We start from the raw sequence: 72,089 nt of genomic DNA on the forward strand, positions 1-72,089 counted from the left end.
CTACTTCATTATTTGGTTGATTGAACTTTAACAACAGTTGAAGAAAGGAAGACAGGATAGGAGATAATCAGTCGTTCTGACAACAAACCTTAACTGCCTAGGATAAAGTTCGCCCCAGGCGGGCTTCAACTCACGAACTAGCGCTTACAAGAGCTTTTTTTATGCCTTCCTTTTAACTTGCAGGGTTTTTATGGAGGAGCTCTTCCAACCAACCACTGATTTGAATGTTCCTAGACTTTGTCTCTTATATCCAGAGTCCTTCAAATATGACGTTTATTTTTCTTAAAATATGACTCTAAAAATATGACTTTATGACGTTTATTTTTCGTGAAATATGACTCTTATTTTCGTCAAATATGACGTTTATTTTTCAAAAATACTCACAAAGTTTCATAGCAATCGGATGAGCGGTTTGGCCAGGCATAAAGTTCGAACAAACACACACACACACAAACAAATATTCATTTTTCTATATTATAGATTATCAGCCTAGTTTGAAGGATCGCGCATCTGCCTTGTAAGCGCTAGGACGTGGGTTTGATTCCTGCTCGGGCGAACTTTATTCTAAAGAGTCAAGGTCCGTTCGAAGCGGCTGCCTTTCTTTAATCCTGTCCCTCTGTTCTCTTGGATTTCGGGACGATAAGACCTCTGTAACCTCTGTTGTTAATTTTCCCCTATCAAACCTCTTCCAATAAAAAGATGCTTTTTGTGGGGTGGGTTGTTGTGATTTGTTGTTTATTCATTTTTCTATATTATAGATTATCAGCCTAGTTTGAAGGATCGCGCATCTGCCTTGTAAGCGCTAGGACGTGGGTTTGATTCCTGCTCGGGCGAACTTTATTCTAAAGAGTCAAGGTCCGTTCGAAGCGGCTGCCTTTCTTTAATCCTGTCCCTCTGTTCTCTTGGATTTCGGGACGATAAGACCTCTGTAACCTCTGTTGTTAATTTTCCCCTATCAAACCTCTTCCAATAAAAAGATGCTTTTTGTGGGGTGGATTGTTGTGATTTGTTGTTTCAAAATTTGTCACCCATTCATTTTCCAGACACGCTCACCGTGTGCTTAACCCTGGACTCGATCTCCGGTCAGTGGCTTAGGACGCGGTTGTTCACCTGTGTTAACCTGACGGTGGCTTCACGCTCACCGTTTGCTTAACCCTGGACTCGATCTCCGGTCAGTGGCTTAGGACGCGGTTGTTCACCTGTGTTAACCTGACGGTGGCTTCGGTTGGTGGTCACCAGTAATTCAGCAAGGTGAAACTCATCAAAAATGACTCCTGTTTGACCTTTGATTTGATTAAACTGTAGCCGAACAGCCAAACTAAATGGAATGTCCACGAATTAGTCCTTATTTGGGGTCTGTCAGACCCTACAAAATTCGTAGAGATGGGACTTTAAAATTGATTCGGAAATTCATGATATTGATGCTTAAAGTGAAAAAATGGACCTGATAAAGGTATGTCATAACTTCATTGATTACTTATTTATTAGTATTTTTTAAAGGATTTTTAAGAGCAGGGTTCACCATATCAGAATAGAGATCAACCTAGGATTGAGCTATATTGAATAGTGAATACCCAGTTCAATCCAGAATTGAAGCTAACTCCGACTTCCTAAAACGCGGTCTAATTGCGTTGAGCATAAAAGCTTGTCACAAAATCAATGTCGTTCCCCGGTTGGTGGTCGGATACTGAAACGCAATCGATACAATGAAGTGACGTATGAGAATTGCGTCCTGCAGTCTGGGAATCCGGACAGTGGACCTGATAAAGGTATGTCATAACTTCATTAATTACTTACATAACTTCATTAATTACTTAAGGATTTTTGAGAGCAGGGTTCACCATATCAGAATAGAGATCAACCTAGGATTGAGCTATATTGAATACCCAGAATTGAAGCTAACTCCGACTTCCTAAAACGCGGTCTAATTGCGTTGAGCATAAAAGCTTGTCACAAAATCAATGTCGTTCCCCGCTTAATACCTACACTACGCTAAATTTTATGACTTGACTCGAACTACCAACCTCCAGATCCAGAGACTTCCATGCTAACCACTACATCACTGAGGTTGGTTTGAGAGCAGAGAGGTTCTTTATAAAATGTACAGCAAAAGTCTCCAACGGATGATGTAGATTCGTTTAGAAAGTGCATAATATGATACACTTGTGTGTATTCACAAATAAAATAAATACACCTTTTCTTACAGCGTCCAATGCTCAGTCCGGCAGTTCACCCTCTCAACCCAACAAAGTTGCTCAAACCCCAGACATTCCAAGTCACCCCACGCTTACCCTACAGTCCTTATTTGGTGAGGTGGGGTCTGTCAGACCCTACAAAATTCGTAGAGATGGGACTTTAAAATTGATTCGGAAATTCATGATATTGATGCTTAAAGTGAAAAAAAAAAGATAATTTTATAGGTTAAAAAAAAAGGTACTTATACCTGTCCTTGGGCCTAGCACCTAAATGGGAAGTAATGTTTTTCTTCTCGTCCATCTGATGATAGACATATTACGGGATGGGCATTCTACGACACAGACCACATACGTTGTGGCGTATAATTTTCAAGTTATGTAGTAACAATATTTTTTCCTTATTTTTTGCGGTTCTACAGAAGAATGAAGAGTCTGGCAGACCTGACAGGTACGGCTGAAAAGGTCCATCTGGCAGGTCTATCTGATAGTGAATGGCTGGCTTTAATACTTGGCAACTCATATCGTTCGTTCGGTTCTCATTTCAGACTCAACTTCGAGGACCCATGGAGCCTGGGTGACTACCAGGGGGTGATTATGAAGGTCAACGAGATAGAATCAAGGTCATCTAATGGCAAATCCGCCGCTGAAGATACAAGTGGCGGGTTTCTAACCATAACTCTGACCAGAGCTAACAGTGATAACCTACATTCCAAGATAGGAACTCGCGATAGAGTGCACAAGTTCAACAAGGTAACTACCATGATTTCTTCGTCTTCCTAACCTTTTCCTATTTAAATAGGGTCGGTGTTTCTTGTCAATCTCTTTCAGGCAGTCCTGTTATGTACCTCGTATTCTGATAAATGTCCTGAATCCTTCTCGTGTACTTTAGCAAAAATAGCTCAAGTTTGTGTCGATTGAGAAGGAAACAGCTGAGGTCTGTGGTAATTCATTCTTGGATCTTCTTTCCTCTCATGAAATTTTCCTTTTCCTATTTTTTCCTTTTTTTTGTAATCTTGTACAGTTTTCCAACCATTTTTGATTTTCCTGTATTCACCTCGATCTTTTTCTTCAATCCATCTCCATTTTCTCTTCCAGTACATGTGTATCCCTAGTGTTCATCTCAACACCATCAGTTCCAAAAATCCCTCGGTGGAAAAATACCCGTGTTCGAAAATCCCGCCCATTTGCGTGTTCAAGTTGCGGGATCTGTCGTTTTTGGCGGACGTTTATTTGTATCAGATGGTCAACTACTGGTCGCCACCTGTGGTCTCGATAGCCGAGGGTCCCGGGTTCGATGGAGATCACTTCTTGGACATCCTCTCTCCACTAATAAGATCCAATAGAGGCGCATCCACACGTCAACTAGTGAGCTCCAAATCGGTTACCTATCTGTGTGCCAAAGAGGATTTGGATCGACAGGAATTTAGCTTGAACCGAGAGGAATTCAACTTGAAGGAAGAAGAATTGTACTAATATTTATTCGAAAAAGAAGAATAAGGCTACAAAAAGTAAAGTTGACCAGCCTGGTCAGCTTGGAAGGTTCCCACCCGGGGTGAACTTTATCTTAAGCAGATAAGGTTCGTTCTCGGAACGGCTGATTTCTTCCTATCCTGTCTCCTTCTCTCTTCGATTTCGGGACAATAATACCTCTGTAGTTACAGTTCCCTATAAGGAAAAGAGCTATATTTTGATTTCGACTTTATTTAATTTTGGATACCTACTCCCCAAAATAAGTATGTCAAAATACACAAGACCTTGGTTAGACTGCGGGGCAAAGGGACTTTTCAGTCCTTCCCCAACAGAATAAACAAGGTATATTCTATTCTAATAATTTTATTTATTTTCAGACTCGGCTTATCTCGGCAAATCTCGGGAGGGGGCGGCTCCCAAACGAACTCCTCCTTGTTTCACACGCCCCCCGCCTCTCTTAACCACGCCTCCTACGTTGCCCCACCCCTGTTCCCTAAAAATCCTACAATGCTGCAGTGAGCACCAAAGTTGTGACATAATAACACAAAGAAATTGCATTTACATTTTACATTTTTACAGTTACAGTTCCCTATAAGGAAAAGAGCTATATTTTGATTTCGACTTCATTTAATTTTGGATACCTACCCCCCAAAATAAGTATGTCAAAATACACAAGACCTTGGTTAGACTGCGGGGCAAAGGGACTTTTCAGTCCTTCCCCAACAGAATAAACAAGGTATATTCCATTCTAATAATTTTATTTATTTTCAGACTCGGCTTATCTCGGCAAATCTCGGGAGGCGGCGGCTCCCAAACGAACTCCTCCTTGTTTCACACGCCCCCCGCCTCTCTTAACCACGCCTCCTACGTTGCCCCACCCCTCCAGCAGGACTCTGTGTACAGTAGCGAACCTAGCGGCCGTGGTTCGAGTTACAAAGCGACCTCTGCCGGCACGGGAGCTAAGCTTGGAGCGACACCTCGGGAGATGACGGTAAGACTTGATCGGGTGAAGTGAGATCTTGGTTTTAACTCGACGGTTTTTCATTTATATTTTTTCAATATAAATGAATTAATTTTAAATATAATAAATATGAAAAGAACATGAATACATATGAACATTTTAAAGATATTTTTTTCATTTTTTATTTTTATTTTTTTTTTTAGAGATTTGATAGAGGGAACCGTAACGACGGATGTCTTGAAAACCAGCTGTTCCGAGAACAAACATCATCTGTTAAGTATAAAGTTTTCCTCGAATGGGAATCGAACTAGATACCTAGCGCTTACAAGGCAGACAGCCCATTTTAAGTAACACCCCTAATCTCTTCTTTTTCAGGGCTCTAAATTGATCAAACACTACCACATATGGAAGTGCCTCATCATGTCAATTCAAATGGACAACATTCGCGTTTATTTCCCTGTCAAACCGGTGCGCAACACGCTGGCACCGTTTGATACGCTGAATACGAACGTGATTGTGGTGAAAGTGCCGAGCGTTGTGGTGCACAGTTTGAATCGGAACATTGTGGTGGACAAGTTGCCGACGATTATTGCACATTGACGGTCATGTTTACTCTGGGGCCCCGTCAGTGATATATCGTTGACGGGTAGTGTTTTCTTTCAGGCCCTGTCAATAGTATTCTGTTGACGCCCTATGGTTTTTAGCATTGCTACTGAATAGTGGGGCCTGTGAGGAATCATTTGGTATATTTTACGTGAATCTAAGAGTAAAGTCTGACGTCACACATATTTGAACTCTGTCATTAGAACGGAAAATAAAAATTGAATTTTCCACCTTTTACAGTTACTTTTTCGGAGTTTTGACCTCGGATTTGGTTTTTTCCCAACTTTTTACATAGGAATCGACCATTTATTTATAATTTTTACCCATTTGCAACTGCTCCATTCTCCTGTTTCTTCCAGGTATTACAGTGAACGCCTGTTTCACCAAGGACTCCCAAATGAAAACAGAACAACTGCTCACATTGGGTAAACTAGTGGTGACGGGGACAAGCAATCAGTTCTGTGAGAACGAGGTTGCAGAATTGCAGGAATTCTTCCGGAGTACTCTTCAAGTTAGTAGATAGAAATGCTGATCCTTGACCCATTATTATGTTAAGACGGCCTCTTCTTGATCCTTAACCCAAAAGAAAAAAGTCTGCCTTGTAAGCACTAGGTCTCAGGTTCAATTCCCGGATTTCCCGGGGCGAATTTTATCTTAAAGAGAGATAATAATAATAGTGCTTATTTATACTGCTCGCATAGGACTGAAAAGTCCCTTTACTCTAGCAGTAGGCTACTACTATTATTGTATAGCGCCAAACTTCCGCGGAATACAGCACATTGCACCCGCAATTTCGGAGATACCAGTCCCGTTACTCGCAATTTCGGAGATTCAAATAGTGCACTTGAAGGAAGACAAAGTGCTGGAATGGGACTAACTCAAAGCAATGTTGAAGTGGGACAAAGTCATCTTGGTGCGGGGCAAAGTAATATTGGGGCGGGACAAAGTCATGTTGGTGTGGGTCAAAGCAAGGCTGGTGCGGGGCATAATCAAGTTGGTGTGGGGCAAAATACGGCTAGCCAGCGCCAAACTTCCGCGGAATATAGCACATTGCACCCGCAATTTCGGAGATACCAGTCCCGTTACTCGCAATTTTGGGGATAACAGTCCCCTTACTCGCAATTTCGGAGATTCAAATAGTGCACTTGAAGGAAGACAAAGTGCTGGAATGGGACGAACTCAAAGCATTGTTGAAGTGGGACAAAGTCATCTTGGTGCGGGGCAAAGTAATGTTGGTGTGGGTCAAAGCAAGGCTGGTGCGGGGCATAATCAAGTTGGTGCGGGGCAAAATACGGCTAGTGCGGGTCAAAGTAGTAATGTTCCATTTGAGATGCTGGTAACTGGAAGATCAATTTTGGTGGACTTGTTCGACAAAGAGGTAAGTTAAAAAAGATTGGATTTTTTTTTTTTTTACCGAAACCTCTAGTCTAGTCTCTAGTATAGTGGTTCGTACGGTGGACTCTGGATCTGGAGGTTGGTGGTTCGAGTCCAAGTCATGTCGTAAAATTTAGCGTAGTGTATTAAACGGGGAACAACATTTGTGACCAGCATTTATGCTTGACACAATTTTTTTCTTTTTCTTCTTCTTTCTCTTCTCCCGTTTATACAGGGTTGGTTGTTTTTTATCCGCCTCTTCCAGTCAGTTCTATTTTTTCATTCGGTCCTTCTTAGCCCCCTTTTCCCATTTTTACTTTCTATTACTACAGTATAGCGGAGCTATACTAGTAATGAAAGTATTGCAATCGGTCCAAATTTTCAAAATCGGGATCCAAAAGCGCTCAAAATACCGCCAAGTGCAACAACCATCTCAACCAAACGTTTCGTGTTGCATCCTTGTCAATTGGTATATTTATAAAAAAAAGTGTGGAAAAGCTAGTGTAGGTGAATACATTCAAGATGTGATTTTTGAGGTGAAAATCAATGTTGCATCGCCTTGATTTTTAAAACGACTTCTTCCTAACTTTCATCTTCTTACCTTACAGACAAGCTCAATTTTCCATGGAGTGTCAAAATCTCCAATGTCATCTCGTACACAACCATCCTAACATCCACTAATTCCACTAACTCCAACAAAAAACACAGAATGGAACTATATCTACTGAAACCACTAGATGTAACGTGCAGCATAGCGGTCAATATTAAACAGGAACCCATGCAAGAGGCAGATGGAGATAAACTTGGTAAGTAGTGGAGTTTAGGGTGCACTCAGTTCTTCCTAACTTTCATCTTCTTACCTTACAGACAAGCTCAATTTTCCATGGAGTGTCAAAATCTCCAATGTCATCTCGTACACAACCATCCTAACATCCACTAATTCCAATAACTCCAACAAAAAACACAGAATGGAACTATATCTACTAAAACCACTAGATGTAACGTGTAGCATAGCGGTCAATATTAAACAGGAACCCATGCAAGAGGCAGATGGAGATAAACTTGGTAAGTAGTGGAGTTTAGGGTGCACTCAGTTCCATGCAAGAGGCAGATGGAGATAAACTTGGTAAGTATTGGAGTTTGGGGTGCAATCTGCGGGTAGCTACTTCTATTGAGTAGCGACCAGGGGCGGCATTACCAGTGTAAAAATATGAGTGAAAATTTGCAATTGCAAAGGAGGCGGTGTTTTTTTTTTGTTTTTTCAAAGAGGTTTGATAGAGGGAACTGTAATAACGAAGGTCTTATACTCTCCGAAATCGAAGAAAAGGAGGACAGGATAAAGTCAGGCGTTCCAAGAACGAACGTGGTCTGTTTGAGACCTTCTAAGCTAACTAGGCTGGTAAATCTGATGTTTAAGGCAGGTATTCACTCTCCGACAGTCTTATAGACCTCTAGGTCTGTCAGCCCGCCGGAAAGTGTGTAGCGGAATCTTTCGACCTCAGTCTTCAGACAGTCTGAGAGACCTATAAGTCCGAAGCTTTCCGCCACACACTTTCCGGCGGTCTGACAGACCTAGGTATAGTCGGAGCTTGGGTGACCAGAGTACCTACTGTATAGTCTATTTCCCCTCCCTCCTATTTTCAAACATGTTGTTCTTGTTTCAGCAACCTCTGTGCCTAGTTGTATTCAAAGCATAGCGTTCACCATACACATAAATACGTCTAGAGTTGATGTGAACATCTGTGAACCTCAAGTAGACCTTATACATCAACTGCTCAATCTGTATCTGCTTGAGTTTGTTTCGAACCTGCGGTCTTCGGAGCCCTGGCCGAGTGGTGACCACGCGAGGAATGGAACAGCAGGTGAGATTCTTTAAAAAAATATTTGTAAATAAAATTGTAGATTTGTCTTACATTGCTTAGAATCGTGAAGTTTTCAGTTATAATCACATTAGAAAAAATCTGTCTGTCACGCTGATAGACCTGTTTTTGATCTCTTTTATCGAGAAAACGGCTCGACAGATTTGGATGAAACTTTATGTGGTTGTTAAGAAGAGTACTGAGGGTGACTTAGGCTACTTAAAATTGTCACATTCCATCCTGATTCAAAATGGCGGCGCGCTGAATAGAATATAGTAGAGTATAATAAAATAGAATAGGGTAGAGTAGAATAGAATAGAATAGAACAGAGTATAATAGAGTAGAATAGATTATGTTAGGGGAGTCTCTTCCTGATCCCTTATGTGGCGCGTCCATTTTAGTTTAGGACTATTGCACAGCAGTAGAATAGAATATTCCTTGTTTATCCTGCCCGAATAGGACTGAAAAAAGTCTTTTACCTCAGCAGTCGAAACAAGGTATCGTCTCTCGTATATTTAATTGGAAAGTAATACACAGGATTACTAACTATTAAACAAGCAATAACTCATTTTTTAAAGAGGTCCCCTAGGAACTGTAACAACTGAGGTCTTATCGTTCCGAAATCGAAGAGAGAAGGAGGTTATATCTCTCTAAAGAGAATTTCATATTTGTTCTTGTTTCAGCAACCTCTGTGCCTAGTTGTTACCTTCCTTTCAAGAGTCCATTATCATTATTATTATTATTATTTTTTTTTTGTTTTTGTTTTGTTTTGTTTTTTATTATAAAGAGAATTCAATATTTTCCTTGTTTCAGCAACCTCTGTGCCTAGTTGTATTCAAAGCATAGCGTTCACCATACACATAAATACGTCTAGAGTAGATGTGAACATCTGTGAACCTCAAGTAGACCTTATACATCAACTGCTCAATCTTTACGTGCTCGAGTTTCTGTCGAATCTGCGGTCTTCCGAGCCCTGGCCGAGTGGTGACCACGCGAGAAATGGAACAGCAGGTGAGATTCTTTAAAAAAATCTATGTAAATAAAATTGTAGATTTGTCTTACATTGCTTAGAATCGTGAAGTTTTCAGTTATAATCACATTAGAAAAAAATCTGTCTGTCACACTGATAGACCTGTTTTTGACCTCTTATCGAGAAAACAGCTCGACAGATTTGGATGGAACTTTATGTGGTTGTTAAGAAGAGTACTGAGGGTGACTTAGGCTACTTAAAATTGTCACATTCCATCCTGATTCAAAATGGCGGCGCTTCAAAATCATGCCTCTTACGCTGCACTGATCCCGTACAAAGGAAGGGTCCACAAAGGAAGGGTCAACCACAAGTATTAAATAAATATACACTCGTTTCGTCCTCTCATCTTCAGATTGCCATCTTCAGAGCGACGTCAAACTGTCCGCCCTCGTGCAGTGGACACTGGCGCGCATGGTTTATCGTCTCTCGTATATTTAATTGGAAAGTAATACACAGGATTACTAACTATCAAACAAGCAATAACTCATTTTTTAAAGAGGTCCCCTAGGAACTGTAACAACTGAGGTCTTATCGTTCCGAAATCGAAGAGAGAAGGAGGACAGGATAGGAGAAAGCCAACTTTTCCGAACATTACCTCTTTAGGATAATGTTCGTTAGGATAATGTTCGTTAGGATAATGTTCGCCCCAAGAGGGAATCGAACCCGTGACCTAGCGCTTACAAGGCGCGCAACCCTCCACTCTAACTAGGCTGGCTCTCGCCAGGAGTGCCGGAAGATAGCTCTCGAAATACAGGAACTCATTGTGTCCATGGACTATCAGCCGCCATCTTATCAGATGATCAAATTCAAGATGGCCGACGCCGCAGTACACCATTTCAAAAGGTAAATGCCAGGGTGGTTCCATAGTTTAGTTATTTAGAAAGGTGAAAATCATCAAAAACGACTCCCTTCTGACTTTCAATTTGGATAAACCATCGTGAAACAGCCAAACTTAATGGAATGTCCACAAATTAGTCCTTATTTGGTGAGGTGGGGTCTGGTCTGTCAGACCCTACAAAATTCGTAGAGATGGGACTTTAAAATTGATTCGGAAATTCATGATATTGATGCTTAAAGTGAAAAAAAAAAGAGATAATTTTATAGGTTAAAAAAAAGGTACTTATACCTGTCCTTGGGCCTAGCACCTAAATGGGAAGTATTGTGTCTGTTTTTGCGCATCTGATGAGAGACATACTACGGGATGGGCATTCTACGACACAGACCACATGCGTCGTGGCATTGATTTTCAAGATAGTAACACTATTTTTTTTCTTTTCTTTACTGTTCTACAGAAGAATAAAAAGTCTGGCAGACCCCACCTCATCCTCAAATGTCAGTAAAAAAAAAAAAAAAAAAAAAAAACCCACCAACTGGGGGTTGGGCTAGCCAACACAAGGGAAACCGGCTGGCTTAATACTTGGCACTCATATCGGTTCGTTCGGTTCTCATTTCAGACTCAACTTCGAGGACCCATGGAGCCTGGGTGACTACCAGGGGGTGGATTATGAAGGTCAACGAGATAGAATCAGGTCATCTAATGGCAAATCCGCCGCTGAAGATACAAGTGGCGGATTGTTCTAATCCACATTAACTCTGTATTTCCAGAGCTAATCAGTGATATATCTACATTGCCAGAGAATAGGAACCGCGATAGAGTGCACAAGTTCAACAAGGTAACTACCATGAGTTTTTTCTTCTTTTCTTGCGTCTTCTGCCTTTTCCTTATTTCCATAGTGTCGGTGTTTCTTGCTCACTCTTTCGGCAGACTCTCTGTTATGTACCTCCGTGTTCTGAAAATGTTCACTGATCCTGCTTGTCTCAAACTCTTTAGTAAGGTCAGTTCTTCCATAGCGTAGTGGCAGCTCCCATGGCGTAGTGGTCACTGCGCTCGCTTAATGTACGCGGGAGAGCGCGTTTTCGATTCCCGGCGCTGGCTTGTCAAGTAAATTTGTTCCATGAACATGATTGATTCCGTGTGACTGGCTTGATTTCTAGCGACCGGTGCCAGCATGGTAGGTAAACATTGGATTTTAGGATTATTGAGATATTGGGAAAATCCTACGATGCTGCCAATATCCACTTTCTTGGACATCCTCTCTCCACTAATAAGATCCAATAGAGGTGCATCCACACGTCAACTAGTGAGCTCCAAATCGGCTACCTATCTGTGTGCCAAAGAGGATTTGGATCGACAGGAATTTAGCTTGAACCCATAATAACACAAAGAAACTGCATTTACATTTACAAACTTTAGTAAAAATATGTAGCTCAAGTTTGTGTCGACTGAGGAGGAAACAGCTGAGGTCTATGGTAATTCATTCTTGGATCTTCTTTCCTCTCATGAAATTTTCTTTTCCCATTTTTTTCCTTTTTTTTGTAATCTTGTACAGTTTTCCAAGCATTTTTTGATCTTTCTGTATTCACCTCGATCTTTTTCTTCAATCCATCTCCATTTTCTCTTCCAGTACATGTGTATCCCTAGTGTTCATCTCAACACCATCACGGAGATCATCATCAAAGTACAACCACTGGACTTTATCCTGGCCCCATCCACAATATCCACTTTCTTGGACATCCTCTCTCCACTAATAAGATCCAATAGAGGTGCATCCACACGTCAACTAGTGAGCTCCAAATCGGCTACCTATCTGTGTGCCAAAGAGGATTTGGATCGACAGGAATTTAGCTTGAACCGAGAGGAATTCAATTTGAAGGAAGAAGAATTGTACCCTGAGAAATTCAACTTGAGCCAACAGAGATTGGAATTGAATGAAGACAAAACCAACTGGAAAAAAGAGGAATTCAACTCGAACTTCGAGGAATTTAGCTTAAACTCAGAGGAATTCAGCTTGAATCAAGACCAATCTAACGCGGAAAGAATCGGTGCAACGATTAAGGAATCAAACTCTAACCAAAGATTCGGTGCGCCATCTGACGTTCAAACTCGAATGTCAGGGTCCCGAGACCGTTCCGAGAACTTCGTAAGCGCGTCTGTACCGTCTCCATTTGGAACGCGTAGAGAGGGTTCTATAGACACAACTCCTCTGAGAAAGCAAAGCGGGACATCTCAGGAGAGACAAATTAGAGGAAGCAGTGAGCCGACTACGAGAGAAAGCAAGTACAGTGCTTCCTGGGAAAGTACTCCGGGAGAGCATGATGGACAAAAATCAGTGCAAAATATTCGAGGGGAACGTGATGGAAGAGAATCAGTGGAGAAGGGTAGGTCGAGATATACCGAGTGTTCGGCACATAGAATGAATGCGAAAGCCACTGTACCCCGAGAAGAAGGGAGGAATGAGGGATGTGATACCTCACTTAGAATGGATGTGACATCGATGGATGTGAAATATGACATGAAGACTTTAGAAGAGATTCGTGAAATGAAAATGGACGAGAAACAAGTTCGACTGTCTGAAAACGCCCAATTGGGTTACCAAAGTTTTCCCCGAGAAAGAAATCTGGGAATTTCCTACGCGGGAAAGTCGGAGGGAACTTTCGAAAATTTGGAGAAAAATCCCGCAAATCTCGCGGAATTTTCGAGTGAAACGGAGGAAATTTTCGGACCCGAGGGAATTCCTCACAGCTCCGTTCACACGGGGGGAAAAGTTGAACGTCCCTTGTACGGGGACAGACCCGTCCCGTCTGGGCCTATCGACCCTGGGTTAGAAGCCCCAGGCGCGACTGCGTGGGGTAGAAAAACAAACCCGCCCCCTGTCGTCCCCGGGAAAAGGTTGCGTAAAACATCATCGGCCTCCACGATTGGGTCTTCGGAATACGCCCCTGTGCATAGGAAAGTGTCCCAGGAGAAAACAGGGGCAGATTTGTCGTCAGCTAAGAAGGTGACCCAATCGTTAATAGGGGCGGATCTAACTTCAAGTGTCGAGAGGAAGGTTTCACAATCAATGCAGGAGGAACGTATATTCTCAAAGAGGTTTTCAACACAAGCCTCCATCAGTGAAAGCGATGTGTTGAGTACAGAATTAGGTGCGTCTCATCACGAACCGCCTCTGTATCGAGAAGAAATTTCGCCTCCCAAAGAGGCAGAAACATCCCAGATCGACCACTTTCAAAGTGAAACCCTCGTTCGGAAACCCAAAGAAGCCCCCCGCGAAAGATCCATCGATCCGCGAAAGATTTCGTCCTCTATTCTGAAGAAAACCTCATCTTCGTCTCTCGGGGAAAGTTTCGCGACGAAAAAGGTCTCCCTCGATTTACCCACAGACCACCGCGCGATGTCGCCTGCAAAACCCAAAGTCCCCTTCGTGTCGACAGCCCGGCTGCCGCTGCTTTTCTTAGACGTGAAAAACGTACGAGTCATCATCCCGCTGGAAGCGATCGAAAGCGGTCAGGCTAAGCGAGAAAAAGTTGGCGGGAGGAACGTCGCGTCCGCGGGGAAAACTAACGGAGAGGCTGACCGGATTTCTGGCGGGGGAAGCGACCCGTCCCGCGGTGGAATTCCAACCAGCGACCCTCCACTTTCGCCGGGAGGGAGCACCTCGCTCCCGTTAACTTCGGAGTGCCTCCACGATTGTGTGATAGTCACGCTGGGTGGGATCTCGATTTCGCCCCAGGTGGATAATCCCCTGTGTCGGGTGGAGTGTAGGCCGGACCTGTTGGGCTTGGCGAGGAAGTTTGGCGTGGATCATGTACTTGGCTCACAGATCGAGGACCGGCAGTATCAGCTCGATGTGGGGACGATTGGCGTGAGCTCGGGTAAGTAGTTTGATTTGTTTTTTTTTTTTCTTTTTTTTCTAACGACTGAAGTGTTATCTAAAGCTTTCTCGCTTTGAGTTAATAGGTCGTCGCGACAAATTTCAAGATCAGAGCTCTTTTGTGTGAGAAAATGTGGAAAAAATCCCCCAAAAACCACCACCACTTTCGTGTTCCTGGTAAAAAGATCTTTAATTTGATATATAGGTCGACCAGGTTTGGATAAGTCCTTCTATGGGGACAGAAGTTTGATTTGTTTTTTTGTTTTTCTTTTTTTTCTCTAACAGGTTTTATAGAGAGAACTGTAACAACTACAGACTGAGGTCTTATCGACTATCGTCCCGAAATCGGAGAGGGAAGCAGGATAGGATAGGAGAACGCCAGTCGTTCCAAGAACGAACCTTATCTGTTTAGGATGAAGTTCGACCCGGGCGGGAATCGAACCGCGAAATGAAAGAATTAGAACAAGAATAAGGTAGTAATAGGAAGAAAACCTACTCACAGGTTAAAACTTCGAAGCGACAGGCTCTGGGTAGATTGACTGCAGCAGCGAACTACTGTCTATACATCCCTACAAGTGAGAAAAAATGACTTAACTGTCAGTTTTCGCATTCTATTCTCCCCCAGGCATTTGGAGTGTTAACTGTCAATTTTCGCATTTTATTCTCCTTTTCTCCATTCTATAACATTCTATTCTCCCCCCAGGTATTTGGAGTGAACTAGAGCGAGGGACTCTTCTGTCCCACACCTCCGAGTTAGAGCTAAACGCAGCCCTGATTTGGAACTCAGGTCAGACCCCCGGGGCTGCCCCCAATACACTGCCCCTGCTACGGGAGTTTAGCCTAATAGCGACCCTGGCCCCGAGTATAGTGTATTTGTATGAGGCGGTGATTGTGGCTGGCACTTCTCTAGAGGTGAGTATCTTTGAAGTCTTTGGTTCGAATCCCGGAACCGTCTTTTTTCTGAGAAAGTTAAGGAATTCTTTATAAATTCCTGCAAACATCAGAATTACATATTATTACTTCGCAAAATTTAAGCCCGTCTAGCGCAAAAAATGTTTATTTCTCGAGACTCGGCCCATAGACACTTTTGAACTACACCCTGAAAAGAACCTGTATGCAAAATGTCAGCTTATTTTACCAAAGTTTGAATTTTGGAAAATTGTCAAAATTTTGCAAACTTTAAGGGACATTCAGTCCTATCCCAGCAGGATAAACAAGGTTTATTCTAATCCAGTGGTTCCCAAACCTTTTTTTCTACGATCTTTTATGTGACTCAACTTTACCAGGGAGCCATTTCCATAGGTCCTTGCGGCCCCCTTCTGAAAATCCTTTGCGGCCTCCCGGTTTAGGAATCGCTTTTCTATTATTATCTACTGACTCTATCGCACTTCGCTTTCTCAGATAAACGCCGCCAAGGACATCCATTTCTCTCTCACTCTGGCACAACTCCGCCTTCTCGCTCACCTCTACCGACAACTCGACTCCCATCTGTTCTCTCATTTGAGGAAACACAGATCCAAACTTCCGCGGAATACAGCACATTGCACCCGCAATTTCGGTGATACCAGTCCCGTTACTCGCAATTTCGGAGATTCAAATAGTGCGCTTGAAGGAAGACAAAGTGCTGGAATGGGACGAACTCAAAGCAATGTTGAAGTGGGACAAAGTCATCTTGGTGCGGGGCAAAGTAATGTTGGGGCGGGACAAAGTCATGTTGGTGTGGGTCAAAGCAAGGCTGGTGCGGGGCATAATCAAGTTGGTGTGGGGCAAAATACGGCTAGTGCGGGTCAAAGTAGTAATGTTCCATTTGAGATGCTGGTAACTGGAAGATCAATTTTGGTGGATTTGTTCGGACACAGACCACGCGCGTCTAACAGTTATTTCATAGCTACGAAATAAAACGGCGTTGAAAAACTTTTTTTCATTTCTCGGTCTTCTCTCCTTCCCCAGGTAACATTGAATATGTGAGCGTAAACATCTCCGCCTATCAGTTAGAAGTACTCTATCGTATCTACCATCAGTACAAACATCTTCTACCAACCAGACATACTTCTAATAATAGAGGGGATCCTACTACCAATTCTTCAAAAGATTCAGGGGATTCTGTTCCCAATATTTCCTGTGAAACAGCTCATTCCCATGTTACCACTGCCAAAGAAACAACTGATTTTGATGGTGCTACCCTTTTAACCAATGCTGCTGCCAAAGTAGCATCTGGTTTTGAAAGCACTGCTACTCCTTCAGCAGCGAATTTTGATGCTGCTGCTGCTGCTAAGGGGACGCCTAGTTTTAATGCTGCTGATGTGGCTGAACCAGATCAAGATCAGCATTATGTGGACGATTTACGAGCGGGTAAGTTCGAAATCCATTTTCATCCCCCTTGAACTTTTTTTTTTTTTTAAGAGGTTTTATATTTTTATTTATTAACATCTCACAGCTAAAGCTGTAGTATTTATTTTACAAAAGATACATGAAAAGAAGAAAATGTACAGCTAGGGTACAAAATAGTTAACAACTAGGGTACAAATTATTTACTTACATTATAAAAGAATAACATACAGATAGTTACATATACATACATTATATATGTAAGACTGTAAGAGGTTTTATAGAGGGAACTGTAACTGCTAAGGTCTTATCGTCCCGAAATCGAAGAGAGATGGAGGTGTGGATAGGCGAAAGTCAGCCGTTCCGAGAGCGAAACGTCTCTGTTTAAAATGAAGTTCGTTTCCGGAAATCGAAACCGCGTCGTAGCGTACATAAGGCAGGCACGCTACCCTCCAAGCTAACTAGACTGACAATGGAGCAGTTGCAAATGGGTAAAAATTATAAATAAATGGTCGATTCCTATGTAAAAAGTTGTGAAAAATCCAAATCCGAGGTCAAAACTCCGAAAAAATAAATGTAAAAGGTCTAAAATTCAATTTTTATTTTCCGTTCTAATAAAAGAGTTCAAAGATGTGTGACGTCAGACTTTACGCAGTTGTTTTTTTCGTCCGCTAGGTAGCGCCAGTATGCAAGCACGCTTGCGGAGGAGCAAAAAGAAACGCGCAGAAACGTATGCGCACAAACACATTAATGTGTTGCCTGCGAAGGAGCTTTGCTCGGGACATTTGATGTGACGTCATCGCCTACGGGAGCGTATGCCGTGACGGACGCGTTTCGTTCTTATTTGAACTCATCAGTTAGACATAGCTCTCAGGTGCTGGCCAAGAATTTGGAAGTGTTATTTATACTTCAGAGATGGAAATTGTGGAGAAACGAGAACCTGCGTTTTCTATGTAAGATTATATTTGTGTTGAGTGTTGTTGTGAGCGCCACAAGTACATATCTGTACTTTTCAGGAACATTTTTTGTGTCTTATATCATCTCATAATCTGTTCATTCCCCCTTTTTTGTCTTCCTTTTCTTCTTCTTCTTCTTCTTCTTCTTCTTCTTTCTTCTTCTTCTTTCTTCTTCTTCTTCTACTTCTTGATTATATCAAACTTCATTGTTCGTTTCTTAAAGGTGTTGAAGCTGAGAAAGAAACTCTACCTGTGATGCCAGAACCAATTGAAGCAGGGATGTTAAATGATGGAGAAGTTGATGTTGACATCATGTTAACATCTGTAATGATTTGTAATAATACGCACATACCGTTCATTATTCGACAGTATGATACTACCAAAGAATCTGTTGTGTACAGGTGAGTTGTGGTTGGGTGGAAAAGAATGGGTGCTTTTTGTATTGTTCTGTACAACTCTTATGGTACCTGAGATCAATAATTGAGAAATCACATTGGGTGCTTTTTGCTTCGATAGCGTAGTTTCTTTTGCTAAGCGGGGAGGACATGGTTTCAATAAATTCCATTCGAGGCTTCAAATTGTATCTTCTTTAGGCCAGTCACTTACTACAGTACTGATCTGACAGGAGGACGGTTTTCTTCGGTATGATTTATTTCATTAAAATTCTTCTTTCTTCCGATCCTTTGGACAACAGTTTATATTTTTGTATTTTCTTCTTCATTTTTTTTCCTTATTATTATTTTTCCTTCTTCAGGTTTGGCGAATTGTACATGAAGATCATGTAAACGAGGATTTAGACTTGGGTCGGGATTTGACGGAGGCGCGGTCCGTCGGGATTAGAGGCAAAGCTGAAATCAATTTGAGCAGAGGAAATGAGGGACTGTCTGGAGTCAGTGGGGTGGAGATGGATGGAAATGGCAGTGGCAAAACACCGAGACAGGACGGGTCAAAGGATGATGTCCAAGGAACTAACAAGTAAGATGTTCGTTTTAAATATTTTAATCTGTTATTTTCTGTCCCTATATTAGAGAAATCGACCATTGTGTGTACTCATATATTATTATGTGCAAGTAAAGTAATTGTTCAGGCAGAGGCGATAGTCGATTGAATTCCCCAGGTTCCCAATGGATCACTGAAGTTAAGCAAAGTTGGGCGTGGTTAGTATCCGGATAACTTACCATTCCAGGCAACCGCGTGCTACTGACTTTTCGTGGCACGAATCAGGCTGGATGAGGTTAATGTGAGAAGGCAGGTAGCTTGCCACCGAATGGAAGGTAAAACCTCTATCAATAACGACCTTAGCAATTATACAGTGATATTCAACTCCTTCCTAAATAAATAATCTATTCCAGTGACAGTGAGGACAGACGCGCACACCACTGCAACATGCAACTCATAGTTCAACGATTCTATTCTATCGTTTTCAGACACGAAGCTAGACGAAACCGATGCGGACTCCATTGAAGGCGACAAGTCGCGACTCACCAAACTCATTCGCGACAAAATGGAGCGACAAAAACGCCACCAAGAGATTCTAGCTCGCGACCAAATCCCGTTACTCGAAACCGGCACTGTTCCCGAGCGTAAACGCCAGGAAAACGGGCTTTGTCCGGTGCCATCAAATCAAGTCTCAAATTATTTGTGTTAAAGCAGAGCTTTCGACAACTTTTGTGGATATCACAGCATTACTGAGTGCCTCCTTTGCAATCAATTTCCATATTTCAATAATCTTTTTCCACTGGTAATGTCGCCACTGGTTTTTACTCGATTAAATTATCTACTCAGTTGTCCTCACGAGGCTGAGTGCACCCCTAAACTCCAAACACAGAGCCGAAAAAACTTCGACCCCGCCGGGAATCGAATTCGGGTCCTCCGGCGTGCAAGTCTAGTGTGATACCCACTCGGCCACGAAGGTTGTATTTATAAGAATATTCACTCATTTATTGAGTTATTTCACATATACATAGGTTCATAAAAACAATTTGTTTGGATTGAGGTATTTGTTCCACATATCTGAAGAAAATATGGTGGATATCACTTCATTTGTGTACTAGTTGACATCCATATTCAAACATTTTCATTGTTTTTTTCATAGTTCAACGATTTTATTCTATCGTTTTCAGACACGAAGCTAGACGAAACCGACGCGGACTCCATTGAAGGCGACAAGTCGCGACTCACCAAACTCATTCGCGACAAAATGGAGCGACAAAAACGCCACCAAGAGATTCTAGCTCGCGACCAAATCCCGTTACTCGAAACCGGCACTGTTCCCGAGCGTAAACGCCAGGAAAACGGGCTTTGTCCGGTGCTCATTCAAGTGAAGCTAGAACGAACTCTGGTGGGGAAAAGGTTAACTGGGAGTGTGCAGAAACCGGTCCGTCTTGTGCTGACTGAGGAGTTGCTAACTCGGGTGAGTGCTGTGCTATTTTACTGGTGTCCTTCTTCCTAATGGGGAAGCACCAAAATTGAGAAATTGATTTTGAACGGTTATTTTTGCTTCAGATGAGTCCCACTAGTGATTGATATTGAATTTCATAATTATTAACAACTTAACTTGTCGTTAATTTTTCTGAAGCCGCGACAATGAAAAAAGAAAGCTCCTTTTTCTGTTTAACCTAACCCCATAATAACACTGACCACTGCTCAAATTGCGAAAGCTCCTTTTTGTGTTTAACCTAACCGCATAACACTGGTCACTGTTCATTTCTGAAAGCTCCTTTTTGTGTTCAACCTAACCCCATAATAACACTGGTCACTGCTCATTTGTGAAAGCACTGGTCACTCACTGCTCATTTGTGACAGCTCCTTTTTGTAGCATTGTTTCATTGAAGTGACTTCTTAAGTACCATTATATTTTTAAAGAGGTAAGATAGAGGGAACTGTAACTGATAAGGTATTATCGTCCCGAAAGTGAATAGAGAAGAAAGACAGAAAAGGAGAAAGCCAGCCGTTCCGAGAACGAACCTTATCCCTTTAGGATAAAATTCGCCCCAGGCGGGCATCGAAATCGACCTAGCGCTTATAAGGCAGACGCGCTACCAACCTAACTAACTAGGCTGGCGGGAAAACACTATCCCAAGTTTCAGCTTCTTATTTTAATCCAGCCGCTCCGAGACTTTATAAACACCCTGTTTAAATTACATTCAAGGTGAGTCTTTCGTTCGAATCCCGGAACCGTCTTTTTTCTGAGAAAGTTAAGGAATTCTTTATAAATTCCTGCAAAAATCAGAATTACTTATTATTACTTCGCAAAATTTAAGCCCGTCTAGCGCAAAAAATGTTTATTTCTCGAGACTCGGCCCATAGACACTTTTGAACTACACCCTGAAAAGAACCTGTATGCAAAATGTCAGCTTATTTTACGAAAGTTTGAATTTTGGAAAATTGTCAAAATTTCGCAAACTTTAAGGGACATTCAGTCCTATCCCAGCAGGATAAACAAGGTTTATTCTAATCCAGTGGTTCCCAAACCTTTTTTTCTACGAAAAAACAATACATACCTACATAGCAAGGAGATATAGACAGACTCATGTCAGTTCTATTATTCAACACAAGCTGAGGCAGATCATTATCCCACAGTAGAAACTATACATACCTGCATAGCAAGGAGATATAGACAGACTCATGTCAGTTCTATTATTCAACACAAGCTGAGGTAGATCATTATCCCACACTAGAAACTGGTGTACTCCATTCTGCACACTGGTCGTCAAAGTCAGCCCGATGGGAGAGCCCTGGTTCGATATGCATAGGGGATGGGCGCGTTTTACGTCCAATGTGGAGAGTAGTACGGGACACAGGGGGATGCCGTTCATCCAGAAAATGAGATAGAATTCCGGTGTTTCGTCCGGCGCGTAGGGGCCCAGGATTTTCCAGAATAGAAGGGGTCGTGGTCTGGAAATGAAAATTGTTTAAGTTAATCTACGAATAGTTCGCCTCAAGTGATCTGATCACCATTACATTGAAATGGGGGTGTTTTCTGATGGAATTCCTGTGTGCAGAGTCCAGTATGTAAGACTATCGCACTCTATCTGATCACCAACTCACTCTATGCCTAGCAAGCTGGCAGTTCCTCAAAGGGTTCTCTCTGCTTTTAAAGACCAAGTACAAGTCCTCACGATGGTTGACTGCGGTTCAGGATCTTGTTACCTAGATCAACATCAACAGCTTCCATTCGACTCTCCGAATTGTCAACTTTCCAATCGGCACAATTCGTGGGATGTCGGCAAATGTGTTCCTGTTTAGATTGGAACCCTGAGGTACTCCCTCCATAGAGAGGATCACTTAGGTCATCCAAATTTAACACGGGTAGGCCAGGCGTTTCCGAACCAGCAATGAGATCTTTGTGTCCAGTTTGGAGTTCCTGAATCTGTTTGGTTCGGCTAGGCTCGGCTTCAGTCGTGTCGGAAGAGTCAAATGCTTTGGAAAAGTCTATATCAGTCTTTTGTTCTCTAGGAATCCGTGCCCGAGTGGGTATCACACTAGGCTTGCATGCCGGAGGACCCGAATTCGATTCCCGGCGGGGTCAAAGTTTTTTCGGCTCTGTGTTTGGAGTTTAGGGGTGCACTCAGCCTTGTGAGGACAACTGAGTAGATAATTTAATCGAGTAAAAACCAGTGGCGACATTACCAGTGGAAAAAGATTATTGAAATATGGTGAAGATTAAGATACAGGACTCGGTGTGGAGTGGTACCATACCTATTGGTAAGTCGAGCCATATTTTATTATCTGCCTCTGTGGCCTCGCCAAGGAGATATGAAATTTCAACTTTTTGGAACACCCTGGCTGCCAAAGCATATTCCATGGCGTTTATCCACAGACATCCATGTATGAATACATCTCCCTTAAATAAGAGACAGGCTCTTCAATTCTTGGAATTTTTACGTCAAGAAATATGAAAATTTCACTCAGAGGCCCTCTTTCAGATAATCATTGAAAATACATTAGCGTCTAGTGGCAGTAAGTGTGGTGGCGCCATTACGCCCAACGAGTGAAAAATCACCTCTGTGTTGCCTCTTTGCGCACAGAGGGGCACAATAAAATACGACTATACATTGCCTATTCTGATATTCGGAAAAAAAAAAAAAAAAAAAATCGGATGAAACTCACAAGTGGGACGGGCCTTCAACGCTTACTCCATAACGTGGAAGTACTCCTCCCCTCGGTCCATCACTCGTATATACATCGCTCCCGTCCCCTCCCTTGAGGAAACACCAAACCAGGCCGAATACTTGCTCCAATATTATGATTCCAGCAAGGGGTTCACCGTGTATGCGCGACTGAAAGTGGTGGAAAACAGTGACGAAGTGGCCAAGGTGGACTTTTTCGACGTGCCCCCGCTGAAGCCAGTGTCGGAGGTAATAATAATGAGAATGGTTTATTTAATATAACTTTAAAAACATCTATCTTTTGTTCCTATATAAGTACCCATTGGTACTTTTCAGGAACGGTTTATTACTTTTATTCAAATGATTGCCAAACGTTTTTTTTCTAGTTAAGCAAGGTCTTTTTACTGAATTGTTAGTTGTATGTATTATTTTTTAACCCATCAAATATACGAGACCTTGTTTTTCTCTGTTCAAAAGGAAGTTCGTCTTCGGAAATCGAAAGCGCGTCGTTGCGCACACAAGGCAGGCGCGCTACCCTCCAAGCTAACTTTTAAACTAGACTGGCAATTATTGAAGTTTATTCTGCTTCGTAGCTAACTAGGCTGGCGAAGTTTATTCTACTCCAATTTATCTCGCTTCCTCTCGATGTCCCATTTTTCAGGAGCATTCCAATACATCCCCGTCGCGGACACGACCACACGACTTCCTCTCTCCTACCAAATCCTTTACAACGCTTACTCCATAACGTGGAAGTACCCCTCCCCTCGGTCCATCACTCGTATAATGTAAGACTGTAAGAGGTTTTATAGAGGGAACTGTAACTGCCAAGGTTTTATCGTCCCGAAATCGAAGAGAGATGGAGGTGTGGATAGGCGAAAGTCAGCCGTTCCGAGAACGAAACTTCTCTGTTCAAAATGAAGTTCGTCTCCGGAAATCGAAACCGCGTCGTAGCGCACACAAGGCAGGCGCGCTACCCTCAAGGCTAACTAGAATGGCAATTATTGAAGTTTATTCTGCTTCGTAGCTAACTGGGCTGGCAATCATTGAAGTTTATTCTACTCCAATTTATCTCGCTTCCTCTCGATGTCCCATTTTTCAGGAGCATTCCAATACATCCCCGTCCCGGACACGAGCACACGACTTCCTCTCTCCTACCAAATCCTTTACAACGCTTACTCCATAACGTGGAAGTACCCCTCCCCTCGGTCCATCACTCGTATATACATCGCTCCCGTCCCCTCCCTTGAGGAAACACCAAACCAGGCCGACTACTTGCTCCAATATTATGATTCCAGCAAGGGGTTCACCGTGTATGCGCGACTGAAAGTGGTGGAAAACAGTGACGAAGTGGCCAAGGGAAAAAATCCGTTGTTCCTCATTTTTCCTGCTTTTTGACTTTGAAACGTCACCAAAGTAAGCGCAACTGATCTATTATTGAAGTTTATTCTGCTTTGTAGCTAACTGGGCTGGCGAAGTTTATTCTACTCTAATTTATCTTGCTTCCTCTCGATGTCCCATTTTTCAGGAGCATTCCAATACATCCCCGTCCCGGACACGAGCACACGACTCCCTCTCTCCTACCAAATCCCTTACAACGCTTACTCCATAACGTGGAAGTACCCCTCCCCTCGGTCCATCACTCGTATATACATCGCTCCCGTCCCCTCCCTTGAGGAAACACCAAACCAGGCCGAATACTTGCTCCAATATTATGATTCCAGCAAGGGGTTCACCGTGTATGCGCGACTGAAAGTGGTGGAAAACAGTGACGAAGTGGCCAAGGTGGACTTTTTCGACGTGCCCCCGCTGAAGCCAGTGTCGGAGGTAATAATAACGAGAATGATTTATTTAATATATCTTTAAAAACATCTATCTTTTTTTTCTATATAAGTACCCATTGGTACTCTTCAGGAACGGTTTTCTTCAGTATGATTTATTTCATTAAAATTCTTCTTTCTTCCGACTTGATTGTATTATGTTTCATTGTTGTAATCCAAATAATATTTTTGTATTTTCTTCTTTTTTTTCCTTCTTCAGGTTTGGCGAATTGTACATGAAGATCATGTAAACGAGGATTTAGACTTGGGTCGGGATTTGTCGGAGGCGCGATCTGTCGGGAATAAAGGCAAAGCTGAAATCAATTTGAGCAGAGGAAATGAGGGACTGTCTGGAGTCAGTGGGGTGGAGGTGGATGGAAATGTCAGTGGCAAAACACCGAGACAGGACGGGTCAAAGGATGATGTCCAAGGAACTAACAAGTAAGATGTTCGTTTTAAATATTTTAATCTGTTCTGTCCCTATATTAGAGAAATCGACCATTGTGTGTACTCATATATTATTATGTGCAAGTAAAGTAATTGTTCAGGCAGAGGCGATAGTCGATTGAATTCCCCAGTTCCCAATGGATCACTGAAGTTAAGCAAAGTTGGGCGTGGTTAGTATCCGGATAACTTACCATTCCAGGCAATCGCGTGCTACTGACTTTTCGTGGCACGAATCAGGCTGGATGAGGTTAATGTGAGAAGGCAGGTAGCTTGTCACCGAATGGAAGGTAAAACCTCTATCAATAACGACCTTAGCAGTTATACAGTGATATTCAACTCCTTCCTAAATAAATAATCTATTCCAGTGACAGTGAGGACAGACGCGCACACCACTGCAACATGCAACTTCTCCTCGGCAGTATTCGGGTGGACTCGTTCTACTCCTACAAACTCATCTCCAACCTACACATCAACCTGGACAACAAAGTGTTCAAACTAAACCTCCTCCATTCCGGCAACAACGGAATGAGATATATCCTCAATAAGAAAAAACTTCTCTTCAGAAAGTTCAAGCTTAACGAGCAAAACGCCCAGTTGTTCAGTGTTCCTACAAACTCATCTCCAACCTACACATCAACCTGGACAACAAAGTGTTCAAACTAAAACTCCTCCATTCCGGAAACAACGGAATGAGATATATCCTCAATAAGAAAAAACTTCTCTTCAGAAAGTTCAAGCTTAACGAGCAAAACGCCCAGTTGTTCAGTGGGAACGGTTTTCTTCAGTATGATTTATTTAATTAAAATTCTTCTTTCTTCCGACTTGATTGTATCATATTTCATTGTTGTAATCCAAATAATATTTTTGCATTTTCTTCTTCATTTTTTTCCTTATTATTATTATTTTCCTTCTTCAGGTTTGGCGAATTGTACATGAAGATCATGTAAACGAGGATTTAGACTTGGGTCGAGATTTGACGGAGGCGCGGTCCGTCGGGATTAGAGGCAAAGCTGAAATCAATTTGAGCAGAGGAAATGAGGGACTGTCTGGAGTCAGTGATCACTGTATATGATTCGTTCCTATCTGCCCAGCCCGAGTTTGATTCGGGTGACTTCGCGACGCGATAGTGCCCAGTGTGTACCTGGTGAGTAATTGTTTGATTGATTTTTTTGGTCACTGTATATGATTCGTTCCTATTTGCCCAGCCCGAGTTTGATTCGGGTGACTTCGCGACGCGATAGTGCCCAGTGTGTACCTGGTGAGTAATTGTTTGATTGATTTTTTTGTTGATTGATTGAAATGGTTTACTTTATTTCCAACATCCAACATGTTAAATGGGAGCCATTTGCTTGTGCCGTATCATAACGAAGGCCTTGGAAAACGTAGTAATTTAGCTTAAAATTGAAGTTGATCTTTATAGAAGAGTTATATCTCTTTTACAATTCGATAGTCAATATCGAGTTTTACCACCGTGGATTGTCTCAGGATTGAGTTCGGACCGACCTTGACCTGGGTATTAAGTATAGGAAAATCCTCGTTTCATCTAGGGGTCGAGTGGATCCGAACACATCGCATGCCTTCAGGGACACTCCATTTGTCAAGGGTTTAGGCATTGCCTTGCCCTTGGGATCAATTTAATTTGATGAAACCATTTACTGATGAAAATTTGTAATGAAACAAAGGCCTTGGAAAACGTAGTAATTTAGCTTAAAATTGAAGTTGATCTTTGTAGAAGAGTTATATCTCTTTTAAATTAGATAGTCAAGATCGAGTTTCACCACCGTGGATTGTCTTAGGATCGAGTTGGGACCGACCTTGACCTCGGTATTACAGGGAAATCCTCGTTTCATCTAGGGGTCGAGTGGGTTCGAACACATCGCATGCCTTCAGGGACAGTTCATTTGTCAAGGGTTTAGGCATTGCCTTGCCCTTGGGATCAATTTAATTTGATGAAACCATTTACTGATGAAAATTTGTAATGAAACAATAGGTTGAAAAAAAAAAAAATAATCTCAATGCCGAGTTGGTAAACCCCAGCATAAGGGGATAACGAAAAACCCAGCGCTGGGACAGACTTTATATACACACTGTATATTATTCTGCTCTGTAATTTATCCTCACAACAATCTCAATGATGTAGTGGCTATGGCAGTAGATTTCAGGTGTTAAGGTTGGTGGTTCGAGTCCAAATTAGGTCATGAAATTTAGCGTAGTGAGGAACGACATTTGTGACATGTATTCATGCTTAACTAAATTAAGTTTTCCTAAGGGCCATTTTCCTAAGGGTTTAATTAAAATTCCTATTTTGCCCCCCCGGGCCGATAAGACCTTCATTGTTACAGCTCCCTCTATCAAACCTCTTCAAAGAAATTTTGTAGATCGTTAGACTTTCGGTCAAAAGAGAACTGATTGGATTTTGAACCAAAATGATCGAGTCCAGTCAAAACTTGAAACTCACTTTGCTTATTCTTACCAACCTCTGTGGTTAGCACGGTGGACTCTGGAGTCTGTATGTTGGTGTTTCGAGTCCAAGTCAAGTCATAAGTGTATTAATCATGTAACGACTTTTGTGACCATGCTTAATTAACGCAATTAAAATTCCTTATTCTCCCAGGCAACCTGCACTGTGCCAACCTGTTCAATCGAGACCTCCACTTCCTCCTACTATGTCATGGCGGAGAGAATCAGCTAGTGCAAGTTCCCGCTAAGACTGTCTCCCCATCTGTTATGTTAAGCCCTGTAGCTGACATCAGCAAGTATGAGATGAAGATTAAGATACAGGACTCGGTGTGGAGTGGTACCATACCTATTGGTAAGTCGAGCCATATTTTATTATCTGCCTCTGTGGCCTCGCCAAGGAGATATGAAATTTCAACTTTTTGGAACACCCTGGCTGCCAAAGCATATTCCATGGCGTTTATCCACAGACATCCGTGTATTAAAACATCTCCCTTAAATAAGAGACAGGCTCTTCAATTCTTGGAATTTTTACGTCAAGAAATATGAAAATTTCACTCAGAGGCCCTCTTTCAGATAATCATTGAAAATACATTAGCGTCTAGTGGCAGTAAGTGTGGTGGCGCCATTACGCCCAACGAGTGAAAAATCACCTCTGTGTTGCCTCTTTGCGCACAGAGGGGCACAATAAAATACGACTATACATTGCCTACAGGACGGACATTCGGAAAAAAATCGGATGAAACTCACAAGTGGGACGGGCCTTAACCTTAAGATCTTCTTTTCCTCCCCATCAGGTAGTTGCATTAATTACTTTTATTCAAATGATTGCCAAACGTTTTTTTTCTAGTTAAGCAAGGTCTTTTTACTGAATTGTTAGTTGTATGTATTATTTTTTAACCCATCAAATATACGAGACCTTGTTTAGACTGCTGGGGTAAAGGGACTTTTCAGTCCTATTCGGGCAGGATAAACAAGGTACCTATATTCTATTCTATTCTATTCTATTCTATTCTATTCTATTCTATTCTATTCTATTCTATTCTATTCTATTCTATTCTATTCTATTCTATTCTATTCTATTCTATTCTATTCTATTCTATTCTATTCTATTCTATTCTATTCTATTCTATTCTATTCTATTCTATTCTATTCTATTCTATTCTATTCTATTCTATTCTATTCTATTCTATTCTATTCTATTCTATTCTATTCTATTCTATTCTATTCTATTCTATTCTATTCTATTCTATTGCCTAAAGCTTCTTTTTCTCCCCACCAGGTGCCAACATGAGCGCCAAGCTCGGCTCAGGGGAAGACCTCTGGTTGGTCAAACTTCCCCTCCCCCCCTCCTCTCCCTCTTCGTTCGAGTCCGTGTGGGTTCGGCTCCTCTGGGACCATCGGGACACGAGTTCGGCCGATCTTTACCGATGTGTATTCGTGGTGACGTCACTGTATATGATTCGTTCCTATTTGCCCAGCCCGAGTTTGATTCGTGTGACTTCGCGACGCGACAGTGCCCAGTGTGTGCCGGGTGAGTAGAATAGAACAGATATAATAGAATAGATTTTTTTTTTTTTAAATTGCTCTTCGCGCGGTGAAAACTTTTTCCCCGATGCTTCGATTCTGTGCTCGCTTGACCGGCACTCCGTGCTGTCTCCGCCCCGTTTGGATTCAAGTTTCTGGGTCTGTCTCCTGCTGAGGGGACGGCGGTTCCAGTCGACTTGCTCGCTTGAGTTGAGAAGTAGCCAGGCGTTCTACACGCCCAAGGTGTCCGGTCTGTTGTTTCCCAATAGTTTTGTGTATGTGGATGTCCTGTGTGAGGAATATGTAAGTAGAAGTTTGTCCTTGTTAGCTCTAGATTGCGGGTTCGATTCCCGCCCCAGACGGACTTTATCTTTTTTTTTTATCTAAGAGATAAGTCTCGTTCTAGTACACAAATAGCCTACTCTGAGGCTTGGGTGTAAGGGCAAACAGTCCTAAAAGTTGGTTTAAGCTTCTACGAATCTACGAAGGTTCGTTCTTGGAACTGTTGGCTTTATCCCATCCTGACCTCCATCTCTCTTTTTCCTATCCGATTTTGCGACAGTAAGACCTCAGTAGATACCTACTGCCCCCTCTTTCAAACCTCTTCTTTTGTGACGTGGGGTTTTGAACCTCACAGTCACCCGGTAGATTCGATATCTATTTTTAAACTTGAAAAAAAAAATTATTCTTTAGACTGTCAGCTCAGAACGAGTGGTTTCATTATGCCAACAGATTTACGTGTCTCTTTACAGATGGCCTACATCACACTGACCTCCTCGGAATTTAAAATATTCTGGGTTTTATTTCATTTTCATTTTATGGACTAGTTTCGCCGGTGAAGGCATCTTCAGCGTTACAGATAAATACACATAAGTATCGGGTTGGGGAAGGCAAGGTTGGTAATGGTAAACTTGCCTTGTTTTTCAGTTCCCACTCCCATTCCAAACTGTAGAAATGTCAGGTCTCACCTAGTCCGAGCTCATCTCAACCCGGTACATAACCACAGCCTCAATCCCTATAGGTAACCGTACAACTTGAGGTTACTGTCCCCCGTCATACGTCATAGTTGCTTGTGAATCTGAATAGCGCTCATTGACGGCATTACTAGCAAAAGTAATGTTTTTATTGGGAAACGCGATGATGGAAAAGTCTTGTAATGCTGTGATGTGATTGATAACCACAAAAAATATGACTTTAATACAAAGAAATATGTATACGAGTAACTTACGTTCATTATTTACATTAACTACAATAAAATTGTTGGTCACATACCGAAGCTTTTGGCGAAGAGCTTTGTTACAATTTTTTCCGAAGTCAAAGTCCAATTTTCCTGGACTTTTAGGGGCCCCACATGGTTAATTAAGAAATAAGTTGCATGAAAGTGCCGGCGAGGTGGGGCGAAAAAGTATACGCCACTGACGAATGGAGTCGCATTTGAATCCGTAGATTGACAAATAATGCATTTTCGTCTAACGGTCTTAGCCAACTGCCAATAATTTCTTCATCTCAGTCCTTAAGTAGAGCAGTTAATGCTAGCCCTCCTATAAAATTGTTGAGAAACTAACAAGCTGTTTATATACAATCAACCGGTGACAACTGGAAAAAGTTTTTTATTGTTCTTTATGAATAGCTTAAAGGCATTTTATAACGTACACACTTTATCTATTAAACATGAAACAAGCCTTTTTTCTATTTTAAATTAAACATTAGTTTTCTAACAAGCTGTGTATATAGAATCAACCGGTGACAACTGGAAAAAGTTTTTTATTGTTCTTTATGCATAGCTTAAAGGCATTTTATAACGTACACACTTTATCTATTAAACATGAAACAAGCCTTTTTTCTATTTTAAATTAAACATTAGTTTTAATGTTTACTATTAATTGGACTTAATTGAAATTGTTTATACATAACATAACTGTCTGTGTTGTTTGCTATTAATATTAAATATGACTTTGACATGTACCGCACAGGCAGTTTGATGCGGGTGAAAATGTAAGAGACCGAGTTTTGTTTTGTCGTTATTTTGGCTGTGTCTTGATTGGACAAAAACTGGATGAATAATGACCATGTGATTGAAGTACGGTGGATTTTGGTGATGCTCCTTTATGCCGTAAGGCTTCAACAGGAACATCTCTCAGTGCTCTATCATTAGCCCTATTCATTCAATTTTTTGCTTTTTTTGTCTTTTTGTTACAGGTATTATGACTCTGGACATCTGGACAATCTTCAAACGACCACACCATAGAAAATCTGGACAGTTCCTACACAATTCAAAAGAAAATTTACCGGTGTTCGTAGATTATTACCAGTAAAACCTAAGAGATTCTGTAATGTTCTTGCTTATGATATCGTGGGTAAGTCAATAACATGGGCTACTCCTGTTCCCACATTGCATGCAGATTAACATTGAGTTGAATTGCCTGGTGGAGTTTGGTTATTTAAATAAATACCCCAGTCTATGGTAGAGAGGTTCAATTATCTATTATTATGCTAATATCATCTCATCGTCCAGAGGAGCTTGATACTCCTTGAGTCTTGATAGACAAGATGAGAACAAAGTTTGTGTTTCGCAGAGATGTGTTCGGCTAAAACGTAAGGCTTCAACAGGAACATGTCTCAGTGCTCTATCATTAGCCCTATTCATTCAATTTTTTGCTTTTTTTTGTCTTTTTGTTACAGGTATTATGACTCTGGATATCTGGACAATCTTCAAAAGACTAGAAAATCTGGACAGTTCCTACACAATTCAAAAGAAAATTTACCGGTGTTCGTAGATTATTACCAGTAAAACCTAACAGATTCTGTAATGTTCTTGCTTATGATATCGTGGGTAAGTCAATAACATGGGCTACTCCTGTTCCCACATTGCATGCAGATTAACATCGAGTTGAATTGCCTGGTGGAGTTTAGTTATTTAAATAAATACCCCAGTCTATGGTAGAGAGGTTCAATTATCTATTATTATGCTAATATCATTTCATCGTCCAGAGGAGCTTGATACTCCTTGAGTCTTGATAGACAAGATGAGAACAAAGTTTGTGTTTCGCAGAGATGTGTTCGGCTAAGGGCAAGATTCAAACTGACGGCTGAGAATCCCCATCGGGTCCAATTTAACCCCTAACGACCAATCTGCATTTCCTGGAATCGACATTTCCTGTTTCTTGCTTTAAATCAATGATTACAGTTCCTTGCTTTTAATCAATGATTACCTACACATTACAATGATTTTACAGGAAGTAGAGCTGTCATGAGTGAAACTAAACATGATTGAGAGCACTTGACTCTAGAGCACAGACACTGTTTCTATCAGGGATTGAAAGACAGACCCATAAAGCGTGTATAATCAAGATAACTCCTACTTCTTAAATCTGGAGATTAAAACAAGGCCGTGCCAAACCCAGACAATAACTCGACATTCGGTGAGTACGAGTCTACTAAAAATAAACTTAGATAAGGAAACATTTTATATGAAATTTATATTAGGATATATGGAGGTAATCCCGCAGTGGAGCTGACCCATAAAGCGTGTATAATCAAGATAACTCCTACTTCTTAAATCTGGACATTAAAACAAGGCCGTGCCAAACCCAGACAATAACTCGACATTCGGTGGGTACGAGTCTACTAAAAATAAACTTAGATAAGGAAACATTTTATATGAAATTTATATTAGGATATATGGAGGTAATCCCGCAGTGGAGGTAATCATTTCCCTAATATAAGAGCAGCCACACACGATTGACGTCAATGGGTCAAATGGGTAGGTCCCTGGTACTGTATTATTAAAGTAAATACTTACCAAGTTCTATACTCACACTCAAGTGGCGACTTTCCTCCGAACGTAATTATACGTCCAATTATATCTAATTTGATCGTTTTCAATAGGATACACACACGATTGACGTCAATGGGTCAAATGGGTAGGTCCCTGGTACTGTATTATTAAAGTAAATACTTACTAAGTTCTATACTCACACTCAAGTGGCGACTTTCCTCCGAACGTAATTATACGTCCAATTATATCTAATTTGATCGTTTTCAATAGGATTGAGGTGTGTATAACGGTGGACTATTTGCACCTTTAATAGCTCAAGCTAACTATTTACTTATATTTACGTGATGTGCTCATGTGCTGAGCTGAAACACTTGCTTCCTTTACTTGCAAGAGATAACTGCTAATCAAGTATCTATCCAAAGATGGTAAAAAAATATAATTTATTTGATGCAATGGAGGTACCTAACGATGTTTCCCTGATTTATTTGCATGAAGAAGAACATCGAATGAAATTTTCTGAAGGTTAAAGAGATGAAGAAAATATTAACCTGTCGCCTAGTAAAACTAGTAGACTTGTAGGTGGTAGGTACACTTGTGTAACCAGCAGTTCAGTGAACTCGGGGGAAAAAAAAAGTCTTTTACTAGGCTCTTGAAGGTTCAATGAGACTCCAATGAGATAGATCAACAGATTTGTGTTGAACAATCTTGTCAAATTCAAGCTGCACTTGTAGTCGTGACGGTCGTCCGTCGAACTCCTTTATTCAGTCAACAACCACGTTAAGCTCCACCACTATTTTCGTCGTCATTATTTCCATCGGCACAGTGGTATTGGTACAGTACACCTATGCAAACATTTAGGTGAAGCGAGACAAATACAGTCTCTTGTATCCAAACATCTGAAACAGTATACCTACCTATACGATATTGAATATCTCATCCAAACAGATTCGAAATATTTCATTCTCTCACTTACACTACAGGCGGACTACACGCTAACACGCACTAGCTGGTGTAACAATGCTCTATGCACTGTGTCAATTCGTTTTAGAGGTCCCCGTAGATAAGGCTATTTCAGAGGAAACAGTATTACCTCATTTAAATTGTGAGCGTACAGTTTGCAGTAAGTAAGAATAATGTTTTGGTAATTCCAGGAATTCACCAGTGGCTTTAGGATTTTGTCAGATATCAATGACCGTGAGTGGCGTAGGTCTTCCTGGACAATTGAATTGTTAACAATTTTGATTTCTCGGAGACGCTTACATACCTAACAATACAATTTCCAATACATACCTGAGTACAATTTAGGATGCAGTCTTTCTAGTTCTTGCCCGATGGTGAGTAGTCGCGGGAACACCTCCCGAATCACAAAGCCTCCTGGTAGACTGGCAACACTGCGAAGTCTCTGAAGGCCACACTTCCGACTAAACAGGCCGGACCTAAAAAAAAAAAAAAAAAAAAAAAAAAAAAAGAACTTGTTATTAAGTTGTAAATTTAAAAGAAATTTACAGCTTGCCTGCCATTTGTTCTCAATAAATTAAAATTTGAACGAATAAAAAATAAGAGAAGAAAAAATTCAATATGTATTGTTAAATTTATGAGGACAACAGAATTTATGTTGCTTTAGGAATTAATCGCTATATTAGGTATTAGCTGTATTGGTTGTGATTTTTTTTTTTTCTCTGCTTCACCACAAATATGTACTTGATTAAATTTAGATTTGATTTTTATAATATATAGGCACAGAAGCAGAAGTACCTTCATAATTACCTATGTATACTTACATACAAGATTACAAGTATAATTCTATACGAACATAACGTACGACCACGTAGAGAAAGAGGGGCAGCCCAGAATCTTAACTCTATGACCCAAGTATCGGCATAGCCCGCCCCTTAACACTGATAACATCGAGCATAGGTCCTTTGCCTATAATCATAATTAATTTATTTCTTATTGAATACCATTTCGTTTTGACTAGTCCGGCAAATCTGGTTCTAGAGAACGTGATGCAAGAACCAATAATTTTTGAGCTCATTAATTTCAAATTAGTTGGAGGGAAAAATATTCAGAACCAATTAGGGAGATAGATAGCTACTACAACACGTTACACGCGACTGTACCTTCTGGTAAATAGCTAATTAATAAAACTTCCAATGTGTAAAGGTATGTGTACCATATGCTAATGTAGGTAGGTACTATAGCCAGACGCAACATCTAATACTATGCTACGATAGGTGGATATTTGAAATTGCTTTTTTTTCTACCTGCGGACGAGTTTATGCTACATACCAACATACCCAGTAGCTACATATGTTGACTAATTTGAAGAAATAAGTAGGTAAGACATAGACAATGAAAGATTCTTTGGTAAACAGGTAAACAGGTGCTCAGAATAAATGGACAATGCCCTGCCAAAGTTTGTCATAAGTCGAAGTAGACCAATTGATGATTCTCATGAAAAATATAACTGTCCAAATGTATTTTTTTCGTAAAGATCGTCAAAAATAATAAATAATCCGAAAAGAGGAATAGCTATTAGTATTTTGCATGGAATTCGATTTCCCCTTGATTGGAAGCCTCCGGCCAGTGGAGTCATAACAAGAAACATCAAATGAGCGATATTTTACAGAAAAAAAAACATCGAACATTTATTTATTTTAATCCGTTATTTAAGGTGGAATCCATGAATTTGGATACCGACTTGCCCCCACCATGTGCAGCTCAGAACAAATGGACAATGCCCTGCCAAAGTTTGTCATAAGTCGAAGTAGACCAATTGTCTAGAGTTGGCAATCTGACCTAATTACTGGAGCTGACAATAAACTTTGTCGGATGTACCATATTTTAAGGGTTCTTATTCTTAGTATACGAGTACACGTATCTTCCCCCAAAATACGAAATTATTTGATCGAATCTAGTCCAGTGGATATTTTTGCAATGATTAGTATCGGTAAACAGAAGGGATATTCTATGGAATAATCCTCGCGTAGCGTTGTAAGAACGCAGGGGTTGATAAGAACTTCGAAGTTCTAGAAATTGTAAATACATAGTTACTAGCCTATTCCTAATTAATGTTTGCTTCATACGATGTTAAACCATTATGAGGTCTATTAGTATTTTGCATGGAATTCGATTTCCCCATGATTGGAAGCCTCCGGCCAGTGGAGTCAAATAACAAGAAACATCAAATGAGCGATATTTTACAGAAAAAAACATCGAACATTTATTTATTTTAATCCGTTATTTAAGGTGGAATCCATGAATTTGGATACCGACTTGCCCCCACCATGTGCACAGACACACCAATATCAAGTACAAAGGTTCCATACTCACCCATATCCAATATTCATGCTCTAAATAACAACAAAAGCATATAGTGGTCTTGAGATACGACGTTGTACTGACATTCAATCTACATTCTACCTATCACTATAGGTAGAGTCAAATAGTTCAAATAATGAAGTAGGTTCTATTTAGGAAGAAAGGTATATGCCTCTATTTGTGCTAATCCAATTTTCCACCACCTCTCTAACCCGAGGACTTTCTTGAAGCAGAAATTTTAAATCACTAAAGTAGTGAATCGATTTATTAGATAACAAATAACTCACATAAAAATATATCTTGATCAGATTTGTCTGATTTGAGCATTGTATAAATTTGCATATGTATTGCAATAAAGGATCGATTTGCATAAGCACATTCTTATAGCTATGGGGTGGTTGCGTGAATTTTGAATGCTAACTTTTGCAGCTTTTCAAGTCCTAAATTTTCAGCCTTCTATCATTTACTTATTGAGGAGTGTGTAAGTTCCATTTCAATATTCAATAGGATGTTTTTATGCTTGTGTACCTACATATATTCGAGGCTTCTTGTTTGTTCGTCTCAACTTTGTTTTATTTCTTTTTTGTTTCAGTAATATAGTTTCTACATTGACAATTTGATAGAATCCTCCAGTTTAAAGAAACAGATTTATGATTTTCTCCTTTTGTTTGATTCCTATGTGCAACTGCCCCATGCTAGCATAAAATGGAATGCCAATATTGAGCCAGGAGCACAATCACATTTTCCTTCTTTCAGGTTAGGTGCGGGCTCTATTATGCTGTCACTCTGAATCTGAATACTTCATAAATTATCTCAAACACACATCGTTGTACAAAAGAAAAGTTCTATAAAGTCCCAAAGTAGTTGATCTGTATTTGATACTGAAAGAAATGAATTCTGAATCTGAATACTTCATATATTATCTCAAACACACATCGTTGTACAAAAGAAAAGTTCTATAAAGTCCCAAAGTAGTTGATCTGTATTTGATACTGAAAGAAATGAATTTTAAGAGGGGGAATTGCATGAAAAAAAAAGGAAATGTACACAGAAAGGTTTTAAAAAGGCCTGGAATATCATATCAGAACTTGTAGAACCTCCTAAATTACAGCCTGGCCAAATTCTGCCTTAAGGAATGCAATTCAATCAGTGATCTATTGTTCTAATTACAAATCTATTTTTGTATCTATTATTGAAATCAGGCATGCAAATACGGTACGGTAGGTAGTTATGCTATTATTTTAATAACAAGGTATGCATTTACCCTAAGCCCTCTTCTAGAGTTGGCAATCTGACCTAATTACTGGAGCTGACAATAAACTTTATCGGATGTACCATATTTTAAAGGTTCTTATTCTTAGTATACGAGTACACGTATCTTCCCCCAAAATACGAAATTATTTGATCAAATCTAGTCCAGTGGATATTTTTGCAATGATTAGTATCGGTAAACAGAAGGGATATTCTATGTCTATGGAATAATCCTTGCGTAGCGTTGTAAGAACGCAGGGGTTGATAAGACCTTCGAAGTTCTAGAAATTGTAAATACATAGTTACTAGCCTATTCCTAATTAATGTTTGCTTCATACGATGTTAAACCATTATGAGGTACAGGATAATTATTTTAAATATCTCCAGCGCTGAGGGCAGTACAGAAGCTTACAAGTCCAAACATTGTTGACAAAAACGGCCTTCAGTTGCAGTTTGCGTGTGTGGCAGTCTTGTAAAAAAATGGCAAACTAGAAACTAGTAGCCGCAAATGCCGCGAGCCTTGAACAAACATTTTTCTGTAATAACAGCCAGGTAGTAGCTTCCACCATCAGGGTGTTACCTAGGTGCCTACTACTTGAGTTTCAGGTTGTGGTTATGTATCGGGTTGGGGAAGGCAAGGTTGGTAAGTAAACTTGCCTTGTTTTTCAGTTCCCACTCCCATTCCAAACTGTAGAAATGTCAGGTCTCACCTAGTCCGAGCTCATCTCAACCCGGAAGGAAATGTACACAGAAAGGTTTTAAAAAGGCCTGGAATATCATATCAGAACTTGTAAGTAGAACCTCCTAAATTACAGCCTGGCCAAATTCTGCCTTAGGGATTCAATTCAATCAGTGATCTATTGTTCTAATTACAAATCTATTTTTGTATCTATAATTATTGAAATCAGGCATGCAAATACGGTACGGTAGGTAGTTATGCTATTATTTTAATAACAAGGTATGCATTTACCCTAAGCCCTCTAAACAAAGACACAAAACCAGAAGGTACCCAAATGTAAAATGAAAGCTAGGACATTGGAAATACATCATGAATATCCAATGATTTATCTCTGGCTACCAATCATCGGGGCTGGTTGGGTGGCAGGGACAGACTCCGCTCCTGGTTTTAACATCGTGGTATATCGGTTTCACGGGGAGCATGCCAGACACCTATCACAACATGCAGAATTGCAATTTAAATTGCTTTTTTTTCTCGCCCCGCTACTTTGTATAATAATGCAATAATTCATTTCGTAGCTACAACTGTTTGAAAAGCAATCTATTTGACATGCAGAATTTCTTATTGGAAGTTGCATTATAAATTTCCATTTTCTGTTGTGTCAGTGAGTTCAATGTAGTTGTGAACGATGAAGCTGCAAATGAACAGTAATGGTTTACTGCTTATGCCCATAACTTGTTTTCATACTGCAGTCAAGGAACAAGTTCTCTATTTTACATACCTAGATATGCATTATGCACTCTAGGTTCAAAGGAAAAAGTCACTAATAGAGATTATGAAGAGAAAATTTTAAACGAAATCAGAAAAGGCCAAAATTTGCATAGTAATGATGAAACTATTTCTATATATATATAAAAAAAAAAATCATCTTTGTAGTTAATTTATGGATGGATTAAATAAAGGCTGTAATGAGAAAGTTCGAAGAGAAGATATAGGAATGTACTCGTAGTAGTTCCAGTGGTTTAATGCTATTGAGGAAACCGATAGGTACAATCGTCTAAAATAGGCACCAGGAAAAGCCATATACTTCCAACTAATTACTTAAGTATCCGCAGTCCATACGTTCATTTTACGATTTTAACCATTTGTATTTTCTGTGATTATTGATGGTTTATTTTTCCACGGTGAGCAAAAAAAAAAAAACAATCTGTGGCGTCAGATCAAGTATCGAATAAAATGAATTGCTAAAAACAAAAGGAGGTCACCGGTGTGGATATAACTTGAAGCTAAAATACAAGGAGTCAGAAAACAATGCTATGAATTTGAACTCAGGTGGCCCAAAGTTATCAGCGGTTAATGATTTGAGTTATTCTCGTCCGTAAGCCTTGCTTTTGTCCTGAACACGGAGTCCAGGGCTGGAACTCAAACCCTAGGCTGGGATAACCATCAACCATGAGTAGCATAGGATCATGTCTATGTTATTTCTAGAAAATATGGAAAATTTATTATGGTACGTTATACAAGGAGTCAGAAAATTAAGGTTTTTCACGCGTAGCGTAGGTTCAACTTCAGGGCTGGAACTCAAACCCTAGGCTGGGATAACCATCAACCATGAGTAGCATAGGATCATGTCTATGTCATTTCTAGAAAATATGGAAAATTTATTATGGTACGTTATACAAGGAGTCAGAAAATTAAGGTTTTTCACGCGTAGCGTAGGTTCAACTTTGCTCGCGTTTCCTATGTTGAAAAGGTGAAAAGAAGAAGGAATAACAATGCATTTGTTCATAAATGCTGATATTGCAGTAGATACGTTAATGTTGAAATGAACCATGATTAAATTTTCACTGCGCAGGAAAAGACAGGAAGAATGTACGTACAGACGTATACAAGATTCATTTGTTATGCGACAAATCACATGTCGCAAATGAATGCTTCTTTCATTTCGCAACTCGAGCATCACAATAAGTTGCACATAACATATGATTGAATGAGATGTGTGAAGTTGTCATACGAGTATATCTGTTGGTAACCAGTCTGATGTATGAGACCACAAGACAGTATAATACCTTCCTATTGCATACCTAGTTCCTAGTTCCTACCTACTTTACTTAATCAATGTCGTGTAGACTCAAAGCATACAATACACAGTTCACACGAAGAATCCTAATGTAAGACCCTGATATCTGTTGGTAACCAGTCTGATGTATGAGACCACAAGACAGTATAATACCTTCCAATTGCATACCTAATTCCTACCTACTTTACTTAATCAATGTCGTGTAGACTCAAAGCATACAATACACAGTTCACACGAAGAATCCTAATGTAAGACCCTGAAGTTATTTTGGATGACCCAGAAATGACACATTTGAGGTACTACACAGTTATCTCTATGAAGAATATACAATACACTTGAGCAAGGTTGTTGTTCTTCCTGTCCAAATGTTATCTCAGTGACATTGCTACTTTGGTATCAAGTTTGAGTCACTTCTCACAAGAAGTATTTGGACTCAAATATTGAATTTTTTTTGCGCCAGCTTCTAAATCAGAACTTCCAATGTGTAAGGAATATTTCTGTGGGAGGATGTGAATGTTTTTTACATCGCCCTGATCCAGTGGATCTTTACTGGGTTTCTCTCGTATATTAGCTTGCCCTGTGACTATAAAACAGATAAGTAAAAGCACAAGTTTTCACAACATATGCAGACAGCCGCCAGTGATAGTGACTTAGTAGACATTTTAAGTCTGAACTCTTTTATACGCCACTGTGTTCAGCGTTCTCCTATGGGTGAGGGCATACTAACTTGTTTAGCAAAGAGCATTACAAATTACTTACAATTAAAGTAATGCAGACAGCCGCCAGTGATAGTGACTTAGTAGACATTTTAAGTCTGAACTCTTTAATATACGCCACTGTGTTCAGCGTTCTCCTATGGGTGAGGGCATACTAACTTGTTTAGCAAAGAGCATTACAAATTACTTACAATTAAAGAAGTAATCAATTTTGTGATATCAAGACAAAAATAGATAATTCTGCCTTTCGGCTGTTCGTGCATTATCTTGAAAATATTTTTGGCAATAAATCTATACATTTACATCGTAAATTGCTATTAATATGAGCGAAGTTTGATGTGAATGGACCATTAGGATGATTTATATCGTAGCAAGACTAGTAAACCGCTGATAAATTGATAATATGTATGAAGTGTGTGCGGGGGGCGTCAAAGGAAAGTCAGATAGTAAAAATTGAAAAAAAAAAAAAAAAAAAAAAAGGTATATGCCTCTATTTGTGCTAATCCAATTTTCCACCACCTCTCTAACCCGAGGACTTTCTTGAAGCAGAAATTTTAAATCACTAAAGTAGTGAATCGATTTATTAGATAACAAATAACTCACATAAAAATATCAAGATCACTTGGTTTATTGTTTCTGACCTTTCGCTTTTAATGGAGGCACCTTAATTTATCTTTTTGACCTTTAGTTTAGTAAGTTCAATCTGCTTTCTTCAAGGCCTAGAACGTCCAAATTTGAATTTGTTATTCACGCTTTCTGAATGTAATTTTCCCCATAGTCTGATTTCTTCTTTTGAAATGGTGGTGAAGTGACTTCACTGTGTACTTTATTTTACAAGGATACCTTTTGGATGAACATCAAGTGCCATTTTGAAAATGCTCAGGATTGTAATCAGATGAAAATCAAGTTTACTAAGGTGTGTTTACACATGAGACTTTGTCTCTCTTATTCCATCGTAACATACTGAATATACTGATCATTTGATCAATATCAAACATGGAGAGTACTCAATGGACTGAGCTTCCCGAGGTATAAAGTAATACGAAATATTGGTGTGTAGATGAAACGTTATATGGAACATCATAAAGTTGAACAATATCTGATGGAGTAAATAAGACGCTCCACATTACTGGGTAGGGATAGGGAAATAGTTTGCAGAAGTTGAGTACGACATGGAAATGAACTTGATTAAAATAAAACAAATGTAAAAGTTTTCTAATTAAAACTTCTATCTTGGCGACAACACTGATTTTATTTTTACCACGATTACCGGATGAAGGTATACGTATCTCCTATACATCACCTTTAATATGGTATCACTATCACCTATAAAGATTGTTTTGAAACAACGTGATGACATCTACTTTAAAACAAACATAGTAGGTGTTAAGCCGTAGTTTTGTACCCTGTAAAGATCACACCCACCAGAGGTGCAACACCTAATACGGACAGCGAGCACTTTATCACGCTCCATGCTCAAGACACCATATTGGCTCTGACCTGGGCAATGGTTGATGTCCGCGGCATCAATAAAATATTGTTCAACATTAATAATTCGAAATCCTGCCGCCAGGTATATTTAACAACTCTATTAATGTACATTCCAAGACACCATATTGGCTCTGACCTGGGCAATGGTTCTTGTCCGCGGCATCAATAAAATATTGTTCAACATTAATAATTCGAAATCCTGCCGCCAGGTATATTTAACAACTCTATTAATGTACATTACTGTCGTGTTTTCCTATTTTAGATACATTTGTAAACCAAATCTTCGTGTTAAACTCCTTATTAGATGCCGCTTATCTTCGTAACTCAAAAGACTTGCGGTTGAAAACGGTACAGTACTCGAGTGATCGATGTATAAATAAGCCATATTTTGATCGTTTCAGACAGTTCACAGTTGTGCCCAGAATAGAATACAGGCAATATGTAATTATATCCTTTTCATACCTACTGCTAGAATACAATTATACATATATATACTTGTAGATAGATACTGCTAGCCTTTAAAAGGGAGGAGAGAAAAGGACGAGTCTGATGGGAAATGATAAGGAATAAATAAATAATTGATGTGCCTCAGCTCGTTCCCTTTTTAAACCCGGGACTTTGGGAGCGTATCAGTTGATCGCACGTATCCCTCAAAAATAACCAAATGAATAAATTAATCAGGGTGTCTACCAGACTGGAAAACCGGGAATTGTCAGGGAATTTCACGGAGACTGGAAAAGTCAGGGAATTGTCAGGGAATTTCCTTAGAGAAACAGCGAACACCGCGGGAACACTCCTTGAAACGAAACTATAAGTAATGCCTTGTCAAACAACGGAGAGTTATTGTAAATACTCGAAGTAAACGATAATAAACATATCCTAGACTTTGTCGTCTTGTACACCCGTTGAAAAGAGCACACCTTGAAATGTATTACATAAATGCTTTACTGTACATTGATTTAAATGCTTCAAAAAAGACTAGAAAACCACTTAAAAGAGTATATATGGAAAACCAAAGATCTGGACTCTGTAGGAGGAAGAAGAAAGTTCCCGAGTCTTAAATCAAGTAATTAATTACCTTGCCAAATGTAAGGTGTATGAGTTTCAATCTTAAAGAATGTTTCATCTATTGGAAAACCAAAGATCTGGACTCTGTAGGAGGAAGAACAAAGTTCCCGAGTCTTAAATCAAGTAATTAATTACCTTGCCAAATGTAAGGTGTATGAGTTTCAATCTTAAAGAATGTTTCATCTATTTAGAGCCCGTTCTCCCTTTATTCCCAATATAATGTTTAAGTCACCCATCCATTTAAAGAATGTTTCATCTATTTGACAAAGCTTGGCTCGTTATGGTTACACATTGATAGACTATCTGGGTGAAGTGTGGCCCATTAATCCAGCAGCATTCGTTCCAAACTTGTCCATGTCAAATTATTCTCTATGTATTGTGGGTGGTCTAGCTTCTGGTAGACCAGTAAAATCAGTACCATTGTTCAGATTTTTTTTCATATGATATCTCTATTAAATTGGCGTCACGCTAAAAAAAATACAGAGAGTGGTTCTAACCATAAAGTCTTGATCTAAGAGTTACGAGTATGTAAGTACAAATAATTTGGTGGGGATTTTGGTTTACATGTCTACCTATCAGTACGAGCAAGAAAACCAGGTACTCATGTGTAGGTGAATTTTCTTTTGTTCAAATTTCGTATCCAGAATCCCAACTAAAAGCATTAAATCAAGCTCGGTTGTTATTTAACCAATTTGCGGTAAAGTTTTACTAAATTATCATATGATATCTCTATTAAATTGGCGTCACGCTAAAAAAAATACAGAGAGTGGTTCTAACCATAAAGTCTTGATCTAAGAGTTACGAGTATGTAAGTACAAATAATTTGGTGGGGATTTTGGTTTACATGTTTACCTATCAGTACGAGCAAGAAAACCAGGTACTCATGTGTAGGTGAATTTTCTTTTGTACAAATTTCGTATCCAGAATCCCAACTAAAAGCATTAAATCAAGCTCGGTTGTTATTTAACCAATTTGCGGTAAAGTTTTACTAAATTATCATGCGATTTGTCGAAAAGAAGAATTCTCACGTAAAATAGACTCGTGAGACTAGCTACATGGGTACTTGGTACATAGTAAGTTGAACGAACTCATCATCAGTAGGTATTTTACTTTTAAACTACAGAGATCACAGTGCTTCAGAAACAAAAGCACCTTAACTTTGTGGAGTTCACCGACAGAAATCTGAACACAATTTCAGTTTGATTGATTCGGAAGTCATGAAATGTGATACTGCTCACAAGACCCGAAGCCAAGGTATCTCAACTTAATTACCGAGATTCACTGTTTAGATTATATTCGACGAATCGTGAGACCCCTGTGGACATTTCTCCATTGTTTTCAGGTTTTGATTTGGTTCTGCCTTGGATCGATCGCTCAAATTGTGTGGGATAGGAACTGACATACATTCTTCAACACCATTACCATACTTTCTTTGCCTCATTGTCTTTCTTATCACCTAATTAGAACCTTTCATAACTTCTCTTGAAATATGAATATTAGCAACATTGAACGAGCTTATCAAATTTTCTATGGGTGCTAAAATTTTACGACTACCACACTACCCTTTGGGCATTCTTCGCTTGAAAATTCAGATCTTTTAAACATCAAAATAAGTATTGAAATTTAGTAGATAATTTTGTTCAGCCGACAGGTTTGATAATATTCAGACATGAACAATTGTTCGTGGTTTATTGGAATTGTGGATTAGTTTATCTATACCACCTCCAGATAATAAAATTAGAGATACAGCAGAGTGCTGTTCACATTAGAAAATTTCAAAGCAATAGATGCCATACTGGTTCAGGTGTTGAAAGTTTTAAAAACAATCACCCCGTGGTCGGAGTGGTGTCTTGAATTTAATAAAACCTCATTTTAATATTCAACGCTCCATGAACGTCGGTACAATATTTGTCACTTGTGGGTACTTCAGATTCAGATATTAATATTATGTTTTAACATGCTCCACCTTATGATACAGGGTTTTAAAATTTAATAACACGACTATAAGATCAAACCCTAGCTGATTTGATTCGGACTTGGTAGGCATAACCTGTTTGTTGTTGAATCGTTTTGTGCCTTCAGAAGGCTCATTTTGAAGGCACATGAAAGTTGAGGGAACTTGAACTTGCACTGTCGTGAAATTATTGTCTACGAATATAAGGCATTTTCTTTTGTCTTCTCTCGATTCTCATTCAGAACTGATGCAAAACTGTAAATGTTACCCTTTCTTTTGTGACTTTCCAATATAAGGCATTTTCTTTTGTCTTCTCTCGATTCTCATTCAGAACTGATGCAAAACTGTAAATGTTACCCTTTCTTTTGTGACTTTCACATTAGAGGGTGTGGATAGACGAACTTGCGTTGCATCCTATAGGTATGGGTACAAACCATGGTTAATTTATTAAAGTGTTGAGGACTTATTAACGCGTTACCACATTCATGCACGCTAAAATGTTTCAAGTATGTTATGGTCTGTGTTTATGATTGTGTTGCTACATAATAATTACTTACCGCCGCGCCGCCGAGTCGTAAATTCAAATGAAACATTTTAGTACTTCTTCTAATAGATTCTGAGCGTTCCACCTGCAATCCTGCATCCAAATTTGTAGGACTTTGAATGTGATAGAATACCGTCGTGTTTTATGAATATCCAAGGACTTGTGTGCCTAGTTGTTTGGTGGTTTCCTAACAAGTACAATGATTATCACATTTCTATTGTGGTTGAGACCATTTTCGTTTTTAATAAGATTGAACTTTACATGATGTGTTATGTTGAACTTATGTACCAGTGTGCAATGTTCAAAGCAGGTTCTCATGAAAGGAATAGGTTCTAACTTCAGAGATACATGAAGTTATGAAGGAAGCTCAATTCACTGAAAATTTGATAATCTCACCAATATTGAGATTGGTCTAAAAAGTTTACTCAGAATATCACTTTCTTTTAATCTAAGCAATAGATATTTTGGTCGGTACATAAAATACTAGGACAATCTTGAAGTTTTATTCGTTAAACTCATTAACTGATTCGCCACTAACTGCAACATTCTTTTAATCTAAGCAATCGGTATTAGATATTTTGGTCGGTACATAAAATACTAGGACAATCTTGAAGTTTTATTCGTTAAACTCATTAACTGATTCGCCACTAACTGCAACACATTTGTACCCGAGCTTTTTTTACCTTGTCTAATTTATTTCCCCTGTGCATTTTAAAATTGCAAATTCAAATCAATTAGACTTGTGTATTTAGTTCAAGTACTGCAGTTCTAGTGACATAGACATAGGTTCACTGCTGGATGTTGCATAGATTTGCGGATACATATCAAATTTCATCTGATCGCTCATTAGATATACTAAGTTACGAAGGTGTCCCATACACTTTGTCTCACTGTATCTCTGATATCCTAATACTTGTAGAATATCAGTCTGGAAGAAGTTTCAATGATAACAGGCTGAAAATTCCACAGGTACCTGTTGTAATGTTGTACAACCGTCCAAATTAGCTCAGGAACATTTTTAAAGATAAGGGATTACGTTCTAGTGGTATGGTCTCGATCGTTGTGAAATTAAGGAATCGATAATCAGCAAAATATTAAAAAGACGTACATTCAAGAGCCTTCTAAAAAAATCCTTTTGTTTCGTTTCTATTCTGAAATAATATCAAGGTCGAAATGTCATAAGTAGATAATATTGTATTTTGAAAGTGTAAAGGGGACTTACTCAGGCTTCAACAAAACACATAAAGTTACACATTTTGCTGAACATTTAATTTTTTATCCAACAGAAAATGTTCTTCCCTTATTTGGTGTTAAAAATCTCTTGACTGAAAGTTTTAAAGCCAAATGAATCATTAAGATTTAATCAAAAGTTGGACATAAAACACAGATTGTAGGTAAATCTTTCAAAAACATTGTCTGTTTCAGCTATTTCTATTTGTCATAGGTGCTTGTTTCCCAACACTCCAATTCACCTATTAAGCACCTTATGGAGAGTATGTATTGCAGTGTAGGAATAGGATTGAACCTGGATGAGTGAAGAAGTATTGGGCATAGGTGCTTGTTTCCCAACACTCCAATTCACCTATTAAGCACCTTATGGAGAGTATGTATTGCAGTGTAGGAATAGGATTGAACCTAAAACAAAACATTCACTAGTGATAGACGTCGTACTTTCATATTTCAGGTTCATTTTCTGATCGTGTTTGCTGAGTTCCTTTTTTAAAAACCCTCCTTAATATCTAAAATCTAGTCTATTGATTGACTGGTCGCTCTCCTTTGCTAGACTATACTTATAAGAAGTCAAAGCCCTCTAGGATTTAGAATATGGAGAAATGGCTTTCATTTTTGCTCACAGTAATCTGATGTAGACAAAGCACAATATACCTAATATGCACTATGATTTTGCCCATATTACCACAAAGTTGTGGTAAAATCCCAAGACACCATATTGGCTCTGACCTGGGCAATGGTTCTTGTCCGCGGCATCAATAAAATATTGTTCAACATTAATAATTCGAAATCCTGCCGCCAGGTATATTTAACAACTCTATTAATGTACATTACTGTCGTGTTTTCCTATTTTAGATACATTTGTAAACCAAATCTTCGTGTTAAACTCCTTATTAGATGCCGCTTATCTTCGTAACTCAAAAGACTTGCGGTTGAAATCGTTTCAGACAGTTCACAGTTGTGCCCAGAATAGAATACAGGCAATATGTAATTTTATTATATCCTTTTCATACCTACTGCTAGATATACAACTATACATATACTTACTGCTAGCCTTTAAAAGGGAGGAGAGAAAAGGACGAGTCTGATAGGAAATGATAAGGAATAAATAAATAATTGATGTGCCTCAGCTCGTTCCCTTTTTAAACCCGGGACTTTGGGAGCGTATCAGTTGATCGCACGTATCCCTCAAAAATAACCAAAGGAATAAATTAATAATATAAAAACAAACAATCAATCAGAGGAATAAAAACAAAACTTGTGAGGGCTCAACACATCTGGACCGATGTGGGTTTCGCTACACCTCTCCGTCATGTTGTAGGGAACGTTGACAAATACACAAACGATTCTAATTAAGGAATTATGCACGGGTCTCGATTTATTACTTTCTTGACTTCTCTGCCTCTAACGTGAGCATTGGCTACTGCTGGTTGTGAGTGTAGAATTTCAACTAGTGAGTGGTGAAGACAACGCCAAGCGTGCTAGTCAGAATGGACTAACACTTCAGCGAATTGTATATTATTTATGCTTCACACACGACTCCTTGGGGGTAAAAAGAACTTAGCTATCCAAAAACAGATCCGCTAATTTCATTAATATACCTTTGCAATCTATACAACATATAAGTTGAGAATTTTCACCAATTAAAGGTGCTCGCTGGGGTACTGGAGTTTTTTTGTTGTTGGGTAATAGGAAGAAACCTCATTCCAGCTTCATTGCTTCACTATAAATTTCACTGCAAAAATAGTTAACATTGGCACTACTATCCTCACATCTATGTTTTTTGTACTGGAGTTTTTTTGTTGTTGGGTAATAGGAACAAACCTCATTCCAGCTTCATTGCTTCACTATAAATTTCACTGCAAAAATAGTTAACATTGGCACTACTATCCTCACATCTATGTTTTTGCACACAAGCAGACTTGGAGAAAAAATCCATGTGATTTCCATGTAGAAACACATGCAAGGAATATAAACACAGAGGACATATTGTGGAATTAGGTGCCTCAGCAACACAACACCTTACTGTTGACAATAAATGGCGATTGGCCAAACTGACATGTTCTCGTAATTAGCACTCAGTAGAATGTTCTCCCTGAGATCCGAGCCTCTTCGTTACTTTTCTCTCCCCTCCCCTTAGTTTTCACTCAAAGGTGGTCTGATGGACTAGTCAATCCGTGATAATTAGTAAGCAAAAATTCCACGTACTTGGGTATAGGTATCATTCTTGCATGTCCAAAATTACGATACAATAGTTTTTCAGATTCTTACCTACCTTCAAGAGAGTTCAATCAAATCGAGTCAATACTAAATCTAGAATGTCCATTAGAGTAAAGCATACACATGTTTTCGATTGTTCACAAACCACGAGATCCGAGCCTCTTCGTTACTTTTCTCTCCCCTCCCCTTATTTTTCACTCAAAGGTGGTCTGATGAACAACTAGTCAATCCGTGATAATTAGTAAGCAAAAATTCCACGTACCTACTTGGGTATAGGTATCATTCTTGCATGCCAAAATTACGATACAATAGTTTTTCAGATTCTTAGCTCCCTTTAAGAGAGTTCAATCAAATCGAGTCAATACTAAATCTAGAATGTCCATTAGAGTAAAGCATACACATGTTTTCGATTGTTCACAAACCAAATATGACATTCATTGAAGATTAACACATAAGATTCAAGTCCGATTTCTTGGTGACTTTATAAGGATGTAACCCGCAGGGTCACTCCTATAGGTAGTGCTACAAGGTACATGAGGTTTCATTTTAAGATCAAATCAATCGATAGGTCTTGCTCCAGTATATAGATATCAACTTTGCGTCTTTTCTGATCAATCTTCCATCACGATGAATTGAACTTTGAGAATGTCACTGGGTACCTACTTACATTTTGATTTCTCATCTATATTCAATTGACATCTAATGTGAAATGTCGCGCTGTCATCATATTCGATTCATGATTCTCTCCATTGACCCGCATTAATTTGGAACGGAAACCAATTTTTATCAACATCCTTTGTTTTTGTTATGGTAACTAACATTCTGTGAGTTGATACAAGTGGAAGAGTGACTAGGGCCACCATGCTATCAACTATAGACGTGGTATAGGGTATAGGCAATACACTGAAGTGGATTCGAAATAAGTGCCATACCTACAGCGTGGAGCGTTTTAAAAAGATAGATATGATATATCATAATATTAATTTATCTGTAAACAGCTAAATTGAAAGCCGGTCTGGAACACTGGAACTAAGTATTGTTTAAATTATAAATAATGAAAAATGTGGAACTCTTGTGAGGGTGACGAAATTAATGTCATGTTCAGACTCAATCATCAGTGACGTATGCAAAGGTAGACAGTGTTATTAATATTTACCTCTAAAAGAGTAACTTCAGTATTTTGCTGGTAATAATATTATCGATCATCATTGGAATTATCAGTCAGAATAATAACAAAGTTCCAAGAACTAGTAATTCTAAAAGCTCAATAATGAAATGTCTAAACTTCTCAGTAACTCCTACGGCACTAGTATTTTTTCTAATAATATTTTGACAGATCAAGTTGAGCTCAGGACAAAATATTGATCTAATATATCTATGTTACAGCTCCGACATCTAGATCTATTAGTAATGCTCGATGTGTTTCAATGAGATAATGATAAAGCTTTGTGGCGTGGGTTAGAGTGATAGTATTTTTTCTAATAATATTTTGACAGATCAAGTTGAGCTCAGGACAAAATATTGATCTAATATATCTATGTTACATTGTTACAGCTCCGACATCTAGATCTATTAGTAATGCTCGATGTGTTTCAATGAGATAATGATAAAGCTTTGTGGCGTGGGTTAGAGTGGGTCTCCTAATATGATAATCCTTTAAACTTAGCGTATGGCGTTTTACTCGATAGCAAGAGCAAGTACTCACAAAATACAGTAATGAAGGTAATATGCAGTTTCCATCACCATCAGTAAAGCCGTATAAATCTTATGAACTAAATCCTTATTAATCCTCGAGATATGTAGTTCATCACCGGATTTGCGAAATCGTTCAGCGGATTTATCTGATTTGTCAATTTCAACGTTTTCTTGTTGCAAATTACAGGGTTCTCCCTGTTCGGACGGTTGGTCAAACAATTTACTTCCTGCAAATCTTGAATAAGGCTTTGAACAAATGTCGAAAACCGTCGGGGAAACAGAAAAGTAAAGATAACTTGGTAAGTACATCAGACGATCAGACCGTAAAATATGAAGTGATGTGAGAGGTCGCAGAAGGTTACCCGTCAAGAATCCAAACACACATGTCGTTGCTTGACTTCAGTGGTGCATCAGGAAAGGGTGCTTTCATGATGTAAAGCCACTAACTGAAGTAAATTGTAAAGTGTCAAAGTTTCGGTTCTTCCTCCAAGACAAAAAGCCCAGAGTGCATCAAGCGGAATCAAAAAGACTCACTCGGGTCAAATTTGATTTCTATTCGGTCAGATGTTATTTCATGAGAATGATCGGAATGATGATTATAGCCATTTTAGTTGGGTACGCACCTAGAATTAATTTTTATCATTTTGGCTCCGTAGTCATGTGAAGACCATTGACCATTGGCCACCATTGGATATTTTATGCTACAGATTCCACACGTAGAATAACCGTATATTATGTTACCTTCATACCTCATTGCAACTCTTGTGTATATTCACACGTTCTGAGCCTCGGTATTCTATCCAGTAATCATTAATATTTTGTTCATATCATTCTGTTTTGATCAATACTTCTAATTAAATGGGGAGGAACAAGATGAAATATTGACGCTCAGTATATTTTGTTTTGCTTTATCTCTTTGATTGAATACACACGAAACTTGCAAAATAATTGTACGAAGTTATAAATTATGCTCATACAATCGTACCAAGCATTACGTTTAGATACCTACATATTTGCTGAGTAGGAAAAGGGGAAATGGTCAAATAATATTTGCATTTAAACAAAGCAACAACTCCCCAGCGTGGTACAGTTTGACAATGAAATTTCATATTTTAAAAGAGAAATAACCTGACCTATTGTTCAGTTTGATCATTACCGTACCTAGTTGATTATGAGTATTTATTTTTTATAAAAATATGTAAGTGTAAAATGTGTATTTTCACCATTTTCTTTAGCAAACATAGATTTTATGATGAAAATTAAGCAATTATATTTAATTGGGCAGCGTGTCATACATGGATATCTGAACAACAAAAGAAAACGATTATGAAAGTTACACTTTACCACATAACATTCATTACCGTACCTAGTTGATTATGAGTATTTATTTTTTATAAAAATATGTATGTGTAAAATGTGTATTTTCACCATTTTCTTTAGCAAACATAGATTCTATGATGAAAATTAAGTAATTATATTTAATTGGGCAGCGTGTCATACATGGATATCTGAACAACAAAAGAAAACGATTATGAAAGTTACACTTTACCACATAACAAGACCGAGTCTATAAATTTTTATCTGATGTGCACTATCCGCTAGTCGGAGAATTTCATTTCACGCTTTGTATAATATTATTGGTACAACTTCTTTCTCAGTGGATTGATAACATGTTCATGTCCACTTGACATGAGAATCGTGCAACTGGTTACAATGTAATTAGCCAGTATTGTCACGAGATTTTGCTTGGCAAGACACAGAATATTTTCAAAGTTGGTTGTATCTTTGGAATGATTTTTTTTTATGTTTTCTTTGTCTTCTACTACCTCTCTGTCCAATGTCCATACATCTTACTGGTGTGAAACAAAATTAATACCCGGTTTTATGAGCACCATTTGGCTTATTGATCAATATTTTGGTTTATCAACATGTAGGTATAATTTTTTCACCTACCAAGCTTGATTTCCGCGTTTGGTATACTCTGAAAATTACAAATTTCACCATAGATAAATTTTTTTTCAAGTACTCTGGTTAAACGACCAAATTTCATATCCTGTTCTCCTCTCGCCCATGAATTTCATCATAGTTTGATTTATAAATGAAACACTATACAGGGTGAAGAGTTTCTTGTCTTCTCATGTCCTCCATATCTTTCATTTTTATGATTTGCAAATCAACGGACACCCTGTATACGAAGAGGTTTCAGACCAAAACGTGTTGTTTGTAATTACCTTTCTTGTAGTCTTGAACAAGAGCTCCATTAATTTCATTAGTATCATCCTTGTATTCCATGAGAAATGTATTTTTATGTGATGTACATAACTACCTATGTAGTTCGTCACCAGATCCAAAGTTCGTATCATGTAAACCAGTTGCCCGAATTCCTCTATCGATTTAAACAACCTTATAAGTTCATTTTCAAAAATATGTATATAAAAAATCTACGAATTCCAAGTATGGCTTTCTGAACACCAAATCGTTTCCGAACTTTAATTAGGTAATTTTTGTATGCAGAAAATTAATTAAAATCCCACGCGAGACTCAATTGAAGTTATTGAAGCAAATCTGTTTGTTTGATTAGTAAAATAATTGAAAATTTATAAAGTTCATTTTCAAAAATATGTACATATATCAAAAATCTACGAATTCCAAGTATGGCTTTCTGAACACCAAATCGTTTCGGAACTTTAATTAATTTTTGTATGCAGAAAATTAATTAATATCCCCCGCGAGACTCAATTGAAGTTATGGAAGCAAATCTGTTTGTTTGATTAGTAAAATAATTGAAAATTTATAATATTCCTGTTGTAATAGAATCACATTTAGTTTCTAAACATACCTACACAATGATATTGAACTGAAACAAAAAATTTTACTATTGATTGCTGCTTAATGAATGCAGTGTAGGACGTAGGTTGATATATTAAAAGAATTAATATTCCATACGTAATTCTGGCAGTACAGAATTATATAAAACTATTGACCATGCCGTCATTGCACCAGTACCTAACAAATCCCACTATTAGAAAAACAAGGTACAGAATCAAATGGAAGACCTGGAAAACCAGTGTTTCACGTCAACATTAATTTTATGGAAATATAGTGTTTATTAGGCTCCTCAAGTCACTCAACATGATCACAAATATTATTCCAAGTCCAATTAAAATTAATGGATCTAGCCATGATGTCCGCAAATAAATAATCCTTTTTCCTTGAGTTTGTATTTTGCACAGTGCAGTAAGTTCAATAAGTAGCCTATTGAGACACCTGAACCATCTTCCAAGGAATTAATCAGGTCGTATGTTCGTCTGACATAAGAGCAAACTATTTACCTTATAATAAGAAAAATATTCCAGCGTATTACTGTCTTTTTATAATGACCCTACTAAACCACTACATTCTCCAATAAATAAATTAGTTTTATACATACTGAGGGTATGATTATTCTTGCGATGAAACTGGCCTGTATTCTGTACATACGCAGGCCAGCTGTATCGAATTTACTGCAGAAGCACGTAAAGAAACATATCCTACACAACTTTTCACTAGATAATCACATTTTTTATCAATCGAGTGAATGAAATACTCGCATGTATTCCTCATTCATCTCAACTTATTTATATTGTCTTGTCGGCTAGGACCATACATTACGTATGAGGTATTCCCAGCAAGATTCGGTCCCGCCAAGAAAGCTGTGAGCAGAAAATAGATTAGGGACACCTAGGCTACGTGTAGTTTATAGGTTCTCATCGACTATATTGATAACATCACAAAAAATATAAAATAATGAGTATCATAAAGTATACTCACACGTATCAGCACAGCCACAGCACGGTTGTTTAAATTACACCTTTATCTTGGAACAGTAATTGCTAGTGTGTAGGTACAGACTTGAAGTCTCAGTGATGCCGGTCGCTATCTAGTATGATACCATTAGGTCGATCACAAGGAAAGGAGCAGAACCTTGAGATTTGTGTCGTGTCAGTCCTATGGAACAGTAATTGCTAGTGTGTAGGTACAGACTTGAAGTCTCAAGTGATGCCGGTCGCTATCTAGTATGATACCATTAGGTCGATCACAAGGAAAGGAGCAGAACCTTGAGATTTGTGTCGTGTCAGTCCTGTGGTAAAATGCGTCACTCGAGAGTTTATGGAGAAAGGAGGTAATCGGTAATTCAGGAGTGTTCGCCGTCGTATTTTGGGAACCTACAAACCTACAATACCCAAATGAGTAGCTATATGGCTTGTTTCAATACATTTTGGTCAATAAATACAGCAGGCTTACATCGATCGGGTGTACTCATATTTTCTACAGTTCTACCTTATACGGAGGTTCACATCAACTCCCTGTTCCAAAAGTGGCCTATACAAATGAGGGTAATGGTACACCCAAGCTGAAGGAACATTCTCAAGAATAATTTCCGATTTACTTAATTACCAAACTAAACACACCCATTGAAACTACAGCGATGTAAAAAGAGGTGGAACTAGGTATCAAAGTTGGACATATCTTCTTGCACAGCTTCTGTGAAGTTTGGTCTCCTAGAACTCTAACTCAACAGGTACCTTATACGGAGGTTCACATCAACTCCCTGTTCCAAAAGTGGCCTATACAAATGAGGGTAATGGTACACCCAAGCTGAAGGAATATTCTCAAGAATAATTACCGATTTACTTAATTACCAAACTAAACACACCCTTTGAAACTACAGCGATGTAAAAAGAGGTGGAACTAGGTATCAAAGTTGGACATATCTTCTTGCACAGCTTCTGTGAAGTTTGGTCTCCACCAGAGGTTTTCCAGAGGTCAAACCACAGTTAACCATAGCCGAGGTATAGACCTACTCGATTTACTCAATTCTGTGCATCTTGTCATAAATATTAGAGATAATTTACGATGTTTATATTAGCAAGAAGCTGATGCTGACCATAAATCAAATGTTTTATTAAATTTACAAACATACATCTAACTTTACATGGGAAGTACATCATTATAACTATCAGGTGATTATGTGAATGAGTTTATTACGTTCATCCAAACTGACATTATAATCCGAGGTTTAGAACGATTTGATAGAAAGATAATAATTTAATATGATCTATTCAGTAGGTATCGGACACGGGAAAATCTTGCATCAGGTGATTATGTGAATGAGTTTATTACGTTCATCCAAACTGACAGATTATAATCCGAGGTTTAGAACGATTTGATAGAAAGATAATAATTTAATATGATCTATTCAGTAGGTATCGGACACGGGAAAATCTTGGATATTAAAAGGTTTCTTTTTCTTCATTGTCATTGGATCTCAATTACCTATGTTTCTATATCTGAGGCTTCAAATTAAGGTTCTACCTAATATTTTCAATATCCATGTTGTTAACGTTGGCAACTACATCTCCGTTTCTAGGCCCAGGAGCTGCGCCACCTCTGCAGGACTGGTCCATAAGGCTACAATATCCATCACAATGACCAGTTCGGTCTTAAATTGGTTAAGGGAAAAATATTTTGTAGTCAGTAGTCTGCAGTGAGATGATATCGTCACGAGATCTGCTACAAGTCGCCTCAGCAAGCATTCATGTTTTATTCTTCATGTCGTGTTAATGTCTTCATTTGAGTCATGTGTAGCGATACTTCTCATGAAACCAGACCAAGCTCCATGCAGATACATGGAGAAGGTTTTGATTTTACCCTTGTCAAAATTCAGCACACGACCCGACGCTGTTGTATTTCTTTCGAGATACATACCAAGTATAATATATATTGTATAGGTATTGAGTATAGGCTAAACTGGGCCCGACAAAAGGACTGAATGCAGACATTTATTTCAGTCGAAATAATTCTTTTTGTGCCCAGAATATTTTGCTCAATGCACTTAAATCTGTGCAACTTTTCTGACCCGAGTTCAACAGTGTTTGATAGCTATGTGAGCTATCTTTGTGTGTATGACTATTTCGAGTCAAACGCTAAGGCACTTGTAAAGCTTCTCGCGTGGAGCATAATAATAATTCTCTAATCTTAACTATGCATCTAAAACATCAGTCTAGTCTGCAAATAGTATCTGTTGCCTCTATTTAGTCTACAAACAGTATCTGCGCGCACTATCTAAGGAACTTGAACAGTTTCTTAACAGAGTCGTTGAAATTTTAAATTGCACTTTTTAACCCCTTTTTTTCCAAGTTAGTATTTTGTACACTTTGAGAAGTTGAAACTTGTTTTCCCATACACAGGTTTAGAATGATCTATTTTTAGCGTAGATCATGTGCGAAGAAATCGATTAGATTTTGATACTGATACATATGAAATGAAAGCTCTATGGGGTTCTCTAGATTCTAGAACACGTACAGGTTTGGTATTTCGAACATCGAAGGTGATTAGCAAGACAAATAATATACACAGAAATACTAATACATAAATCATTTTTTAAAAATTAAACCAATCATAACCTAAATCCTCGAGTCTGAATAAATTAACAGATCTAGTTACCGTCCACCAAACATTTAAGCTATTAAGCAGCTATAGTTGCCACTCTATACCTTTCTAATTTTGGAAGGATTGTTTACCAAATAATAGAAAGTAATAAAGTGTTATATTCTGAAGTTGCCGTCTTGCAATAGGCCAAAATAAAAATAGAATTGAACCTGTGACCTCCTGATTGCCAGAACAGTAATGGAAACGCTTGCCTAAAACAGGGTAAACGAAAACTAAGCTATGGCATGCAGCTCACAATCTTTTAATCGATTCTACACTGTTCCAACATCCAACACAGGTTGGAATCTGAATTAAGACACTGGCATGCAGCTCACAATCTTTTAATCGATTCTACACTGTTCCAACATCCAACACAGGTTGGAATCTGAATTAAGACACAAGTTATGAGTGTTGGGTGTTGCAAGTTATTATATTATCAGTTCCACTCGTGTTTATTGAAAGTTCAAAGTGAAATCTTCTGATCCAAACCAACCACAAATGCAATCTCAAGTCCACTCACTTAAACTTGAGACAAAAAATTATAAACTTTGTAGCCAGGTCAGGTAAACACTACACATTTGTTTCCAAGAGTTGAGACCAGACTCAGAAAGTAAGTAACACAATGGTTGCTTTACTGGAGACAATAATGAAATTCGAGCTACAAATGCTGAAATTATTGTTATTGTAGTTTGTAACAACGTTTATTATTGTAATACTATAGGTCCGAGCGAGGTTTTCTGAGATAAGTACAAATAAAAATAAAACTGGATTAATCTGATCATAATTTTATTATTTCTGTCTTAATGTTTGGGGTTTATATATTTATTTGGGGGGGGGGGGGGGGATAAAAGTTTTCCTAACAAAATTCGTCACAAACCACAGCGAACCTGTCCTATCATAAAACTTTGGCGTAGATTTCATTTCCCTCCCATGTTTTTCGGGCTCAACTTGGGTAAAAAAAGCAAACAATCATTTCACTGACGAGGAAAGACGTATGGGACTGTCAAATATCTTCAGATAATTTATAAGCTCCAAATTAATACCAACTTACTAGTTAGCAGGCTATCAGAATGAGTAATCACCGTACATTTGTTACATGACTTAATCCATTTCATTAGCTCAGGATACATATTATACCTACACTTTGTGTAATGTACAAGATATTGGTGAGTATTCGTCTACGCAAACCAAACCATGAACTTTAACAGGTGAAATAGTCTTTCAAACTTCAAGACCAAATTTCAAACTTCGAAGTTTAAGGTTTACTAACTGTCTAAAATACATGTGTATATTGAAATGAAGTTTAGAATGAAATATGAGTATCTATGTGTAAAAAAACACTATCCAGCAGTAGTAAAAAAAAATCTTTTCCGAAATCTACAATAACGCCAAGACCCTCCTGTCTGTTGTTCAGTGCGCCAAATACCTACAATATAAATCACATGTCATACTACCCAACATCGCATCGAGGAGAGTCATTATTTATTTAACTACCTCACAGGCAAATTATTTTAATCCATTATACATATAAACGATTCAAGATTCAAGTCATCTAATTTTAACTCTGATGGTCCGGTGCAGTGAAAAGAAGATCACATACACAAGTTGGTTGCATGTACACAATTACACATGTACAGAAGTTGGTTGCTTTAAACATTCTGAAAACATATTGTAAAGCCGGTACAATTATTTTCAGATGAGTTGTGTCTTACCTGGTAATTATTTCATATCATATTTTGATATCCCAATAGAAAACGAATCGTATCCTTAGCTTGCAAATGTCATTTTGAACTTTCTGGATTAACGTAATTCCCTATTGAATAGTTCAAATTATTCTGGTCCACATTCTGTAACATAAAGAAAAGTAAAGTTAATCTGTGATCCGATCATTCGACCAGAAAAGAAACAAGATATTCCATGTTTCGAGAATCAAAACAAAAACACGTAAATAATATTTGAGAATTACAGAGGTTTGCCATTAGTCTTTGAATTCCTTACAAAACGTACTAAATCTAATGCCCAAGTTACACAAGAGACTCTCTGGTTTTTTCACCTTTCTATTCTTCTAACATTAGAATTAGAACCATTTAGTAGTTCCCCAACCTTAGAATCTTGGCCAAACTTGATGTGGCTGGCCTGAAATGTCAAAAAATGTACCTGGAAGTGCATGGTTACTGCTACAAGTGAGTCCAGTGCGTCAGTATTGCATCAGTTTGTATTGTTCCTATTAATTGTTTCAAGTTTATTACCACGTCAGTACCAAATACAAAATTTATGATTTTATTTGTTCTACCACCACTTTATCTTGCTCTGTTACAAGTGCCTAGATTGTACTTCACTCAAGTATCTATTGTGCCCAATAATCCTATCTTGCAGGCACTTCCAAAGGATCTGAGCAGAGTATGACGATTTGGAACACCGATATATTATGTTTATTGCAGGAGTGATCATCTCGCCAAATGTTTCAATGATCTGAGGAGGTGGCATTTGAGAGTAATATTTTTGTTAACCAAAATAGAATATTTATTGAACAAATTAGCATTAAAACTAGGTATTGAAAATATTGTTTCGTACCGTTTGGCAGAGTATGACGATTTGGAACACCGATATATTATATATATGTTTATTGCAGGAGTGATCATCTCGCCAAATGTTTCAATAATCTGAGGAGGTGGCATTTGAAAGTAATATTTTTGTTAACCAAAATAGAATATTTATTGAACAAATTAGCATTAAAACTAGGTATTGAAAATATTGTTTCGTACCGTTTGGGACTTGGCGAGATTAATACATTTGCACTCCCCCGTCCTGAATTCAGACCTAGCTTTTTATTCACAAGTTGTTGTAATAAGTCTTGTATCTTGTTTGTTCGTTGTCAAAGTATGGTTGTTATAAGTTTCTGTTCTGACAACCAATCAAACTTGCACTCCCCCGTCCTGAATTCAGACCTAGCTTTTTACTCACAAGTTGTTGTAATAAGTCTTGTATCTTGTTTGTTCGTTGTCAAAGTATGGTTGTTATAAGTTTCTGTTCTGACAACCAATCAAACTTGCTATTAGCATTAGCACTCGCAGCCTGTCTATTCCATGTCTTATCTTGTCTAGCGAATCATTGCATCTCGTCTAGACCACAACATCCTGGACTGGATCAGTGTATTCTGTGTTATTTATATCAGCAATACCTTGACTGTGTGAAGACTATTGTGGAGGTATTGAAACGTCTTTGATGGCGGGCCTATCTGAAAGCCTGTGTTGCGCACTAGTGTGGTATTTGTGGACCACAACATCCTGGACTGGATCAGTGTATTCTGTGTTATTTATATCAGCAATACCTTGGCTGTGTGAAGACTATTGTGGAGGTATTGAAACGTCTTTGATGGCGGGCCTATCTGAAAGCCTGTGTTGCGCACTAGTGTGGTATTTGTACATTAACCCAAAATAAAGGAAAAACATGTGAACTAAAAATTTAATCTATATTATATAAAAAAGAAATATATTCTATAAAACGCTTCACATTCTACGGAATCAAAGAGTGCCTCTTCCAGGGAGTCACCAGGATTTTTCACTACTATTGCAACTTATGTCAGGCGGCCCTCTGCACGTCTGTGTCAGGCGGTCTTCACGTCCTTCATATGATATGAACCCATCAAGACTGACACTATCAAGGGAACTTTCGCCACTTAACTAAACGGACAGCACGTATTGATTTTGTATTCTCCTCTTGATCTTACCCTCTGCACGTCTGTGTCAGGCGGTCTTCACGTCCTTCATATGATATGAACCCATCAAGACGGGTATACCTAAAAAACTGATTACACAAAATTCAACTGATTGGCCATAAGGAGTGCGAAAATTAGCCGACTGACCATAAGGCCATATGCAAAACGGCGGTTTACATCGTTTGGCGAAAGAAAATTTCGGAAAAGTCGCACCATTTTCCAGTAGTACAGGAAAAACCACTTTCGGGATCATAAAACTCAACTGATTGGCAATAAGGAATACGAAAATTAGCTGACTGACCTCCAGGCAGTATGCAAAACAGCGGTTTACATCGTTTGGTGAAAGAAAATTTCGGAAAAGTCGTACCATTTTCCCGTAGACAGGAATCGTACTCCTTATTGCCAATCAGTTGAGTTTTATGATCCCGAAAGTGGTTTTTCCTGTACTACTGGAAAATGGTACGACTTTTCCGAAATTTTATTTCGCCAAACGATGTAAACCGGCTACTGGAAAATAGTACGACTTTTCCGAAATTTTCTTTCACCAAACGATGTAAACCGCTGTTTTGCGTATTGCCTGGAGGTCAGTCAGCTAATTTTCGCACTCCTTATGGCCAATCAGTTGAATTTTGTGTAATCAGTTTTTTAGGTATACCCCTTTTTAGTCCGTCCTTCCTTTATTATTACAATAGTAATAAAAAGGTATAAGGGACGGACTATTGTTTAAATTGTGAACGCTCCGCCGTCTCCTCCCACTGTTTCATATAGCTCTGTTCTACTCCATCTTCCTTTTCATCATCATCTTCATCCTCATCAAAGTCGTCATCGTCTTCATAGTCTGCCTTGGTGTTGTCGTCACGTTGTATTTCGCCGTGGATCGTGTTGTCGTCGTCGTCACTGCTGAGGTCCGAGTCGTCATTGTCTATTAAATCCGCGACGTCTCGCTCATTGGGTTCCTTGGGGTCCTGGGAAAAGGAAAAGGTCATTGATAAAACAAACGCTCCGCGGCCCCTTTACTATATTTTATGTGATCTTCCCGGGGATCGCGAAGTCCTTGACTGCCGCACACCCCCGTTTGGGAATCACTGACCTAGATATCATTAATAGAGCAGTAACAATATTCAGACTGTCAACCAACCAGAGATCGAACTAAGACTGTCAATAACAAAACGCCGACGACTTGTGAATTGAGAGATCGGTGCTGTTTTTTTTTTTCGAGGTTTGATAGAGGGAACTGTAATTGCTATAAGGTCTTATCGTGCCGAACGCGAAGAGAGAAGGAAGACAGGATAGGACGATAGGAGAATGCTAGCCGTTCCGAGAACGAAAATCCGAGTTTGTTCGGGGCAAAATCCACCCCGGAAAGAATTCGAACCAGAGTTCTAGAGCTGTCTTGATTTCAGAGTTGAAGGAACGCTCGAAACGAGAAATACTGTCGATGGCTGCTCACGAATGAACAGTCAAAAAGTCCTGGGTTCGATTCTCAAAGAAAATAGAAAGTAAAAATCGCTCCAATGTCTAGCAAAAATTTCGAAGGTTTCTGATGGATCGTGTTGTCGTCGTCGTCACTGCTGAGGTCCGAGTCGTCATTGTTTATTAAATCCGCGACGTCTCGCTCATTGGGTTCCTTGGGGTCCTGGGAAAAGGGAAAGGTCATTGATAAAACGCGGTTTCACAGTTATGTGCGACAGCGAATCAAAATTAATAGCTATCTGGAAAAATTATGTCAGTTTCTTTCAACTTTGAAGTTTACAAGCCTTTTTTTACGTTTGATAGAGGGAACTGAAATCGTCCCAAAAGCAAAGAGAGAAGGAGGACAGGACAGGAGAAAGCCAACTGTTCTAAACTCTTCTGTTTAGAATCAAGTTTGCCCCCATGGAAGACCTTCTTGATTATTTTTTTCACTCTGGTAATGCCACCACCAATCGCTGCTTGGTTATAAAAGTAGTTACTCAAAGGTCCTAACGAGGCTGAGAGCACAACGTATTTGCAGCCTGGAGTCGAAAAAAACTTCAACTCTGCCTGAAATTGAACCCAGGACTTCCAGTGTGCAAGCCTAAGATCTACTCGGATACAAAGGTTTTTTTTTTTTTTTTTAAATGAGTGTTTCACTGCCGTTTTTATTTCGTAACAATGAAACAACAGGTACATTAGACTCCTGTGGTCTGTGCTGAACGACATAAAAGGTACAAACCTCTGGTTTGGGTTTGGTGGCGATGTTCTTGTTCAGTTCCTTGACCAACTCCTTGTACTCAGCATTACTCAGATCCAAATCCTGGTGGTCCTTGAATCCAGCGTGTTTGTATAGTTGATGCATGAGGGATTTGATATCATCAACGCCCTGTGAAAGAGGTAAAATGTAAATGTAAATGCAGTTTCTTTGTGTTATTATGTCACAACTTTGGTGCTCACTGCAGCATTGTAGGATTTTTCCCACTACATATCTCAATAATCCCAACAACCAATGTTTACCTACCATGCTGGCACCGGTTGCTATGCGCATTTACATGTCATAGCTACTCATTTTCCTCACGAGGCTGAGTGTTACGACCCATTTTTTATTCATTTTTTTTTCTTCTTCTTTTTTATCAATTTTTTATCCTAACACAGCTAACACTGCATCTAATAACTCTGGACTGACTGGACCACCTCTCACTGAAGAGCTGGCCAAGGCCGGTTCAATACGAATCATGCCCTTATACAGCCACACTGATAGCAGTACTTCCGTCATTCCCTATAGGCCCAACATCCTTTTCCATTTTTACCTATACATGGCCATTTTATTTGTGTTTTTATGCTGTTAGTATAGGGTGACTGGGAAGTTGGATGGAGACGGTGAGATATTTTTTTTTTCTTTCTTTTTTGAAGAGGGTTTGATAGATCGTCCCGAAAGCGAAGAGTGGAAGACAGGCTAGGAGAAAGCCAGCCGTTCCGAGAACGAACCTCATTTGATTAGGATAAATTGCGCTTCAGGGGGAGTCGAACCCGCGACTTAGACACAAACATTGGGGCACGGTTGGTCCAGTGGTAACGCTCTTGCTTGCCATGCAGAAGGCCCCGGGTTCGAATCCCACCGTCGACAAAAATTTGTACTCGTTTTTCGATTGCAAATATTTCAACGGGTTACTTTCTGGTGTTCTCGTGGAAAGAGGTAAAATGAAAATGAAATAATTAATAAACATAAAATAGATTATTTAACAGAAATTATTATGGTTCAATGAAATGGAGGAATAAACGGGATGGAATAATACTTAATGTTGGACCAGAGATCCACTCCCAATTCTTCTAAGTTCTCACTTTTATCAGTGGTTTCAAAGACCTCTAAAGAGTCTAAAGTGTGTATGTAAACTTCCAAGGGTCAAACCTGGATTTTAAGATTGACGTATGTAATGTATACTGACTGGTACCTACATGGTACATGGGTTTATACTTTTATAGAACATAACTATGTACAGGTTTGTAGCATTGCCTTTTGACAATCTCACACAACATGACACTGCAAAATGAAATTGTTGAGCCAGAAGTTGGACCCTTTTTTTTCTTTCCTACCAGCTTTCCTTTAATTACACCATTTTCTTACCTCAACTTCAATGCTACCGTCTGGTCTCACAATGACATCTCTACCGATGGTGGACAATTCTCCCTTCACTGCTACAGCATGCTTGGGTAAGGTCTGTTTCAACTCGGCATTTTCAATCTCATTAGGTGTTACTGTAAGTGGAAAAAAGGAATAATAATAATAATAATAATAATAATAATAATAAAAGTACCAATTTATGCTTATCAAAAAGGGCTAAAATCCCTCTACATTGACAGTAGGCTATCAAGTACTATTGTGTCTAAACATTTAAACAATTGTGAGGATAAAATTTCATATCTAGGCTAGGATTGAACCCATACCCTTCTGATTATCAGGACCAGTACACACCAGATTGTTTCAATAGATCTTTTTAATTAGAACCTATAAAGTAGGTGGAGCTTTACTCCACAGGTGGTTTGTATGGCCTTAATTGTTTACCATTCTAGATATTGTTCTAATTACAAAATGTTCACTTACCAAATGAATAATACACAGGGAATGCCACCGAGGTGGGTGTCTTGATATGAACCTTCTTTATATTCTTCCAGCCTCCTGGATATTTACATGTGTCCATTGCTTTTGAAAATGCCTCCAAGTTCTCTGCAACTTCCTTTGGAGTCATATCTGTGTGTCCAATTTTACAAACTGAATTTGTACAACAAGTTGACTTGAAAACAATCTGAGACTTTCTTAATGCTCTCTCAATTTCCAACTTGATTTTGTCTTCTTTCTCCAGTGATACAGGAATGGGGGTTTTCCTTGACTCGTAGAACTTTTTCCCGATGAGAGAACTAAGCTTGCAGCCAAGCTTTCCATCAACGAGGAAGACATCATACATGTCGGATAGTTTTCTTCTCATTTCATGTGTGTAGTATTCAGCTCTGATTTGACGGAGTGTCATCACCTGAGAATAAATATAAATATAATTAAATTTAAATACCTAATTTTGCCATCGACAAGCACTTTTTTTTCAATTGAAGATCTGTTCATTTAAATATGAATTTAAATGTTCAATCAATAAATTCTTCTTCAAGGCTGCAAAGCTCATAATAATCAATCTTTTTTTACAATAAAATATTGTCATTTTCTTACCTTGGACACTTGTGTGACACCAAGTTCTTTCAGCTTCTCAGTAAAGTTAATAATGTACATTTCATCATCATGTCTGAGCTTCCGATGGTGTTTCTTCTCATCGGTGATAATGAGCAATACATCACTCACTGAACTATGAGGACTATGGGGAAGCACAAATCTGAGAGTGGTTTTGGGGTGCTTGGGAATTGCCACAGTTTCAAACTGAACCAGTATTGGGGTTCCCTCTGATTTGAACAAGGCTTTCTTGTTCTTTGATTTACAGTGGTTGAACAGGGCTTCAACAGCTGGTGCAACCTGTGAAATTGTGATTATTGTTTAGAATTACAAGAAATTACTAAGATAAAATACTGGTAAAAGCCTAGTGATTTCCACAATTGCAATTCTAGATTTTTTTGTGCCCAAATTGACTAGTGCTTAGTAAATTTACAGTTAACCCAAAGGGGATCATTCAATATGACCCATTCGTAGGCTGATTAGCTGTCAAGAACATTTCTCAAAAATGTATGACTTTGCCTATTTAAGCACCATCTACCCTGCAACTCTTACCTTCTCACTATCAATGTAGTCAACTTTCTGAATCACAACTGGCTTTGATTCCTTTGAAGACTCAACTGGTGAAGTTTTCTTTTCACCTTTTTTGTTTTTACCATCTTTCCTCTTCTTAAAACCTGCAGTTCCACAATTGCAATTCTAGATTTTTTGTGCCCAAATTGACTAGTGCTTAGTAAATTTACAGTTAACCCAAAGGGGATCATTCAATATGACCCATTCATAGGCTGATTAGCTGTCAAGAACATTTCTCAAAAAGGTAAGTATGACTTTGCCTATTTAAGCACCATCTACCCTGCAACTCTTACCTTCTCACTATCAATGTAGTCAACTTTCTGAATCACAACTGGCTTTGATTCCTTTGAAGACTCAACTGGTGAAGTTTTCTTTGCACCTTTCTTGTTTTTACCATCTTTCCTCTTCTTAAAACCTGCATCCTTTTTGTTATTTTTCGGAGATTTTGGTTCGGACTTCTGTACATTTTTATCAACAATCTTGACATTCGTCTTAAGGATACTTTTGTCTGGTTCAGTTTCCTCATCACCCAAGTGTTTCCTGAGGACATTTTTGAGAGATGTGCTTAGCGGTAACTTGGACTTCTTCTTGGTCTTTATCTTATCCTTGGACTTTCTGGACAGTCCGAGCACTGCAGGTGATTTCTTCACTTTGGCACCTTTCATATTGATCAAACTACACAAAAAAGAAGATTTCTGAATGGACAGCTCTCTTTGTTCATAGAACTCCTCAAGTGTTGTGTCTAAACATAGCATACAGGTTGTGTACACAAGTTCAATCCAATGTCTATGTAGGGAGCAACAAGTGGTTAATAAAGTTTAATACCTTATATTACGCGTTCCCGAGTTGGTTTAATGACTTTACTATGTATGTACTTTCATCTGATAGCAGACGAGATAGATGGATATAGATAAAATTGAGCGAAGGGAGTGATTTGGAAGTTTTAGGAATTAAACGGGGCCAGTAAGCAGTGAAGCTACTGGACTCAAAATTTCTGGTGTCCAGTAACATACCAGACCAGCTTGTCCAGTAACATACCAGTCCAGCTTGTCCAGTAACATTCTAAAGGTTTGATAGAGGGAACTTTAGCTGGTAAGGTCTTATCTTCCCGAGCAGACGAGATAGATGGATATAGATAAAATTGAGCGAAGGGAGTTTTAGGAATTAAATGGAGCCAGTAAGCAGTGAAGCTACTGGAATCAAAATTCCTGGTGTCCAGTAACATACCAGTCCAGCTTGTCCAGTAACATTCTAAAGGTTTGATAGAGGGAACTTTAGCTGGTAAGGTCTTATCTTCCCGAAAGCGAAGAGAGAAGGAAGACATGATAGGAGAAACCCAGCCTCGTTCCGAGAACGAACATGATTCGTTAAGGATAAAATACGCCCCAAGCGGGAATCGAACCCGCGACCTAAGCTGGACCCACTTGAATTACTCTTTCAATGTGACACTAACCATTCGCCTATCCAGTATCCAAGTCAGGGGGAAAAAACTCTAGGTACCGACTACAAAAACTCATACAGGTTTTGAAAGGTGTAAATGTCACAGAACCTATCCCTATCCAGTATCCAAGTCAGGGGGAAAAAACTCTAGGTACCGACTACAAAAACTCATACAGGTTTTGAAAGGTGTAAATGTCACAGAATTAATAAAGATAACTCCAGTGGGACAGAAATTATTCTTCCATACTTTACTAGTCCTATACTTGTAAACAATACTTTACAAATCTATACTATATTGGAATGGGGCACAGTTGATAAACCAGACTGAAATTAATACTTATTGCAGTTTTTATGTACCTACCTACCTACCTTACTTTTGTATGATTGGAAGAAAAAAATACACATTATTTGGTTGTTTGTATAAAAAAAACTTCTTGAATATAATATGAACAATTTAATAACTTGTAATATACACTTTATTTGTGTATTGAGAGGGAAAGTAAAAGCGTCAAAGCTTGCCCTTTCATTTGCCTTGAGTCATTCGCGGATAATTCTCAGAAAGTATCACTCTCAGTATGAGTACCACTGAATTTCTGAAATCATTCCCAGAAAGTACCTCTCTCATTATGCGTCCACAACGGAGCCTAGAGTTCCCCAGATTATCAGTAGGTATCAAGGGGAACCCAGTTGGACCTAGTTCACCCAATAGTAGAGGTTAACGCCGGAGGCGTTCTCTACCACCTAATCCTTAGAGCTCCCTTATTATGTAGTCTATTTCTAAAATAAATGAGGATAAAATTCCATACCTCGGCTGGGATCAAACTCGCGCTCTGTTTACCAGGCGATTTTTAGAGTGGTTGGGGTCCATTCACACAATCCTTAGAGCGGAATAAAGTTGGGCGCCTTCGATCCCTTCTTCACCTTCTTCTTCTTCTGAACCACCGGATCCTGCACTGATTTCTGAACCACGCCCCCCGTCTGTCTCAGTGGCGTATCCTTCTTGCCCTGTTTCTTTTTATCCCCTAGCTGTTTCTTTTTGTCCCCTAGCTGTTTCTTTTTGTCCCCGCCCTGTTTTTTCGGTGTTGCACTGGCCTTCTGCTTCTTACCACCCTGGGACTCCGGCTCAGCGCTCTGTTTCCTCTTGTTGTTGGGTTTATTCTTTCCCTGTTGTTGTTGGTTTTGTTGCTTCCTGTTGTTGGTCTGATTTTTGACGTTCTTAACTTTCTTCTTGTTCTGGAAAGAGAAGAGTAGAGTAATTTAATGGCTAATCTCGAGTATTAGATAATATTAGAGAAAATATAAGAAACTGGGTGAACCTAATTTTGCTTAGTATTGTCAAAGAGATTTATCCGCAGAGAAGTTCAGAATATGGCACTTATTTTTCAAAATAAAAAATCAATTATTTTCCATTACCTTTCCTTTCGTCTCCTCCTTCTCTTCTTCCTCATCCGACTCCTGGTTCATCCACGTCTCCTCCGACTGACACTATCAAGGGAACTTTCGCCACTTAACTAAACGGACAGCACGTATTGATTTTGTATTCTCCTCTTGATCTTGGCACGAAATCAATCCCTACAGTGACCATGATCAGGAATCAAAATCAAAATTGATAATATATCTTCCCAAGGAATGCTTTTGATTACACTTGTTGATTCAGCGTTTGAAATTCAAACACGTTTGGGAAGATTTATGTGGTGATCTGTATCAGTACATATTTCATCAATGAATACTGTGATTTCAGCGATGGATGTGATGGTTTAGAAAGCTGGACATTTCCAATCCTTCAAGTCTCGAGGAATATATGTACATAATAGTTCGTACCCAGAGCTTTACTACTTAACTGTATATGTAGGTTGAACAACAGTTTGCAGTGACTTCTTTTTGAATGTTTCGGAATTAAACAAACATATGACCCCAGCAGATTTCTAAATCAAATTCACCCTAAAGCAAAATGTCATTCAAAATTCAATATTATCAAAGAAGAATACATTAAATATTGAATAGCCAAGAGGCTGTATACGGGCCCTATTTTTCCGGCATCTTGTTGCTCGCAGTATGGGTTCATTGTATGTTTTTCTAAACTGCTAGAAATGTAAAGGAATTTCAAGTGTGAGCATGAATTCTTGTCTTTTCCTCGATTAATAGAATAAGTTCCTTTATATATTTATTTACTTCAATTAGACTTGAATCACCAACGGCCAGGTCCGAATACTCATAGATCGCCTTCAAACATAATAAAAAAGACCATAATAATTATGATATCTCGAAAACAATAAAAATAAGTTAATCCCTACAGGGAAAAAATAAGTATAATCGTATTTATACCTAATAATATGCGGTTTAAAGACTTTAAAGGTAGGATTACATATTATAGTATTATTTTACTGTCTCTAGATTAAATAATGCTGGTAATGTTATTTGGTGGATGTGCCTTGTGCACATTTTACATAGAGCACACATTTAATGTCTAATGGTTTGTTATTACGTTGCTGTATTATGTTTGCGATAAAATCAAGCTTCGCTGATTAAAAATTTTATTGCAAAAAACACTCATACGTACTTCACCATTAATCGGCTATAAAAACAGAACTAACCAGAAGATAAAATTGACAATATCTTTCTATCCTTTGGAGGTACTAGAAGGTCTGGGCTTAAAAACAAGGAATTTTTGGTAACTGATTGTAATTACCGCTAATTATTTCTAAACTATGCCGTTAAGGATTGTAGCATTGTCAGAACATGGAATGGACAGGAGAAAGAAGTAATGACCATGTGTATGCACGTTAAACAAGCTGAACTTCACCAGTAATCAGACCAAAAAAAGTATCAAAAATGAATAAAGCGACAAACTTGAAACTTTTAAGAAACTAAAAAAAATGAAGGCGCTTCTGTCCGTGAGTTTAGGCGATAAAAAATTTGCAAAGTTTGTAATTTTATTACAATTTCCAAGCCCTAATATGCTTGGAAAGTGGGAAAGAGCATTTTAAAAGGTCAAAGACAAGTAAATTTAATAACGACATTAGTATGATGAAAGTTCTCCAGATGCCTCCTTGAATTTTTAATCTAAATTTCCTTCAGATTTATTATAAACAGACATGAGACTGCTAAATTAATATTGTGATTGAAACAGTGCCAATTCAGTGCAGTATTGGTTTGAGCAACCCAGTAATTTCATAAGTTTGAATCGTGCACACAGATATCTTCTTTGGGCTTCATAAACAAACATGTTGGAAATTTTCAAAATCGAATTTGCCTGGGTAGGTAATGACAGAGTGCGGCCTGAGTATGTTGAATAGGAATGAATAAAACATGAGCCATGTCCATTTGTACAAATGAGGCACAGCTATGAACGTTGGATGATGTATTATTAGATTTAGAATAGAGAAGATGAGTCGCCCACTTGTTCTGTTGGTTTTTACATGTGATTATCATATGGAAATTCTCAGAGACATGTTACAGACATAATGGTGTCATGTTGTTGCCATTGTTCATATTGAGTACTTCTGCCCAATTAGAAATCATTGAATGCACCATTCAGTGTTATTACTATTGTTGGCTTGCAGTTTAACTTGTAGTTCAAGTTATTCATGTTGTACTCAAGATTCTCAAGGAACTATGGAAATCTTTTCGAATGGGATGGTTTTAGGTGACGCGGGACGCGACAATTCATCCACATTTCACTTGTTCACCACGTTCCACTTTCAACAGTTTATCCTCCTTGAACTGATTTTACACAACTTCATAATTCGTAAAGTTTGAGTGAACATTTTTATTAAATCTATTGACGTGTTCACCCTGTATTTTTAATCCAATAATGATACCATAGGCTTGAGATCTCGAGAGTAATATCTATGGGCTAGGCTAGGAGGATTGTGGATTCCTGATATGTGCGAGTATATCTTCATTCCTGATATATGTTTTCTAGTAAATTAAATATTTTGAACAACTTTATTCCCCACGTCCAATCTGAAACTTATTAGGACAGATTAAAATGAGTTTATGTTTCCTGCTGATAGTCTGATCCCCCCAAAAAAACACTTCGTGTTAAAAAATTAACGTCAAGAGTTACCCTCCACAAAAAAGTACTGATATAAAAAAAGACGTCACTGATACATGGAGAAGGTTTTGATTTTACCCTTGTCAAAATTCAGCGCACGACCCGACGCTATTGTACTTCTTTCGAGATACATACCAAGTATATATTGTATAGGTATTGAGTATAGGCTAAACTGGGCCCGACAAAAGGACTGAATGCAGACATTTATTTCAGCCGAAATAATTCGTTTTGTGTCCAGAATATTTTGCTCAATGCACTTAAATCTGTGCAACTTTTCTGACCCGAGTTCA

At 38.8% G+C, this 72,089-nt stretch overlaps 3 protein-coding genes across 3 annotated transcripts; 1 reads left to right on the forward strand and 2 right to left on the reverse strand.

Moving 5' to 3' along the window:
- The first annotated feature begins 2,738 nt into the window (after positions 1–2,738).
- On the forward strand, positions 2,739–28,862 carry LOC103517239. Its single transcript, XM_026829069.1, has 12 exons — positions 2,739–2,945; positions 11,958–12,919; positions 13,028–14,205; positions 14,908–15,116; positions 15,606–16,068; positions 16,155–16,556; positions 24,125–24,423; positions 24,637–24,857; positions 25,229–25,513; positions 25,955–26,007; positions 27,478–27,675; positions 28,603–28,862. Exons 1-12 carry the CDS (start codon positions 2,790–2,792, stop codon positions 28,860–28,862), a joined length of 4,686 nt encoding a protein of 1,561 aa, XP_026684870.1. The 5' UTR covers positions 2,739–2,789.
- A 32,917-nt stretch (positions 28,863–61,779) lies between these two features.
- Positions 61,780–67,002, reverse strand: LOC103517251 (ribosomal L1 domain-containing protein CG13096). The gene is made up of 7 exons (XM_017447348.2): positions 66,718–67,002; positions 66,285–66,406; positions 65,736–66,032; positions 65,121–65,547; positions 64,644–64,774; positions 63,258–63,404; positions 61,780–62,028 (listed from the first exon to the last, which is right to left on the reverse strand). Exons 1-7 carry the CDS (start codon positions 66,965–66,967, stop codon positions 61,780–61,782), a joined length of 1,623 nt encoding a protein of 540 aa, XP_017302837.1. The 5' UTR covers positions 66,968–67,002.
- Positions 67,003–68,203: 1,201 nt separating this feature from the next.
- Positions 68,204–69,219, reverse strand: LOC103517000 (ABC transporter F family member 4-like). Its single transcript, XM_008482001.2, has 2 exons — positions 69,156–69,219; positions 68,204–68,975 (listed from the first exon to the last, which is right to left on the reverse strand). Exons 1-2 carry the CDS (start codon positions 69,204–69,206, stop codon positions 68,622–68,624), a joined length of 405 nt encoding a protein of 134 aa, XP_008480223.1. The 5' UTR covers positions 69,207–69,219; the 3' UTR covers positions 68,204–68,621.
- Positions 69,220–72,089: the final 2,870 nt, after the last annotated feature.

Source organism: Diaphorina citri, unplaced genomic scaffold (assembly GCF_000475195.1).
Source record: "Diaphorina citri unplaced genomic scaffold, Diaci psyllid genome assembly version 1.1 scaffold54, whole genome shotgun sequence".
Lineage (NCBI taxonomy): Eukaryota > Metazoa > Arthropoda > Insecta > Hemiptera > Psyllidae > Diaphorina > Diaphorina citri.

What these genes read in the sequence shown, in the direction of transcription:
- LOC103517251 (XM_017447348.2), bottom strand. Translation starts at nt 66,967, where the DNA reads ATGAAAGGTGCCAAAGTGAAGAAATCACCTGCAGTGCTCGGACTGTCC. An exon ending in AAATAACAAAAAGGATGCAG is followed by an intron (nt 66,407 to 66,717) that starts GTTTTAAGAAGA and finishes GTGGAACTGCAG; the next exon opens with GTTTTAAGAAGAGGAAAGAT. An exon ending in CCCTGTGTATTATTCATTTG is followed by an intron (nt 64,775 to 65,120) that starts GTAAGTGAACAT and finishes TTCCACTTACAG; the next exon opens with TAACACCTAATGAGATTGAA.
- LOC103517239 (XM_026829069.1), top strand. Translation starts at nt 2,790, where the DNA reads ATGAAGGTCAACGAGATAGAATCAAGGTCATCTAATGGCAAATCCGCC. An exon ending in CTGTCTGAAAACGCCCAATT is followed by an intron (nt 12,920 to 13,027) that starts GGGTTACCAAAG and finishes TCTCGCGGAATT; the next exon opens with TTCGAGTGAAACGGAGGAAA. An exon ending in TAGTGCCCAGTGTGTACCTG is followed by an intron (nt 26,008 to 27,477) that starts GTGAGTAATTGT and finishes TTATTCTCCCAG; the next exon opens with GCAACCTGCACTGTGCCAAC.
- LOC103517000 (XM_008482001.2), bottom strand. Translation starts at nt 69,206, where the DNA reads ATGAACCAGGAGTCGGATGAGGAAGAAGAGAAGGAGGAGACGAAAGGA. An exon ending in AGGAGGAGACGAAAGGAAAG is followed by an intron (nt 68,976 to 69,155) that starts GTAATGGAAAAT and finishes TTCTCTTTCCAG; the next exon opens with AACAAGAAGAAAGTTAAGAA.